At 46.4% G+C, this 72089-nt stretch overlaps 1 long non-coding RNA gene across 1 annotated transcript; it reads left to right on the top strand.

The window, feature by feature from the left end:
* Positions 1 to 2170: 2170 nt before the first annotated feature.
* LOC142584280 (uncharacterized) lies at positions 2171 to 49640 on the top strand. Its single transcript, XR_012828749.1, has 3 exons — positions 2171 to 2221; positions 18537 to 18673; positions 49536 to 49640. It is a non-coding gene; the product is annotated as an uncharacterized LOC142584280 (long non-coding RNA).
* The last annotated feature ends 22449 nt before the right edge of the window (positions 49641 to 72089 follow it).

Genomic DNA, 72089 nt, shown 5'->3' on the forward strand with positions numbered 1-72089 from the left:
ACAGCCTACATTTCAATAAATAACAAGCTGAAAACAAGCATCCGATTGATCACTAAAGCATTCCATAGGGCCTCTTCGAATAACGCTAAGGCCGATGATGCTCGCCAAGAGCGAAACGTGGTTCGACATGCGAAGCGGCGGAAGCAAGGCGTTCGACCACGAGTGCTGCTTTCCCCTACTAAGAGAATGCAGCGTAATGTGGAAGCGAAACGCCGTTGGTGCGAGTCTGATCCCGCTATACGAGCGCGAGAAGCCGCAGCTAAAGTGGCACAAACGAGCCGAAGAAGCGGAACTGCGAAAGCAGCAACGCGACGAGGCGAGAGGGCAACGTAGACTGGAGGCTGAGAGAGGCAGAAGCTGGCAGACAACGGCTTACCGCACGTTTACTTCACACTACGGATAGTTATGCCTTGCGTTATGTATTCTATATTATTGGCCAAACAGAGAGCCCTTACTGCGAATGCGGCAGTGTAGACGAAAGTGTAGAACATCCGCCTCCGTAATGCCACACATATTTTGTGGCATTCCAAGTGGATACGCCATGCAAACTCACAAGCTACAATTCGCAAGTTCCAATATATGCCGTAAAGTAAATAATGCAAAATATATTTCGTGGATTTTTGGTAATTAGTTGTATATCCGTTGGAATTCCTCGTGCAAGTAATTTGTGACTCTCTGAATAATCCAGTTAAAGCACCACAATTATAGTTCAATATTGTGGCTGCTTGCCCGTGTTGGCCACACACAACACAACACTTTTAAACGAGCAAATAGACTAGGACGGTTAAGGAATTATGTTATCTGCAACAGACTATATTTAAAACTCCATCAAACTTAGAAATAACTACCTTGTATTTGTGTACTCTATGTATTTACCCCTGATGAAAAATTATTTTATCGGTATTTCGGCTCCAGAAACTCCCTTCCCTCTTTATGCATATGAATAAAAAAAAGGCATCATCATAAATTGTCTGTTTCTAGTTAGCCACTCTTTTTTATTCTTAACAAACAAGACTGTTATTTACATTATGTAGCAAAGAAGCCACAAAAACCCTAAGATTACCTCATGACATCTTTTTGCTGTTCTGATGGCATGAACATTGCATGGTAAAGCTGACGTCCCCTAGCATATCCAGCATGGCCTTTTTCCGGACTCCCATTGCATTCCACTAAATTATTGAATGTGTGGACAGTCAGTGTCTACTTTAGGTGTCTCCTTATTTCAAGGGCTCATAGCGTATTTAAATTGCAGCCGCATCTCTTCCATGATGGGGATGAACAGGTTTTAAGCCCGCCGTGGTTGCTCAGTGGCTATGGTGTCGGGCGGCTGAACATGAGGTCGCGGGATCAAATCTCGGCCATGGCGGCTGCATTTCGATGGGAGCGAAATGCGAAAACACCTGTTTACTCATATTGAGGTGCACGTTAAAGAACCCCAGATGGCCAAAATTTACGGAGTTCTCCACTACGGCGTGCCTCATAATCAGAAAGTGGTTTTGGCACGCAAAACCTCATAATTTTTTAAAAGCTTTTCAATGCCTGAAAATTTTATTTTTCTTCCATTTTCTTGCTGCTTGTTCACTTTCCGGGAAAGATACATTGAATTTCTGAAATTACTAGAGCGCTGACTATTTGATATAGGTGAAGGCAAGTTCAATTTGCTTCAGCGGCTTATGAACTGCTACTTGGTATCCTACCCTGATACTCTTACTTTATTATTGCTCTCAAAGCAGGCAATGAAACAGTAACTGCGAATCTTATAAAATACGGTGAATATATTCTGCTCGCAAAACTTGCAGCCCTGTATACACAAATTCTCTTTAACTGAAGTGTGCCTGTAACGTGCATGAATATTAATGCAATACTAGGCCGGAACAAACGTGACTTTAGAAGCGAGAGACTCATTATCTTACTCTCACTAGTTTAGCAGATCTCAAGTGAAATCTGAGCAACACGAGAAACACTGCACCCAGAGAACAGGGCAAGTTTTCAAAGCGGTTTCCAGCAGAAGATCACATGCATGTTAATAATCAGGTTGTTGCGAAATGCGCAGATATTAACAAGCCTCCTTTATGTAAACTTCATAACGTTCACATAAGAAGCCGTTGACTTCCATTGAACTTAAACAGGCCCATAAAAGTAACGAGTGCACTTGCTGTAATTGTGTTGCAGAAAATTGACTGTAATTATAGAACAATTTCAAAATCTGTGTCTTGAAGAGGTGAGTCCAGTTACTTTTTACTTACCAACGGCGTGTTCATTGTTGTGGCGACTTTTATGCCTCTAGCCCACTTTGTCCAAGATTTATATGTTTAAACTTCGATAACGTGTCACTAGCCGACATTGGAAGCTCGTCTAAAGCATTTGACTTTTACTAGAGACGCTGGCCTTTCCTGAGTTCAGATTCCAGGGGATGTGGGTGAGGGAGCGTGGATAGCAAAGTAGCGCGTTATGAAGAGAGACTACTAGACGAACATTTGTGCCTCATCTTTGACGTAGTAGTTCTGTGGAAACCCGCAAGGTAGAGAAGTAATTAATAAAAGGAAAATCAGACATCTACCCGTTCGTAACAGTTCCTACTAAGGAAACCCCACAAAGGTTCCTCGAAAGAAAAGCCTCACAGTTGAAGAAAATTTCGTCCTGGTCCGGGACTGGAACCCGGGAACACCGCCCCGGGTGGGATTATTATTTAGGAGTGACTTAAGCAGGAATAGACATGTATAGGAAGTAAGTAAGTAGGCGAATAATGCACTTTGAAGCCCAAGGCAAAATTTACACAAAGCAACCTCTGAAGTTAAAAACTTGGCCTATAGAACACTAGTCAGACAAATCATTGAGTACGCGAAAACTGTCTGGGATGCTTACACACAGAAAAACCGTAATAAGCTGGGAAGGATTCAGTGGTTAGCTTCTCGATTCATCTTCAACAAATATGGTGAACTTCACTCCCCTTCAAACTATGTCATGTTGAAAATCTTTCCAATTTAGAATTAAGGACTAAGTATGATAGGCTGGAGTTCCTGTTCCTTATTATCCATATTAAAATAAAAATATTAGGATGAACTATGTCGAAATTTCTACTAATTAATCTTCTAGACATCGCCAGAGCATGTAGATTCCCCCTCTTGTAAACCGTAACGACACATTTAAATATAACTTCTTTCCCAGAACGATAAAAGAGTGAAACATGCTTCCCGATTTCGTAGTCCAGTCTGCCTCCTCTAATAATTTTCTGAGCAATTTGCATGCCGTTATCTATTCCGAGAGCGCAGTGCGTTAATCATCTAACTTTGTGAATAATCCGATTTTATGATTCCGTTATCATCTGTATATGTTGTTCTTATTTTACATGCCTCAAGGGATATTGATTGGTTTTTCTGCCTGCTTTATTACAGTGCATATGCACTGCACTTTCTTTTTTGTACGCTGTATTCAGATGTATTGTACGCCCTGCCTGAATCAGATGTGTTGACATTGCTTGTTTTATTTTTTTTCTCCACTCCTGCAATGGCCCTAAAGAAAGCGCTGACAATATCAATAAAGAAAGAAAGAAAAAAGAGAGAAATAATGTCACATGATAAACCGTTGACGTGTCGAAGAGTTGTCCCCTACGCTGTATAAACGACGTATATGCTCACATAACGGTGATGTGTACCCCGGGTGTTTATTTCTGCATGGTGTTTCCTTTTGCTAAAGGAACGTAAGTGTCTTCTGACAGGCAGGACCGTCAAGGTCCCTTAAACTCGAACCTTCTTCAAATGCCACTCTTGCCGTATTGAATGACGTATATCCGTAAGCAAAATGACGAAGTAGCAGCCAGTCGACTAAGTATATAGCATGCTATCTCCCGCACGGTTAATAAGGGCATATACAGAGCATCTTGCGCCCCGGTATATCTGGTTTATCGATACCCTTCGCTCTCATAGCGTCACTAAAATGAATGCTCTGCTGTATGCATGTATATTTACGCTGTTGATTGGTGCCCTTGCCTACCAGCAAAGTCAGCTTACTGGCCATGGAACCTTAGGACAGCTTATCATCGTAAGATTGCTGCACCTTCAAAGGCCGAGCCCTTTGTGCTCGGTTTATTGCTCATGCAATGTCTACACAGTGTTTAAAAATTGTTATTGTGCCGCTAAACGTGCACAACGTGCCGCGGTTCCTACGGTTCTTCAGCTTGTGCTTCTTCTTTTGTGGTTCACTACATCGCTACTACTTAGAATTCAGCAGCCTTAGAAATGCGTTAAGATTGCGAATATCTTCTTGTTGATTCTTCGTGAGCGTAGTAGAATCCTGCGCGAGCTGAAAATTTGCCAGCTTAATCTCCGCTGCTGCATCTTAAATAGCAGTCTGTAATCGGTGTTCCTTTTTTTACTTGTATTAGAGGGCTGACATTACTGAATTAAGGTTTGCGCCCATTATTATGTAGCATAAGCATACTTAGACAGTTTGGACGTATCCTTGCAGGATTGTATCCGTCGCTTCCTACAGGCAGTTCAGCGCTGCGATGCATCGTATTTTAGCCATTTAGGTGTACTATTCTTTATAATTGTTCGCACGTTATTTCGCGCTCTCTTATGCTTTTTTATAGCGTACTTGCAGCATTATCCTCAAATTACAATTGAAATTCCTATGCATACCAGTTATACCATATCCGATTTGTTAGCAGTTCTTGACCGCACCGTTACCTCACAAGAATTACTTTCGCACAATACAAATCTGTCTCGTCTAATATTGGTCACAAACCTATGATTTTAAAATATCAGGTAGCAATATGAGTGGGGTTCAGAGCTTCCGTCCTCTTAGAATACAGGTCCTTCCGCTGTATAATTCCACCTTGCGAAGTACAATGGTTTCAAATTAGCCTAGAAGTGTTGTGGAACATCGAAGGACAAAAAATTGGTGCCATTATCATGTCACTTTTACGCGCCAGCGTACAAGGCTCACCGGTGAACTCGGCGACCCGATGTTTGAAGCCGTGAAGGAAACGTGCGCCGGAGGATGAAGGCACCTCGATGTGGAGAAGAGAATCGCGCTCAGGGAAACGTACGAAGGAATGCACTGAGTGCGTTAAAGTTACTGTATGTGCTTCCTACGGGAACGGAGTTGTGCATAGGTCAGCCATCTTGCCTACCAACGCATTCACGTTAAACAGAAAAGTCACTCCTCTCAAGTGCAAAAAAACGGCGCCGCAAAGCGGCCGAGTGTGCTTGCTCGTTCATTCCACGTCCTTGGCGCAAGAAGACTTTCACACCGAAGAAAAAAGGGAAACTCGATGAAAGACCCACTTTAGATAAAATGGATGCATCAAGTTGTTCGTTGCGAGTCACTGTCGGCAGAAACACTTATTTTATTTTTTAAGCATAACAAAAATCAAAGAGACACTATTCTAGATAGAGGAAGTTCTACAAATCGTTCGTCACACGTTGTTTTTGACACAGTGCTTTGAAAGATAAAATAGGCAAGTTCAGAAAACAACGACAGCGCATAAAACAAGTGTTACAAATTTTCTGTAACCTTGTAAAATTTTCTGTAAAAAAACGCAAGCTAAGTAGAATTTTGCGCAGATTGAAGTAGGGTAATAGACGCTACATTCGGTTTCAAATGTTGTACCTCGAAGTTCGATGGACTACGACTGACTATATACACTGTATAGTACTGCCCTGCTACATTCGCAAGGTGAATTTTTATATTTGTGTTCTCACGTGCACATTTGTGTCTGGTTCCTGCAAAGTTTTTTCAGCGGCTAACCAGCTGTTACATAGCGCGAGAGGAACCATACATGTTTTGAATCTTATCGCCTATTCTCATAGCAAAAATATTGCTAGTGAGATTTATACTTACTCTATATGATCATATTTCGTGTGTGATGCGAATAGGTTTGTGCATTATGGAACGTACCGTTACGCTGGAATAAATAATGAGTCATGTTGAATAGCCGATTCACTCTACCCGCAGTACCGACGATGATATTACTGCGAGTGCCACTTGTTTTTGTGGGCACATGCTTAACAAGAGAGGCAGCTTATTTTGTGCTTTGAAAATAGCTGACACAACCAGTGAGTCAGAAAGCTGGTTGTTAACAAGGTGGTCGAATACTTTAATTCACGAGTCACACATATGGCGCTGCCTTGTTCTTCACTTTCACTAGTAAATTGGCAATGGGGTTAGACAAAACGCTCAGTTACAATATTTTGAGAAGCATCGTACAGAGTTGAGAAGTGGCGTACAGTAATCTTGACTTTGTGCCATAACGCTGAAGAACAATGTTCATCAAAATTGCACGAAACAACATTCCAACGCACCAACACTGACGTAGCAGAAGCCGCAGAGGCATAGCCAGAGGCTCGCGAAGGCGGTGGCGCGGTGTGCGGCAGTGCAGGGGCAGCCGTGGAGTTTGCTTTCCTTCAAAAGGACGTGTTTTGCACATGTGACGAGATTTGGCGAATAGGGGCGCGAACGGTGCGTTCAATCAGACGCGCAGCCCTCCTCCCTGATGGAACATATGCAGTAACTCGAGAGGATGGATGGATGGATGTTATGAGCATCCTCTTTAGAGCGGCGCGGTGGGTCGCGTCACAAAGCTCTTGGTGCTATGCTGCCTAATGTCCTACATAGGTAAAGAAAGAAAAAAAGAAAAGAAGAAATAACGCCCGATGAATTCCCTTAACCAAATTTTCTGACCCCCTATAGTGAATTTTGTTCTTGTAGGTCTCCGTTTTTTGTCGTTTCACTTCTTTTCTTCCACCTATCTTCTACTCCCGTCTTATTAATTTCTATTGCGGACATGTTTACTTTCCCCCTGCTGTCGCTGAACCCAAGGGCTTCAAGGAGTCCGGTAGTGCCTAAATCGACTGCTGGGCAGATATGTTCACATTCTAATGAAAAATGCTCCGTCGTTTCCCTAACCAGTACCAGTACTGCAGATCGTAATATCGTAACGAAAAAGCAAAACTAGTACCGGAAAAGTATCGCTCATGGAAAAGGAAACAAGGAAAAGTACCGCAATACAAGGACAAGGAAAGGAAAAGTAGGAAAAGTACCGCAAAAAAGGACTAGGAAAAGGACAAGGACAACAAAAAGTACCGCAATATCGCGGATAACACATGCTTCTTCTTCGTTCTTGTATCTCACTTTATTGGTGCGTGTTGTAAGCATCGTGATCTCGCAGCGAAAATTATTGAGCTTCCCTTTGAGTTATTATACATTGTTTCTTTCCGTATTTCGTTGTTTCTCTTGTTAAGCAGTTACTCATAGCAGGATTTTTTTTCCATTGCCGCCACCCATGGGATTATTTCAGCCTCTCTGACTCATACGCTCCTGTAAGGTCTAAAAAGGACACATATAAGGTTCTGCTTTCTACCCTTGATATTTGAATACACTGAGTAGGAACAAATAAGTTGTTATCCAAACGACTACCTGTTCTGAAGCCACTGTGAAGTTCTCCCAAAATATCATTATTCTCTGCCCATGCTTGCGGCTTTAGTTTGATTGGCTGCATTGCTAACCTGTGTATTACCAATGTAATGCTCAACAGTCTACACGAGTGAATTCTATCTTTCTCCCCCTTACCTTTATAAATTAAATTCGATCTAGTTTGTCGCCAACTGTATGGTATACTTCTATCTTTCAAAGTTTTTTCAACTTTTCCAAAAGAGTTTCCTTACTGTTTGGTCCCAGTTCATTAATCAGCGTAACGGCAACCTCGTCTAGACCTGTGGCTGTGCGCATATAAATTTTCTCTTCGGCTTAATAATTTTCTGTGGTTCCAAAACGTTCTAGGTGCGGCCTTCTTTTTCTCACACATTTCTGACAGCCAACGTTCATTTTCACATTTCATCTTTCCTCACACTCGTATTGAACCATAGATTTTTTATCCGATATACTTCCCATTTGCTGGCCCCTTCATCCTCAGGAAACTGCGCCTTTTTTGCCTGCTTGTGCTCTCGGGATGCTTTCAGTCACTCAGCGATGGCTTCTTGTATCTGCCTGTTCTGCAGCTTTTCGCTTTCTTTTTTTCTTTCCAATGAACATGTTTCTATTTCCATATTTCTGCCGTTATTACACTTAGAAGCTCACTATATCCGTACTTTTTGCTGGGCCATTTGCCAAGTCCTTCGCCGACTCCAGTGACTATATTTGTTATTAGCCCAGCGTTGAAATTAGGACTGGCAATTTTGCATTCTTCGCTCTCTTTCCCAACTACATACCTAATTTTCAGAATGATGCGTAATAGTCACACCCTATGCTGCTGTACCCTTCCTTGTCAATGACCCTTTCGCTCCGCTTATCATGAATTCCTTCTGTCATCAGACAGCAAGCAATGGTCCATTGTCGGTTTCCCACTTCCCACGTGATCTGTCCTTCATATTTGTGGCCTGTATTCACGATAACAAGGCTATGTTGCTCACAAAACTGTGGCATTGACTTCCCGTTGTTGTCGGTATAGCTATCTAGATCCTGTATGTGGGAATTTATCTCACCTAATAGAATACTTTCGGCATCATTCCCGAAACCCTTAATATCAGCACATGTGCATCCCACTAACTCTTGATTCTTGTCTATCCAATTATTTCCGGTTCACAAATACGTTACGCCCTGCAGAGTCTTTCTTTCCACTATTGTACCTGATAACGAAATATGCTCGGGAAATTTCGAATTTACTCTTTTCCATTTGTTTCCCTGATGGATGAGCATTCCAACTCCCCCTCCCTTCCTTTCCGACTTCGTTCTGTTCCACCCTTCGCAATCATCATAATCATCATCATCAGCCTGGTCACCCCAACTGCACGGCGAAGGCCTCTCCCATACCTCCCGAACTACCCCGGTCATGTACTAACTGTGGCCATGTTGTCCCTGCAATCATCGTAATCTCATCCGCCCACCTAACTTTCTGCCGCCCCCTGCTACGCTTCTCTTCCTTTGTAATCCAGTCCGTAACCCTTAATGACCATCGGTTATCTTCCCTCCTCAATACATGTCCTGCCCATGCCCCCCCCCCTCCATTTCTTTTTCTTGATTTCAACTAAGATATCATTAACTCGCATTTGTTGCCTCACCCAATCTGCTCTTTTCTTATCCCTTAACGTTACACCCATTAAACTTCTTTGTATAGCTCGTTGCGTCGTTCTCAACTTAAGTAGAACCCTTTCCGTAAGCCTCCAGGTTTTTGCCCCGTACGTGAGTGCTGGTAAGCCATAGCTGATATACACATTTCTCTTGAGGGATAATGGTAACCTGCTGTTCTTGATATAAGAACGCCTGCCAAACGCACCCCAGCCCACTCTTATTCTTCTCATTATTTCAGTCTCGTGTTCTCGATCCACAGTCACTACCTGCCCTAAGTAGGTGTATTCTCTTACCACTTCCAGTGCCTTGCTACATATCGCAAATTGCTGTTCTCTTCCGAGACTGTTAAACATTACTTTAGTCTTCTGCAAATTAATTTTTAGACCCACCCTTCAGCTTTGCCTCCCCAGGTCAGTGAGCATGCTTTGCAATTGGTACCCTGAGTTACTACGCAAGGCAATGCCATCAGCAAAACGAAAGTTACTAAGGTATTGCCCATAAACTCCTATCCCCAATTCTTCGCGATCCAGGTCTCTGAATACGTCCTCTATACACGCTCTGAATAGTATTGGAGGGATCGCATCTCCCTGCCTGACGCTCCTCTTGATTAGGATTTTGTTGCTTTCTTTATGGAGGACTACAGTGGCTGTGGAGCCGTTATAGATATCTTTCACTACTTTTTATATACGGCGCGTCTACACGCTGATTCCGTAATGCCTCCATGACTGCTGAAATTTAGACTGAATCAAACGCTCTCTCGTAATCAATGAGAACTCTATAGAAAGGTTAATTATATTCCGCAGATTTCTCTATCACCTGATTGATAGTGTGAATAGGGTCTACTGTTGAGTAGCCTTTACGGAATCCTGCCTGGTGCTTTGGTTGACAGAAGTCTAAGGTGTTCCTTATTCTATTTGCGATTGCCTTAGTAAAATACTTTGTAGGCAACGGACAGTAAGCTGATCGGTCTATAATTTTTGAAGTTTTTCGCGTCCCCTTCCTTATGGATTAGGATTTCGTTTGCGTTCTGCCAAGACTCAGGTACGCTCGAAGTCATGAGGCATAGCGTATACAGGGTGGCCAGTTTTTCTAGAACAATCTGCCCACCATCCTTCAACAAATCTGCTGTTATCTGATCCTTCCCAGTTGCCTTCCCCCTTTGCATAGCTCCCATAGCTTCCTTTACTTCTTCCGGCGTTACTTCTGGGATTTCAAATTCCACTAGACTATATTATCTTCCATTACCGTCGTGGGTGCCACTGGTACTGTATAAATCTCTATAGAACCCCTCAGCCACTTGAAATATCTTATTGATATTAGTAATTATACTGCCGGCTTTGTCTCTTACCGCATATATCTGATTCTTGCCTATTCCTAGTTTCTTCTTTACGGCCCTTAGGCTTCCTCCGTTCCTGTGAACTTGTTGAATTCCATCCATATTATACTTCCTTATGTCAGCTGTCTTACGCTTGTTGATTAACATGGAAAATTCTGCCAGTTCTATTCTAGCTGTAGGGTTAGAGGCTTTCATACATTGGCGTTTCCTGATCATATCTTTCGTCTCCTGCGAAAGCTCACTGGTATCCTGTCTAACAGAGTTACCACCGACGTCTATTGCACACTCCTTAATGATTCCAATAAGATTGTCGTTCATTGGTTCAACACTAAGGACCTCTTCCTTAGTGTTGAACCAGCCGAATACCTGTTCTGTTGCTTGATCCGCACTTGCACTATTTTCCCTCTTACAGCTAACTCATTGATCGGTTTCTTATGTACAAATTTCTTCCGTTCCCTCCTCAAGTCCAGGCTAATCCGAGTTCTTACCATCCTATGCTCACTGCAGCGCACCTTGCCGAGCACGTCCACATCTTGTATGATGCCAGGGTTAGCGCAGAGTCCAAGGTCTATTTCAGTTCTAGTCTCGCCATTCGGGCTCCTCCCCCGTCCACTTTCGGCTATCCCGCTTGCAGAAAAAGGTGTGGCGGCCTCACGGTCGCACAGCAGCAGCCAGACACCAATTGCCCGCTGTCACTTGGTAAAAATCTTATCAAGGAGTGTGCGAGAAAGGGAAGTGGTGCGAGGGTGCGCAACCGAGCCGTAAAGGCTGGACGAACACAAAAATAAGGACAGTTGCTTGTGCTTCAGGGAGGCATCACTCGCTTCTACCTGCTGATTTCCAGCCGCGCTCACGTCCTCCACAACATTGGTGACCCGGACGAGCAGCAAGTGCTATGGACACACCTCACGGCACCGAAATTCCGACACTCTCCGGCGTCGACGTCGAACTGCCTTCGTTTTGGACTGCGGACCCTGCATTGTGATTCATTCCGGTAGAACCACAATTAACTGCACGGCGTATCAAACCACATTCCACGAAATACCATTAGGTAGTGAGCAGTCTGTCCCCATCAACGGCCAGCGAAGTTCAAGACCTGTTGCTTTGCTCACCAGCAGACAACGTTTACGAGGCGCGGAAGGCAACACTCATTCACAGGATTACGCCGCCCGAAAGCCAACGGCTACAGCAGCCGCTCCATGATGCGAACCTCGGCGAAAGGACGCCAAGCCAGCTTCTGCGTCACATGTAGCAATTATTGGGCAGCAAACTGGATGGTCTTGACAGCCTGCGGCTCCGAGAAATATTTCTACAGAAAATTCCCCCGAACGGCACAATGGTGGTGACAGCCTCAAATGAGAACGATCTGTCCAAGCTGACCGAGCTAGACGACAAGCTCATGGCGGTAGCTCCCACATCTGTTGCGGCCGTCACAAGCGCACCATCTCGACATGAGCAGCTTCGAGAGATGAATAACGAAATCTTGCGTCTCGTGGATTCCGTGGTAGCGCTCTATACCGCGTCACGGTGAACCAGTCAGAGTGCTCCGCAGTCGCCTATGAAACGCCAAAAACTATGTAGATTCCACCGCAAGTTCGGCATTGCTGCACGCAAATGTGTACCACCCTGCGAGCTCTCGTGAAACGCCCCGGGCAGCCGCTGAGGGCAACCAGCGTTTATGCCATTCAAGAACGTCGCACAACCGTCTTTTTCCTAACGTACCGCAACAATGGTTTCTGCTTCCTCGTCGACACTGCTTCCTGTCGAATGGTTTTCAATCAAAGCAAGCAGGCTTCGGCAAATGCGGCTCTCCTGACATACCTACGGCCAGGTATTCCCCAGTGTTTAATGGTCGATGCCTGAGACATAGCCATCGGCGCGTTGTTGGAACGACACACGCGTCGCCGTGTTGCGACGGCACCCCCCCCCCCCCACCATGGCAACCAACTGCATTCTTCTCGAGGAAGATGGCACATCCTGAGCGCCGCTACAGCACCTTCGGCCGCGAATTCCTGCCCGTCTACTCGAGTATACGCAACTTCCGCCATTTCGTAGAAGGCGTCGTTCTTCCTTTTAACCGACCATAAGCCGCTGACCGCTCTCCGCTCTATACGTTCACGTGGCGGCACGCATACGGCCCGTGAACTTCGGCAAATGGCATACATCTGTGAGTTCACGACAGACACCCACCACGTAAAAGGGAGCGATAACGTGGTTGCCGACGCCCTGTCGCGGAGCGATATAAACGTCGTCAACGGTCTAGAAGGAGTTGAGTTCGACGCACTGGCGGCAGCGCAAAGAGAAGATGGCGAGCTAAAAAGCCTCCTAACAACAAAACGGCCCTCAAGCTACAGTGGATGCAGATTCCGGGATCAGGTGACCAGATTTGTTGCAACACCTCCACGGGCAACCCACGCCCCTTCGTGCCTGGCAATCTACGTCGCCGCATTTTCCTTTCTGTTCACACGCTATCGCACCCTTGAATCAAAGCTATGCAAAAGTTGCTCACAGCAAGGTTCATCTGGCCAGGTATCAACCGAGACGTGAGTTGCTGGGCAAGAGGATGCATACCGTGTCAGCGAGCCAAAATTCATCGACATACTGTGACCCCATTAGCAACGTTCGCGCCTGCAGACGCGCTTGTCGACCACGTGTCGACCACGTGTCGACCATTGTCGGACCTCTGCCGCCTTGCCAAGAAAAAGCCTATTTACTGGCGTGCATTGACAGATTCACGCGCTGGGCGGAGGGAATACCTATAGCGTATATCACTAATGACACGGTTGACCACACCTTCCTGCCCCGCTGGGTTGCTCGTTTCGGTGCACCATCTGTAATAACTGACCATGGAAGGCAGTTCGAATCATCACTTTCGGCCAGCATTACACGTTTCATTGGTGTTTCTCGCCTCAGAAGAGCTGTCTACCACTCGATTAGCAACGGCATGGTGGAGCGCTTCCACCGCTAGTTCAAGTCTGCGCTCGCCGCAACAGAATAGCGCAGCTGGAAGGAGGCACTACCACTCTTCTTCCTGGGAATCAGGACAGCTGTCAAAACGGACATCGGCTGCAGTGCAGTCGAACTGGTCCAGGGTACGACATTACACCTTCCAGGAGAATTCTTCACGGGCGCCCGCAAGAGGGTTGCACATCCACCGCAGCCTACGCATTTAGGCTACGAGACATAATGAAACACCTTCGGACGACGCCATCGCGACGGGGAGCGCCACGCACGGCGCACGTACGATCAGAACTCGCTTCGTGTACACACGTGATTGTGCGTCATGACGCAGTTCATCAGCCACTCCACCCACCGTATAACGGGCCATTCAAAGTGCTGCGTCGAGGTGAGAAGCAATTCACAATCGAAGTGCGCGGTCGTCACAAAGTGCTGTCACTCGATCGGCTGAAGCCAGCGCACATTGACACAGTTTCACATGAACCGTCATCTCTGACACCACCCTCCAAAGCTCTACTCCTCCAAACACGCCAAATCACAAGGACACGCACTGGACGAGTCTCCAGGGCGCCCTGTCATGTGGACGTGTGAACAATTTAGATCGTCCTATGAACGTTCGTTAACTCACTAGAAGGGGACGTGATGTGGCGGCTTCACGGTCACACAAAAGCAGCCAGACACCCGTTCCCCTTTTTCACTCGGTAAAAATCTTACCGCGTAGTCTGCAGGAAAGAGAAGTGGTGCGAGGGTGGGATTGCGAGGGTGGGAAGGGAGGTTGCGAGTGAGGGAGTGCGTTATCGGTTATGGACACCGGGATCAGGGCGCACTCCAGGCCTGTTTACGCAATTTTTTTAACACGCGGATTTTTTTATTCCGGTGGAAAATAGCGCGGCACCGGGATTCCAACCACGGTCCTCTTGCACGCGAGGCGGATGTTCCACCTCTATGCCATCGCTGCACCTTCGCAAACATAATTCTCAGTTACTCGCGGCTCTTCCGAGTCTGTAAGGTGCGGTTCTGTAGCCGCATACACCCCTATTTCTTGTCTATTTAACTGATCCGCTATGTCTGCCAACTTTTCCTTTTTTGGCGGCCTTGTATGTTGATGTAGCCTATTGCATGGGGAGCTCTCTTTGTTGTTTTCCTCCTTTAACTGTTATTGACGGCGATGCTATTCTAAGGTTCCCCTAGGGGACCTTCATTACTACTACGTACTCTCGCCTACTGAGCACCCGTGGGCCTCTGAAAGAAAGCAACACCGCGACCACCAAGTCTCCAGCCCACTTCTCGTCCAAGTCTGTAATTGAAGTGGATCCCGCCTTGTTGAAAACCACCACACCTTCTCACCTCCCTTTTTACTTCGACAACATCGACAGCTTTCTCTAGGCTCAGTTTCCATATCGCCTCATTAACAGCCCCTACGGCTCTTTGTACGTGACTGTCACGTGCAGGCACTTCCGGCACTGTGCACACCAGGATCTGCAACTTAGGGGACAGCTCGCGCAAATCACCCACCCCCTTCGCCAAGGGCTGGGCTAGTCCTGTCCCTTTCCTCTTTAGGACGTCATTTAGCCCACCTGCTACTATGACAAAGTTGCCCAGGTGGCCATTTCCCGGGAGCTTTGCTATCGCCCGCTCCTTGACAGAACCCAGTATCCGCCCTGAATATGTCCCTAGCGCCACTCTTTCATCACCTTTCACCCTCTCCAGAATTGCTTCTGTGCACCTAGCCAGGTTTAAGTCGCCATCGATAATCCCCATTTAACTCTTTCCTTCCTCTCCGTGCTTGCTTTCGTCTTTTCCGCGTGTTTCGGATTTGACAAGAGGCAATGAGTCCTGCGTTTCTCCTTTTATCGCCTCAAGGCAGGTAGCACTCTTTCCAGCTACCCCCTCGCTACGTGGTAAGCAATACCCGTACTTTGCTGGCATTCCCTCTCCTGTCACGTCGGGGAACTGTGTTCCATTGTCACGATCATTCTAGTTCACAACGGCGGCCCTGTCCGTGCATCACGCTGCATATTTAGCTCATTTTTGCGCTCTTTGGGCTGTTTGGCAAGCTCCTCCTGGTAAGCCTCCTTTTTCTTCAGCCTAGCATCGACATCAAAGTGTGGGCCAATTGACTGGATTCTCTCTCCATTCTCATCCAGCCCACGCTTTTCCGGCTTTCTTGCCATGTATCGCACGGCTTTTCCTAATCTAAATACTATAATACTATAATAACGCAGAATACGTGCCTTCTAACAAAAACTGATACGCACAGTACCTAAATCCATAGAATGCCGCAAGGCAGTTCTCACCAATGTTTCAAAAGGAATCAATGCCGCATAGACTTAAGGTATGCCACATTTTCGTACGGGTTCAACCACGCGTCACGCTATCAATTTCCTACCAAAGCAATATTCCCGATACCAAAGCACACACACACACTAAAACCACTACTACCCACTAATCTTGCCACTTCCAAGCTACTACTTAAAGTCTATAAAGAGTTAACGTCCCGCCCGGTTGCATGTGTTGAATGAAGCACGTGGCACGAAAAGACTCTGTGACTATACTGCAAAACCAAATATACACGAAACACACCCGCGCACACAAAAAAAGAGAAAGAAAGAGAAACTACCCAATTATTATTTAAAGGCTAAAAACCAGCAAATCAAAAACAAAAGCAAACTCAAAGCACGCACAAAAATGTTATGATTTTGTCGCCGCCACAGAGCCCTAGAAAAACACGTCTATCCACGACAATATCTCACGCTACTACTGGAGTGCGCGGCGGAGCAGCGCCACCTAGAGGAAAGTCTAGCTAGAATTCAACGAAACAGCGAATGAGACAGGAGGCGATGCATGGAGGATTAGGAGGGTAAGCGAGGCGCGCAAGGTTGACATTCTCTGGCTGTTGCTGCGGGGTGCGTGTGCGTTATGCATAGGCTTATCTATCCAGAACACTTGCCCCCCGCCTGTAACAGGGGGCGGCAAAGTTGACCGTTTGCCTCCCCCTGCCCCAATTTTGAAAATTGCACTGTTGGCGGGACATTGGCAAATCCAACAAAATAACAGCCAAGGCGAAGTCAAACTTAACCATATCTGAAAACGTAAAATAAGCGTTGGTTTTGATAATTTGCTGGTCTGTAATAATCAGTGTTGTCATCTTAGAAATTTGTCGCTAGATTCAGGGATATTATTTCCTGTTTAGTGGCAAAGCTTCGTACTTGGTGAGCGGCGACGTTTAGGAAACTTGAATCAAGAATTCGCAACATTTCAGCCACTTCGAAGCCAGGAAAGTTGCTTCAAAAATATCATTCTTGAATCCGCTTTATTATTCAAAATCTCCATGTTAGCGACCACGACATACTGCACGACGCATACTCTCCGTGCATGATGAATAAACGGTTTCCTTATCTATGGAAGTCCACATGGTAGTGCTTTTTACATTGCAGTGATTATCACAGACTTCACTTCGCGCTCACAAAATCCATGTTGTTTTTATTCTTTCCCAAACCGACTTGAATGGTTGCAAACGCCGCTGATTCTGCGGTGTTACTAAATGCATTCGATTGGTTAACGTTCGGAAGCGAAGCAGTAGACTATTTGATAAAAACCAATTGAAATTAATTGTACGCTCATATTTAGAACGCAGCACGTCGATAACACCCACTGGATGCATAGAAAGGCGCAGATATCGATGCGCCTAATCTTGTTAACGTGAATCGGTTTCTTAATTGAGCCATTTGCATGAAACAAATATAACTTTAATATCACCTCTCTGCGGAGTGTTTTTCACATTCGACAGCATTTAATAACTTCTGTAGGGCGTCGCGAATACACTTAGTATGTTGCAAGTTAAAAAGGATCCTTCATTTATTTGCATATTTTATTCCCGCCTAATTATTGCTGTTGCTTAGAGTCGGTGGTTCGGTCATATCAAAAGTTCTATTTTCTTGGCAAGCATCCTGCATAAGCCCAAGTAGTTCAAATTTGAAAATGGCCTATGGCGCACCCAAATTACAAAGTTATAGCTATGAAATAGATTCTACGTTTTTTCGTACATCCTACACTGCTACAAAATTTCATGGATGCCTGCTGGATAATGTTGAAACACCCCGGGGTATTCGTCGACAATGAGTAGTGGTTGACACCACACAAAGAAAAGTTTTCTAGTTAGCCACAAACTGTTTAATTAATGCCCCTTCGAATGGCAGTGCCGGTGCGCCTGCACATGGGAACCATGGCTGCGCAATTTGATCCATTTCTTCGGATGATTTTACAATAAAGGCTTGCTGGCATTTGCAGAATTCATTTAAAACGACCATTCTCCAGGGTGTCGTATTGCTGCTGTTGTTTCGCTTTAAAAGTGGCGCATAATTTATACACATTGTAGTGATCTTTGATGTGTGGGAGTTGATGCCTGTTTCCCTTGACATGTTCATCTGCATAATAAAAAGTATTTGAAAACTACATTTTCATACTGTAGTGGTAGTATTCGTGCACTGTGGTTATGCAGATGACTATTTTGTTATTCCGTAACGCAACATAACCGCATATAAAGTACAAATTCAGGTGTGCTTCCGTGGATAGAAATTATGCGCATGTCGCCATATTTTGTCGTCACCTTACCTCACCTTACGTGCACTAGGAAATTCAACGCTCTCGTGCTTTCACTATATGGTGGGACAAAAAAAAAACAAGCTGCAGCTTTAACGCAATGCATGAAAGCACTAAATATCCCCCAATATAAGATTGAGCTCCATTTCTACGCAGTGCCTCCCCAATTGAGCAGTCTCATGGGACGGGGTATTTCTCTTTTACATTCAATTTCACAGCACAAGCTCTATTCTTTAGGATCCTCATTGAGTGCAAGAATGTTACTATTGCTTTTTATGATTTTCGCGCACATTCCTCAACGGAAAGTCACATAAACAACTTGCTGCTGAGTAAAAGTGCTATAAAATTAATTACGCCCTCATCACCTGTTTTCCTATGAAATTCAAATTATGCGCCTATAATTATTTTTGTGCCTTAAAAATAACGCAAAGTTTGTAAAATGTACTCGTGGCTTTCCTAGTGGTTTTCCTTTAGAAAAATTTCGGTTCGCAGGGCCTACTTTCTTCCTATTTCACTTGTGCTAAGAACCTATAATGTACTTGAAGGAAATACAGTTTTATTTCTCTTCCAGGCACTTAACACATCTGATCCTGTTTGGTTGCTGAAGCGTACATACACCGAAGAAAATGAATCATGTATCTATACAAAAATGGTGTTTCTTAACGGCTCCGACTATGAATTTAACCGATATTATAGTGTTGGAGACAAGTAAGTAAAAGAAACTACATTTGTATAGCAGTCTTTGACTACACTCCCTTCGAAAGTGTTTGAAAAAACAATTTGTCAGTAACAAACGGCTTGTCTTTCAGTGATTACTTTTTTTCTGTAAAAAGGTGGGAGGTTCATATTGTATTGACAATCGTTCCTTGAAGAAGAAATGAATATCACAGCTTGATTGGCAATTCGGGTTTCTTGTTGATATTTCTTTTGCTTACGGAATCCAGTCATACAGACCTTCAACTACTATTGTTACATCTCGTATGAAGAACTAAAAAGTACGGGTCACAATGAGTGATTTGTAGGGCACAAAATTAATCCACCTACAAAGATAAACATGCGAATCATTTTGACTAAATAAAGGCAAGATAGACACCACTAATACACTTACATCGGAAAACACGCTGGCGACGGTAAACATCTGAGTAAATACAATCGTACTAGATTTGAGGCACGCTACACTAGTGGTAAATATTTAATTCGCAAAGAACAGTTAAGCTAAAAATATTTCCTCATCAATTTTCGATGTAGGCCGAGAACAAACATAATTTGAGCGGCCCTAGCTGCTCATTATACATTTATACCTGAACTCCTCTGTTTCCCCGCCAAATTAACGCGCATGACGTAATTTATTAGTATGCGATGGACAGCTTGCTGACACGTTAATAAGTTTTATTTAGAGGGGCAGAAAATATTGCATATTACTTTTTGTACTTGCGCAGGTTAATAGTTGATAATTTTACGTAGCAAGACGCACACAAAAAGCTATATACAAGTATATTTACAAAGAAATATGCCGCACTTGGCCAAGAGGCAACAGCCCACGCTAGCCCCCAATCGTCGTCATCGTCTTCTCACTGCTCGCCTCTTCGTCATGGTAAACACTGTTCCGTAGCACTATCCCCGCCGGCAAAAAGCGCCTTCCCGCAGCGTCTAAAGGTCGGACTCGGAAGCAGTGTGGTAGGCCTTGACCCTACTGACTTGTACGACATCACAAGAGGCCAGAGTAGAGGACGAAGTTAAACTCACACGAGCAATTTCGTACGTCACAGGCGTCACCTGGCGCAGCACGCGGTAGCGCCCTGTGTATCGCGAAAGGAGCTTTTCGGAAAGTCCGACGTGACGAGAGGGCGACCAGAGGAGCACGAGCGCACCAGGCGAAAACTGTACGTCACGGTGGCGGGCGTCGTACTGACGCTGCTGAGTGGTTTGCGAGGCCGTCAGTCGAGCACGGGCAAGCTGGCGTGCATGGTCGGCGAGGGCGATGGCGTCGCGCGCATACTCGCTTGTTGAGATCGCAGCAGGAGGAAGTGCCGTGTCATGGGACAAGGTAGGTTCGCGACCGTACAGCAGGTAAAATGGAGAAAATCTGGCGGTGTCATGCCGGGAAGAATTTTACGCAAATGTGACGTAAGGAAGGGCAATTTCCCAGTCGTGGTGATCCTTGGAAACGTACTTAAAGAGCATATCAGTAATAGTACAGTTTCACCGCTCTGTTATGCCACTGGTTTGAGGATGGTATGAGGTAGTTAGCTTGTGTTGAGTGGAACGGGAATGCACAATGTCGGCGATAACTTTCGAGAGGAAATCACGACCACGGTCAGTAATCAGCTGTCGCGGGGCGCCATGAAGTAAGATGATGTCACGCAGGAGAAAGTCCGCGACATTAGTGGCGCAACTGGTAGGGAGAGCCCGCTTGATAGTGTATCGGGTGGCGTAATCAGTTGCGACGGCTACCCATTTGTTCCCAGAGGATGACGTGGGAGAGGGTCCGAGCAGGTCTAATCCAACACGGAAGAACGGTTCCACAGGGACGGTGATCGGCTGGAGATGACCGGCAGGTAGCGCCTGAGGTGGTTTCCCACGCTGGGAGGTATCACACGCAGCAACATAGTGTCGGACTGAGCAAACGAGACCAGGCCACTAGAAGCGGTGGCGGACGCGGTTGTAGGTGCGGGCTACCCCAAGATATCCTGCAGTGGGTGCGTCATGCATCTCAAAAAGCACAGTCTGTCGTAGATGTTTTGGCATGAAAAGAAGTTCAGATCCGTCAGGGAGGAAGTTCCTTTGGTACAGAATGCCGCCCTGAAGGACATATCGGCGACCGGATGCGTCGGTAGGTGTAGAGCGCAGACGCTCGATGAGTGCTCGTAGCGATAGGTCTCGGTACTGCTCATCGGCGATGTTAGCGAAGGCAGACACAGAGAAAATGCCGCTGGCGGTAGTACTGTGGGCATCGTCAGGCTCGTCTACCTGGTCGCGAGACAGGCAGTCAGCGTCCTTGTATAGTCGGCCAGATTTGTAGGTGACAGTATACGAATATTCTTGGAGGCGTAAGGCAAAGCGACCGAGTCTTCCTGCAGGATGTTTCAATGAGCATAACCAGCAAAGCGCGTGATGGTCTATGACAATGGAATAGGGTCGGCAATATAAGTATGGGTGGAACTTCGCAACCGCCCAAACTAGGGTCAGACACTCACGCTCAGTGATGGAATGGTTGCGCTCCGAGGGTGAGAAGTGCCTGCTGGCGTAAGCGATAACACGGTCGTTGCCACGCTTGCGTTGGGCCAGTACGGCGCCAGTTCTGTGACCGCTGGCATCAGTACGGACTTCGCTAGGTGCAGAAGGATCGAAATGGACCAAAACGGGAGGCGTTATGAGAAGGTCGATTAGATGCGAGAATGCAGAGGTCTCCTTATCTCCCCACTGGAAAGGGGCGTCTTTTTTTCAAAAGCTCGGTTAGTGGTCGTGCTATGGCTGCAAAATTTTTCACGAAACGGCGAAGTACGAACAAAGGCCGATGAAGCTGCGCAAATCCTTGACACACTTCGGAACAGGGAACGGCGCAACAGGATGGATGTTGCCTGGGTCCGGTCGCACGCCGTTCGCGTCAACGAGATCCCCAAGGACGGTAATCTGGCGACGGCCGAATTGGCACTTCGATGTGTTGAGTTGCAGACAGGATCGACGAAAAACGTCCAGGACTGCTGAGAGGCGCTCGAGGTGCGTAGCAAACGTTAGGGAGAATACTATAACATCGTCCAAGCAGCACAGGCACGTCGACCATTGAAACCAGGAAGAAGGGAGTCTATCATGCGTTCAAAAGTGGCAGGAGCGTTACATAGACCGAGCGGCATCACTTTGAATTGATAAAACCGTCGGGTGTTACAAAAGCAGTCTCCTCGCGGTCGAGATCGTCCACGGCAATCTGCCAGCAGCCGGAGCGAAGGTCAATAGAGGAGAAGTAGCGAGCACCGTGGAGGCAGTCAAGGGCATCATCACTCCGAGGTAGGGTATACACGTCCTTTTTGGTAACCCTGTTAAGGTGCCGATAATCCACGCGAAAGCGCCATGAGCCATCCTTCTTTTTACCAGTATAAGAGGTGGTGCCCATGGACTGCATGACGGTGCAATAATGTTCTTGGCAAGCATTTTGCGAATTTCTGCGTGAATAACTTGACGCGCAGCCGGTGACACTCGATATGGGCGGCGACGAATAGGATGGGCATCGCCGGTATTAATGCGATGTTTAAAAGCTGTGGTTTTGGCCAAAGGACAATCATTAACGTAAAAAATATCGTGGTAGGAAAACAGAACGCGGCAGAGCTCACGAGCATGCCCGAAAGGCATGTCGGGCGCAATCATTTTCTGTAAGTCGGCGATGGTACAAGTTGCCAACTGCGATGGTAGAGGAGGATCAGCTGAATTGTCGTCTACTGCAATAGATGCTACTGAGTGATCATCGAAAGAGCAAAGCTGCGCCAGAGACATCCCGCGTGGCGGCACTTGTGTCCTAAAGCCAAAATTAACCGCATTAATAGACACATTTAGCATGACAGTTTATGTTCCACCGCTTAAACAAACGCAATACCGAAAAAAACATAAATTTACTTCACCCGTTTTGCTAAAATGTTGCGAAGATTCACATTTTCTGTGCACTCTTTTACATTATAAACACGTGCGGCCGACGAAAAGGACAAATGGCGTATAGAAAGGCGTGAATATTACCAGATGTAGTTCTCGTTGGCTGCTCTGCGCGGAAGGAATGGTAATGTGACAGAGAACGACAGAGGGGATACGAGGAAGAACTAAGTAATGTACCAAGCAATCCAGTGGTGCCAGGTGCCATTCTTAGTCTATTAAGTACGATGGGAGACCTTACAAATTTAAGCAAAGCGTAATAATAGGAACACATACTTCAGCAAACAGCGCAAAAGCGGGGCATAGAAAAGGGGCACACGACAGAGGCGCTGTGTCAATCTATCTGTCTGTCTCTAACCACTTTCCCCGACCCACGCTCACTTGGCTCACTACCTAATACGTGCTACCATGAGTAAAGCATAAAGCTACAGTGCTGTGGGAAGCGACTTCCGTAAGGTTACTGCAAGAATTCCCTAGTGCGACTTGTCAGATAATGGGTAAACATTATTTCGTGCCTCTGATCGTGCACTTTTTCCGTGAATAATTGAGTGAACAAGGTACACACACCGCGACTCACTGTGTCAAGGATGATGCGTTGTGCGGCAAGCATTGCCATAACTTGTTGGAAAAACCCAATCGGTGAACATACTCAGCAGAATTGATCTGATTGGGCGATAATATTGCAATCGTGAAAATTATAAGTTAGGGTAATGAAATCTAAAATGAATCAGCTATAATCACTCCTATTATTGTTGACTGGGTTTAAGTAATGTTTTAATGTCTTCAGATCGTTTTCTCAGTACAGGCAGGGCAGCCCGCTGTCCGGCAGATATGCAGTCAATAAGCCGTGGTTTCATGGAAGCATTCTCGGCAACTCGCATGTGTAATTGGCTAGTTTGCGACTCCTTTGGGCAGCTGACGGCTTAAAAAGTCATGTTTACTTCTGTGGAGAGAGCGGAGCTTCGGGCTCGGACTCGGACAGATGCCTCGGCGATTGAATAAAGCGTCACTTTATCGGACAACGGCTTTTCCTTCGCGCTGTCACCGTGCACTCGAATCATGGAGGGGCGCCGACTTCGGACCTTCAACACCTTCCCTCCTTGACTAGTGTTAAAGCTACCAGAGGACAAAGGAAAAGGAAAATAACTGTAGCCTTAGATGTTCACGCATTAATAACCGTTGGTCGAAATTAGGTCACTGCGTATGGGACTCATGGACATTCACTGAACCTGTTTAACGCCACTGGGGTCGTGCGCACTTCAAGGAGCCTCTTTGACGCCATCTAGGGCCAGTGGGTATGTGCCACTAGATATGTGCTCCCTTTTCAATGAACATTCTTTAGTTTAACTTGGGGTTCTTCGTATCTGCTACTGGTTATCCTTCCGATATTGAGTCTGAGAGGGTGGAGTTTGGTAATATGTTTCCAGCTTCCTGCAGTAGCACTTAGCATCTTTGTAATCGAAGGATCTCCTCCTATTGCCCGTTTTAAATGTGTGAGGGGAATGTCTGAAGCAGCGCAATAGGACCGACTGGAAGGCCTCGTCTATCAACTTGAAATACCTGTTTTATTGTGCACCGCATCGCAAGCTTTTGTACTGTGCAAAGAAGTATATTACATAACAATGATGAGCCTGTAGCACGTTTATACAAAAGTACGGAGTGCTTGTCGTCGCGTATAAGAATTGGTTACTTCTAATTCCAATTTTACCTTTGACTGAAGGGTCGACGGTATTGGCACTCTATGCTTACGTTTGTATAACTCGTAAAATTCTCAGCGGCCGGCTGTTCTGGTACGCGACGACATTGCTATGCTCGAAGCTTCCAAACGGCATGGCGTGCGGTTCACAGGTTCGCAACATCTGTCAGATAGAACATGACGTTCTTAAGCCTTATGCTCTCATCCCTATTCTTCTTTCACTCACCCTTTCGTATGAAGGGAAGAAAACGGAATCTCGCTGGTGCATCGCACCAAAATATATGCAAGCCAGTAACACCGCAGGCTGTTGAACCCTTGTGTTGTTTGTGATCGCAATAGGTAGATTGCGCCTTCGGAGCTCGCTCTTGTCTTGAAGGCTATTCAGTAACTCTACCAACTATACCAGAGGTTTGATGCCCGGCGTTGAGGAGCCAGAAGACGGGCAGTAACCCAACTCGAGCCACTCGCAACGGTGACAGGTGATGAAGATCTGTCTGACATGCATGTTTTGTGCTTCACTACAAAGTGCAGAAGTCTGGACTCTATACAAGGCCCAAGGTAGCGCGAAATTCGAACATTCTATTTCTGACTCAGCTGAGTGCACCCGAAGTGATTTGGCTCTCGCAGTGTACAACTACATCGATGATTGCTTAATGTTTCTGCACAAATGTAAATTCCAGGGACGTAGATGTTCTCAGGGCGTTTGAAAATGTGATGATGGGTTCAAGCATTGACTGAAAACATTACTGGTCAGCTGATAAGTTTAAGCCTATAGGATGTTGAAGACAATGGTGTGTTCGCTTGTAAAATGTTGTAAACATTCATAACGATGGGGCAGCATGACCTGGTGAGCTGTAATTCGCATCTTAAGAGGCAGCAGTCATTGCACAGGCACGCACATTCTTGCGTGGTCCCAACGAGGTGTCTGCTTTCTATCGCATTGGCGTTGTGGCACGGCACTGCACCGCAGTGCAGTGCGGCACAGTGAAAAGCGGCAAATGATGCAACTAATTCATACAGCGGCTGTGGGGGAAAAGATGTCACACAAATTGTCAGGTGTGCAACAGGGCTCATGTGTTCCAAGCCTTGTAATGAGGGGGAGCATACATTGGACAGATGGGCAGGTGCCTGAAGAAGCGTTTGGCTGAGCACGAGGGTGCTATTAAAATTAATTAGGACAGAACCCATCTCACTATCACTAGTCGTAATGCGATTAGTATTCAAACAATGTAGCAATACACTGTATTACGGAAGCCACGCTTCTTTATTATTTGTAATCGTGATTCCAAGACTTTCATTGCTTACACTACATGCGACGCACGCTCACTTCGTTATCGGCCCATCTTGCTGTGGCACTCAGTTGCCAAAGTAAGCAATAAGCATGGCAGCGTGCCAATGAGTATATGACGGCAATTCAAGGCCGACGGTGAAAAAAGTAAGGGGATGCCTTGATTGATCGGCAAAGGCACTACGACGAGGGCGGCGTGACGACAACGAGAGGACGATTCTCAAATGATAACGATGGTTTAACGAGGACAGAGCTATGACGTCGGCATGAAGACAATGGGATGACGACGAGTGTATTACCCCAGTGGCGTGATCTAGGTATGGAGACAACCGAATGGCAAAGCTGGAATGACGGTGACGGCACAGCAATGACCTGTGTACTACCGGGATAAGGGATCCGGTGTCGGTTGTGACAGAGATATCGGGAGGTGTCCCTTTCTTTGCCACGATTGTGGACCGGTATTGTAGCAGTTCCGATTTCTTAGCCGACAGGCAGAGTCCTGCCTTCGTGAAGAAATCCTAAACGACTGTGATCGCTGTTTGTAATTTGTCTTCGATTTGCCCGTAACTACCTCCCTTGCACCAGACTGTGATGTCGTCGGCGTAGAAGGCGTGGTCGACACCTTCAATCGCGGCCAGGTTTTGGTAGAGAGCTTTCATGGATAAAAACGGGGAGAGGGTTGCGCCTTGCGGGGTGCTTGTGGGTCCAAGATCGAATGTTGTCGAGCCCAGAGCTCCTAGGTGAATGGTGGCTTTTCTGTCCTTTAGAAAGGAGCTGACGTACTTGTAGAATTTTTCTCCCTGACCTTGTCGAAGGCCTTTTGTAGGTCCAGTGCCAAGATGGCTCCGGTGTCTCTGGAGGCCTTGTCAATAACCTTGTGTTTTAGAAGTAGCATTACATCTTGTGTGCACATGGATGGTCTGAATCCAATTTGATCAAACGGAAACGGACTCCTGTCCTCTATGAATATAGTGGCCCTATTGAGAATGACGTGCTCGGCGACCTTCCCCACACAGGAAGTGAGTGAAATCAGCCGGAGCGAGCCCAGCTCTAAGGGTTTCCCTGGCTTCGGGATGAGGATCACAGTCGCGTTACTCCACTCCATTGGTACCGCGCCTGTCTTCCAAACCTCGTTGATTTTGTTCGTGAAGAGCTCGATGGCCTCATCATCCAAATTATCTTAGAGTTTGTTTGTGATCCCGTCGGGACCCGGTGTTGATCTGTAATTGAGTTCGTATAATACCTCTCTCACCTCCGCGTACGTGAAGGGGGAGCCCAGAGGGTCCGTTCCGTTCTCGTGCGTCGAAGAGGGGTAGTCATTGTTAGAGCCGGGTTCAATACAGAGGTATCTCGAGGCCAGCTCGTCTGTAAATTGTTTCTCGGTTATGCCAGAGTTCTTTTAAGTTGTGGATGAGTCTATCAATAGTGAGCCGTTGATTTTGTTTGGATTGCTTGTCCCCAAGTGGATACTTGAGAATGTTCCATTTTGCTACGCTCCTCACTTGCCCGCCGACGGCATTGGACAATTCACCCCATTGCTGCCGAGAGAGTGTTTGGCTATGGTCATCTATTTGCTTATTAAGTTCTGCAACCTGTTTGAGTAGGTGTCTATTTAACTTTTGCGTGTCTATTTGTGCCTGTAGCGCGTTTTTGGCTTCTAGCAGTTGTGCTAATCTACTGTCCATGCACTCTACGTCTTTCTCCGTCCCTACTTCCTTTGTGGAAGCAGGAACCTCTTCTCTGAGGCGAGCAAATAATTCCTCTAACGATCCTCCTCTCCCAATCCGTTACTCTAAATGTTCTGAGAGGCGGTGATTAGACTCTTATCGCGAGGCTGCTGATGTAGTGATCGCCGCTCAGATCGTCTTGTAAATAGGTCCATACCGGTTAATGCGCATTCTTAACCGTGGCCAGGTCGTGCGTGGTGTCCCTGACTGACTGAGTTGCCAATTCTTGTGCAGTATTTTGGATCAGTGACCCAGGGGAGACCGCAAGCTGCTATCTGCACCACGAGAGCCTTGCCCTTGGAACATCTTTGATGTAACCCAACGTTGGAGTTGTGCGTTCAAGTCCGCTGCTATGATAAGCGGTTGATCGCCTGCAATTTGACATCCCTTCTGGAAGAGAGCGTTAAACGTCTTCCTTCTGTCGGCTGGCTACGTTTACACGTTCAGAACGAAATCGAATTGCTTGAGTTTAGCGTTGTGTATCAGCTCGATGATGATGTGTTCGACTTTCAATTTCGGCCTAACGTAGTGACCTAAATAGGCCAGTCTCTTTGAGACGGGTGTCGCTACTCCTCTTTTTCCCTCTGAAAAGCGCCCTTCTGCCTGGTAGACGCCAAAAACGATCACATTGGCGAGTGTTTCCTGGAGGAGGATTACTGACGGCCTTTCGTTAGCAAGCTGAGTAGTTGTTGCAAGACCACCTTCCTTTTGCTGAAGCTAGCGCAATTGCACTGCCAGATAAGTAAATTGCTTGCGTTGGCCATTTTACTTACGTAGTTGGGGCGTACCGAGCTGCGCACGGTGTATGTCGGATACTATAATTTGAAGCCTCGCTGTTTGCTCATTCAGTGGGAGTTTGATGGGGATAAGTTCGGCGATAATGTCCGATCTTAACTGGTCAAGGAGTTGTTGGATACCGAGACGTTAAGCGACTCCTCGTCCATGGACTTGGGGTTCGCCCTACATTTAGCGCCTCTGTTCAGAGAGGCAGCTTGGCCGCCAATCGCATGTTCTCTCTGCTGCATTTCCTGCAATAACGATTTAATTTCAGGTAGTTACTTTCTAAGAGGCGCGTGTTCGCGCTCGAGTGATATAATTTTGCGTAGCGTTTGCTCTTGGAGTTGCCCTTGTAGGGCGGGGGCACGGGTGCCACCTGTTTTTGCAGCCTTGTCCGTCCAGGTGGGTTGTGAGTTGATCCGGACACGGGATCTGCTCCTGGATCTCAATCTAGAGCATTCCGCGGTGGCGTTAATGGGAGCCTCCGTTGTTGGCGTTGTGGCGGAGGCTGGGGTTCCTCGACCCCAGCGTTGCTCGTTGCGTTCTTCTTGCCACGTTTCCTTCCTCTTCTGCGTCGTCTCCTCACGACATAACGAACTAGATATGTGTTTTTGCGGGTTTGGTCGCCGGTGAGGTGAGCGTCAACGCAGAACGTGCAATTGGGTTGCACGCATTCGTGTCCGTTTGTGGTTTGCAAAGTTCGACACTTTAACGCGACAGCGTTAAGAAGCTCTTGTCGCAGAAAAGCCGGTGTCGTCGGCGTCGGTGTCGGCGGCGTTGGCCGTGAGCGATAAATCCCAGCAGGCACTTCATGAATAAAAGACAACTTGCAAGATGGGCTGGGTGGGAATCGAACCAGGGTCTCCAGAGTGTGAGACGGAGACGTTACCACTGAGCCACGAGTTCGATGATTCAAAGCGGTACAAAAGCGCCTCTAGTGAACGCGGTGTTGCCTTCGAAACGAGCTGTTTCTAAGGCTCAGGCGTGCGTCGCTTGCTCACGCGCACATTTCGTTGCCGCGCCAAACGCTGCGTTGCTCGACGCTCACCGCGTCCGATGCGGGGTGCGTAGTCGCTGCGCCGTTGCCCATTGTCTTACACCCCTTGGCGGGTCGACGGGAACGCTGTCGCGTTCCACTCTTGAAAGCGAAGCTTAAGCGTCCTCCAATTTTTTCACACACTTTTTCGGTCGGTCTGGGGCAAACGTCGTGCTTGGGACCAACTCGTCCGCAGCGGCGGCAAGTGTCTGTTTCGTCTTGTACAGCGTGCAGCGTACCATGTAGGGGCCGCAGCGGACATAGTTGGGCACTTTCATGCCGTTGAACGGTATGATCACTGTGGTCGACTCTTTCATGCGCCTGAATCCAATCACAATCGGGTTTCTGGGTGTGACAAAAAGGTTTTGCAGCGCAGCTTCGGGCTGATAGGCATCGATGCTTCTGACCACGCCTCTACAGGTATTACCCGGAAGCGTAATGTAAGCTGCGACAGGGTGCCCTTTATACGTCACGATAATCTCCCGGACTTTGGAGTATGCATTGGAGTTGGATTCGGAGGGTGCGCTTATAACAAAGATATTCTGCACTGCATTCGCACACACGATATACTCCTCGGCTGCCGCCTGAACAGCTCGGCCGCCATTAAAATGGCGTTTGTGACTTTCATCTGACAGCGTTTTCCCACGTCCAAAACTCCACCTACGCAGGCAACCACACGAAAGTGAGATTTACGCAGGCGCGGTAGTCTGCCTGCCAAAGAATTTACTAAGGTAATTGCAAATAGAATCAGGAATACCTTTGACTTCCGTCAACCAAAGGACCAGGCAGGATTCCTTAAAGGCTACTCAACACTAGACCATATTCACACTATCAATCAGGTGATAGAGAAATGTGCGGAATAAAACCAACCCTTGTATATAGCTTTCATTGATTACGAGAAAGCGTTTGATTTAGTCGAAACCTCAGCCGTCATGGAGGCATTGCGGAATCAGGGTGTAGACGAGCTATATGTCAAAATACTCAAAGGTATCTATAGCGGCGCCACAGCTGCCATAGTCCTCTATAAAAAAGCAACAAAATCTCTAGAGATAAAGGCGTCAGGAAGGGAGATACGATCTCTCCAATGCTATTCACAGCGTGTTTACAGCAGGTATTCAGAGACCTGGATTGGGAAGAATTGGGGATAAGAGTTAATGGAGAATACCTTAGTAAATTGCGATTCGCTGATGATATTGCCACATGGTGTGGCATAGCAAGGGGAATTAAGATGAACAGAACGAGGTTCGTCTCGGCATCGCGCGTCAACGGTTACGTTTCGTGAAGTACAAACGCCTGGATCCCCATTCAGCGTGTATACTTGAGCGGGGTATACGGGACAATTTGGTGAAGCTTGCTGGGTACACCCAACTTACGCAGGAGACCCCACTGGGCAGCAAGAACCTCGCACAATTGGAGTTGACTCCAGTTCACCGCATAAGCCGGCGAATCCGAGGCCTCGCCCCAGAATTTGGAAACCTCCAAGAAAAGTGATGACTGCGACCACTGCGAGTTCTACGGAAAGGGTGACACCGAGTTACCTAACGCTGCTTAACCCCCAAGTGCCGACGGCTTTTCATGGCGACACATTTGAAGACGTGGAAGACTGGCTGGCGGAGTTCGAGCACGTGGCTGCGTTTAACGAGTGGAACAACAACGCCAAACTCAGGAACCTCTATTTCAGCCTCCAGGATGCTGGTCGCCTGTGGTTTACGAAGCGCGAAAGTGGCCTGTCATCCTGGCCTGAATTCCAGCATAAGCTACTGGAGACTTACTCCAGCCCCGATCATAGAGAAAAAGCGGAGCGAGCCCTTCAGTCACGCGTCCAAAAGCCCAACGAGAGCGTCACGATGTACGTCAGGACATGACGCGTCTCTTTCAGCGTGCCGATCCGAGCATGTCGGAAGAGAAGGAGCGTCATCTGATGAGAGGCGTAAAGGAACAGATCCTTGGTGCTCTTGTTCAGAATACACGCAAGACTGGCGCGGAGTTCCTCACCGAAGCCATCGCAATGGGGAAGACGCTTCAGCAATGGCCGAACATGCACAACCGACAAGCAAATGCCGCCTGCACTCCGGATATGCCGGTAGGCTTCGGCTGCGACGTCGCCTTGCTTTGCGAGCTGATTCGCTGAGTGGTTCGCGACGACCTTCAGAAGCACCACGGTACGTCGCCACCGCCAGTCAGCTCCCTCGCCAGCGTCGTACGCAACGAAGCTCAGCAGGCACTGCAGGCATCTCTTTCCAGCAGTGAAGCGCCACATCTGCGAAGAAAGTCCCGGCTCAAGACTTACGCAGAAACATTACTGAGCCCCGCGCAAGCTTTTGCACCTACTTATGTTGCGTCGCCAGTCGCGTTGCAATCCGCGCAAGTTGCTCCGACAACTCCGCTACCGTACTTCGACGACCTCCGGAGGTTTGGCGAGCACCCGATTGACGACCGCTATGCTACCACTGCGGCGAAGCTGGTCATGTGTGTCGGGAGTGCCCCTATCGATGACTCAGACTGCGGGTTTTTTCTGTCGATTCGCCTCGACGAAGGTTTAGCCAGAGGCCTCCCGGCATCGCAAAATTCATCGAACAACAGCGCAGGCCGGGCACATCGCAGCGGCAGTCACGCTCACCCTCACCGCGGCGATATTTCCCTGCTCGTGATACCACCTCAAGGACGATGCAAGGGAGATCACCAAGTCCACGCCGGGAAATCTGACGTCAGCGACCTTTCGAGGCGAGGCCACTGATACTCGACGCGCTGAAGACCTCGTATCGTGCCGACCGCAGAACAACGAAAACACGACGACGCCAGAACCAGTTCCCGCGACAAGATCTCACTGGACATACCTGTGTTGATCGACGGCAGAAAAATAAGTGCACTTGTAGATGCCGGCGCCGATTACTCTATTTTTAGTGGCAAACTGGCGAGCGTTCTGAAAAAAGTTACGTTGCCCTGATACGGGGCACCAGATCGTACGACAGGTGGCCACGTCGTCACACCGCTTGGCTTACGCAGGCGAGATTAGAAATTCGCTGTGCTGCTTTTCTCGCCACTTGTCTGGTTCTACGCGAGTGTTCCCGCGATTTAATTCTTGGGATGGACTTTCTCCGGGAATATGGCGCCATTATTGATTTCCGCGAGTGCTACATCACATTCTCGACGCAAAGGGCAACAACACAGACCGACGCCTTTGGACACAGATCCGCACTTCGCGTTTCCGACGACAGCATCACGATACCGCCGCGTGCGAGTGTTATGGTTCCGGTCAAATCCGACGAGCTACAAGACGGTGAAGCCATTGTAGAAGGCAACATTTCTATGTTGCCTTCTGTTGACCCAAGGTATTTCTGTAGCGCGAAGCCTTGTGTAACTTCGTGCTAGCCAGACAGCGGTCCTCATTACCAACTTTACCTTTGAGCATCGGTACATTTTTCGTGGCACTGCCGTCGCCTACGCCGAACCATCAACGGACATCGTCGAGTGCTTTGCTTCTGAAGTGGACACAGACGATGGTTCGCCCAGAGACAATAATGTAAACTCCCAGCTTACGGACGACCAAAAGAACGCACTGCAGGAAATCTTAAACGAATTCCGCGCGTGGTTCGCTCGGTCTACTAAGGTGGGCCGAACTCCAATAACGAAGCACCCAATAACGACATCCGTCGACACACGCCCCTTCAAATAACAGCCTTATCATGACTCGCCGAAAGAGAGTGAGGCAATTCAAGCCCAAGTCAAGGAGATGCTAGATGATGGTGTCATTCAGCCTTCGCACAGTCCGTGGTCGTCCCCGGTCGTTCTGGTCAAGAAAAAAGACGGAACGCTTCGTTTCTGTGTTGATTATCGACGCCTCAACGATGTCACCAAGAAGGACGTGTACCCACTACCGCGTATCGATGACTCTTTAGACAGGTTGCGGCGAGCTAAGTAGTGTTCGTCTCTCGATCTAAAGAGCGGTTACTGGCAAATTGAGGTAGATGAACGAGACCGCGGAAAAACTGCTTTCGTCACTCCAGATAGCCTTTACGAATTCAGGGTACTTCCTTTCGGGCTCTGTTCGGCACCAGCAACTTTCCAGCGAATGATGTACACCGTTCTCGCTGGTCTGAATGGCAAAGCTGCCTCGTCTACCTCGACGACGTGGTTGTTTTTCCGGCGACATTTGACGACCACCTGAAACGACTGCGGCAAGTTCTCGAAGCCATCCGATCGGCTAACCTCACTTCTAAACCTCAGAAGTGTCTTTTTGGCCACAAGGACCTTATGTTTCTGGGACCCGTGGTCAGCGCGGAAGGCATTAGCCCCGATCCCGCGAAAACTGCCGCTGTAGCCACATTTCCAACACCGACCGACAAGAAAGGTGTCCGATGCTTTGCGCATACTACCGGCGTTTCATCGAAAATTTTTCGAAGATGGCGGAGCCGCTGACTCGACTCACGAGGGACGATGTATCGTTCGTCTGGGCCTCAGAGCAAGAGACTGCTTTGACTGAGCTTACACAGCGTCTGGTGTCAGCACCAGTTTTGGCCCACTTTGACGAGGAGGCGAACACGGAAGTTCACACAGACGCCAGTAACGCTGGTCTTGGGGTGGTGCTTGTACAACAGCAGGGAGGTATTGAAAGAGTAATCACCTACGCAAGTCGCACGCTATCGCGTGCAGAGACCAACTACACCACCACGGAGAAAGAGTGTCTTGCCGTCGTATGGGCGCTGGCCAAATTTCGAACTTACCTCTACAGCCGCCCATTCAAAGTTGTAACCGATCATCACTCGTTATGCTGGCTTGCAAATCTGCGGGACCCTTCTGGACGACTGGCATGGTGGAGTCTACATTTGCTGGAGTACGACGTCACCATCGTGTACAAATCGGGCCGCATACACGAAGACGCTGACGCGCTCTCGTGCGCCCCTATAGACATTAACGACAAAGACATTGAGGACGACGGCGTTTTCCCTGGGGCCGTATGCGTTACTGATTTGTCCACACGGCAGCGCGCAGACGACTCACTACGGCCTATATTTGAAAATCTGGAGGGACGAAACCCATAAATACCCCGGTACATCGCTCGAGGATTGTCGTCTTTTTGTTTACGACATGGCGTCTTGTATAAGAAGAACTCCACTGCCACCAACAAGACATACCTGTTGGTCCATCCAGCAGACCTCCGCGCCAAAGTTTTATGTGCCTGTCATGACGAGCCTTCGTCTGGCCATTTGGGTTTTACGCGAACTCTTGACAGAGTGCGCAAATCGTACTACTGGTCCAAACTTGCCGAGTGTGTTAAGCGGTACGTCCAAGCCTGCCGTGAATGCCAGCGCCGAAAGTCACCAGCTGTAAAACCTGCGGGATTGCTTAATCCGATTGACCCACCTGGCAAACCTTTCGACCAGATCGGCATGGATCTTCTGGGCCCGTTTCCACTGTCTTCTGGCAACAGGTGGATAATCGTCGCCGCAGACTACTTAACGTGGTAGACTGAGACAAAGGCGTTGCCTCGAGGCACAGCTGCGATGGTTGCCCAGTTTTTCATACAGAGCATCGTCCTATGGCGTGGCACCCCATTGCACGCCATCACAGACCGAGGCAAGGCCCTTACAGCGCAGTTCATTAAAGACGTTTTTAAACTCAGCTGCACAACCCCTCGAAGGACAACTGCCTAGCATCCGCAGACAAACGCCTTGACCGAACGACTGAACAAAACGTTGACTGACATGCTGTCTAAGTACGTCGACGAACAGCACAAGACGTGGGACGAGATACTCCCATACGTAACGTTTGCCTATAACACTGCTACGCAAGAAACAACACGCTTCACGCCGTTTTACCTCGTTTACGGCCGTGAAGTGCAGACTATGTTAGAAGCAATGCTGCCGTGCGACCACATCGATCATCTCGATCTCGCCCAAGATGCCGAACTCTTCGGGCAACGCGCGGAAGAAGCCCGTCAGCTTGCCCGTGTGCACATAAAGAAACAACAGAGCATCGGTGCGTAACGTTACAATCTCCGCCATCGACAAGTCGAGTTCCAACCTGGCGAAATGGTTTTGGTATGGACTCCCGTGAGCCGAAATGGACTATCCGAGAAGCTTTTGAGTCGCTACTTCGGAGCTTACAAAGTGTTGCAGCGAATTAGTGACGTGAATAGCGAAGTCCTTCCTGACGGAAGCCAGCCTCCCCGATCTCGACAACCGCAATCTGAGATTGTGCACGTTGTGCAGTTGAAAACGTACTATAGCCACTAAAATTCGACGTTTTCAACCGCTTAGATTAGTTTTTGTTGTTGCTCGTCCCTCAGTGCCTTGTGACTATATCGCACGCCACAGTGATTGTGACTATAGCCTATGTGTCCGTCCTAGCCGATCTCGGCGCTCTCACATCAAGCCTATGTATGTTTTCATTCTTTTATTATTATTTTCTTGGAGAGGGGGCAGCGCGACATGGTGTGGCACACCAAGTGGACTGAAGGAGAAGAGACCAAGGTTCATTCGGAATTGCGCGTCAACGGTTACGTTTCATGAAGTACAAACGCCTGGATCCCCATTCAGCGTGTATACTTCAGCAGGGTATACGCTACAATATTGCCTTGCTTAGTAACTCAGGGGACCCACTGCAATGTATGCTCACTGACCTGGAGAAGTTTGCAGGGACAACATGGCCACAATTAGTACGTGAGCGCTGTAGTTGGAAAAGTATGGGAGAGGCCTTTCCCTGCAGTGAGTGTAACCATGATGATGATGCTTGCCTGGAGGATGCGGCAACCTTTCTTAGTTGGCCGGCTTGTATGGCGCCAACGTAGGTGCCTTTTTGCCTTGCCTTTCGCATCTCGTTCTCGATGTAGGTTTTGTCCGCGTTCCGCTGTCTGCGGTAATCCAGCCATTGGACTCCGCGTCTTCTTTGAAGATTTGTTCGCCCTCTACCATTGCCTCGTAAGGCATGGTGGAATGTTCTAGAACGTTCTTGGGGGTAGGCCAAACGAGTGGCCACGCCTTCCCGCCTTCCCACACTACAGCGGAGCCGATGTTGTGTTAAGCCAAATAGGCTTAACCCTCGATGTCGGAGAAGGGACCCACAAAAAAGGTTTCAGTGGGCCTACCGTGATAAATGCGGCATCCATCTACTCCTTGTAACTTCCCAGAGTCGTTCCAATTTAAACTGTGAGGGAAAAGTACATTGAACCAAGTAGGTCAACTTCGGTTGGCGGAGCTGATGCAAACATACGCACGTCACGCCACCACCTAGCGTTCTCGCTAGCATAAAGCTAGCCCAGCATTCAATGTTCAACGCTGGCTTAGTTGCATCATCATCATCATCATCATCATCATCAGCCTAGTTACGCCCACTGCAGGGCAAAGGCCTCTCCCATACTTCTCCAACTACCCCGGTCATGTACTAATTGTGGCCATGTTGTCCCTGCAAACATCTTAATTTCATCCGCCCACCTAACTTTCTGCCGCCCCCTGCTACGCTTCCCTTCCCTTGGAATCCAGTCCGTAACCCTTAATGACCATCGGTTATCTTCCCTCATCATTACATGTCCTGCCCATGCCCATTTCTTTTTCTTGATTTCAACTAAGATGTCGTTTACCCGCGTTTGTTGCCTCACCCAATCTGCTCTTTTCTTATCCCTTAACGTTACACGCATCATTCTTCTTTCCATAGCTCGTTGAGTCGTCCTCAATTTCAGCAGAACCCTTTTCGTAAGCCTCCAGGTTTCTGCCCCATATGTGAGTACTGGTAACACATAGCTGTTATACACTTTCCTTTTGAGGGATAGTGGCAACCTGCTGTTCATGATTTGAGAATGCCTGCCAAACGCACCCCAGCCCATTCTTATTCTTCTGGTTATTTCAGCCTCATGATCCGGATCCGTGGTCACTACCTGCCCTAAGTAGATGTATTCCCTTACCACTTCCAGTGCTTCGCTACCTATCGTAAACTGCTGTTCTCTTCCGAGACTGTTAAACAATACTTTAGTTTTCTGCAAATTAATTTTCAGACCCACCCTTCTGCTTTGCCTCTCCAGGTCAGTGAGCATGCATTGCAATTGGTCTCCTGAGTTACTAAGCAAGGCAATATCATCAGCGAATCGCAAGTTGCTAAGGTATTCTGCATCAACTTTTATCCCCAATTCTTCCCACTCCAGGCCTCTGAATACCTCCTGTAAACATGCTGTGAATAACATTGGAGATATCGTATCTCCCTGTCTGACGCCTTTCTTTATAGGGATTTTGTTACTTTCTTTGTGGAGGACTACGGTGGCTGTGGAGCCGCTATAGATATCTGCCAGTATTTTTATATATGGCTCATCTACACCCTGATTCCGTAATGCATCCATGACTGCTGAGGTTTCGACTGAATCAAACGCTTTCTCGTAATCAATAAAAGCTATATATAAGGGTTGGTTATATTCTGCACATTTCTCTATCACTTGATTGACAGTGTGAATATGGTCTATTGTTGAGTAGCCTTTACGGAATCCTGCCTGGTCCTTTGGTTGACAGAAGTCTAAGGTGTTCCTGATTCTATTTGCGATTACCTTAGTGAATACTTTGTAGGAAACGGACAGTAAGCTGATCGGTCTATAATTTTTCAAGTCTTTGGCGTCCCCTTTCTTATGGATTAGGATTATGTTAGCGTTCTTCCAAGATTCCGGTACGCTCGAGGTTATGAGGCATTGCGTATACAGGGTGGCCAGTTTCTCTAGAACAATCTGACCACCATCCTTCAACAAATATGCTGTTACCTGATCCTCCCCAGCTGCCTTCCCCCTTTGCATAGCTCCTAAGGCTTTCTTTACTTCTTCTGGCGTTACCTGTGGGATTTCGAATTCCTCTAGGCTATTCTCTCTTCCACTATCGTCGTGGGTACCACTGGTACTGTATAAATCTCTATAGAACTCCTCAGCCACTTGAACTATCTCATCCATATTGGTAACGATATTGCCGGCTTTGTCTCTTAACGCACACGTCTGATTCTTGCCTATTCCTAGTTTCTTCTTCACTGTTTTTAGGCTTCCTCCGTTCCTGAGAGCCTGTTCAATTCTATCCGTATTATAGTTTCTGATGTCCGCTGTCTTACGCTTGTTGATTAACTTAGAAAGTTCTGCCAGTTCTATTCTAGCTGTAGGGTTAGAAGCTTTCATACATTGGCGTTTCTTGATCAGATCTTTCGTCTCCTGCGATAGCTTACTGGTTTCCTGTATAACGGCGTTACCACTGAATTCTATTGCGCACTCCTTAATGATGCCCATGAGATTGTCGTGCATTGCTGCAACACTAAGGTCCTCTTCCTGACTTAAAGCCGAGTACCTGTTCTGTAGCTTGATCCGGAATTCCTCTAGTTTCCCTCTTACCGCTAACTCATTGATTGGCTTCTTGTGTACCAGTTTCTTCCGTTCCCTCCTCAAGTCTAGGCTAATTCGAGTTCTTACCATTCTATGGTCACTGCAGCGTACCTTGCCGAGCACGTCTACATCTTCTATGATGTCAGGGTTCGCGCAGAGTATGAAGTCGATTTCATTTCTAGTCTTACCATTCGGGCTCCTCCACGTCCACTTTCGACTAACTCGCTTGCGGAAAAAGGTGTTTATTATCCGCATATTATTCTGTTCTGCAAACTCTACTAATATTTCTCCTCTGCTATTCCTAGAGCCTATGCCATATTCCCCCACTGACTTGTCTCCAGCCTGCTTCTTGCCTACCCTGGCATTGAAGTCGCCCATCAGTATAGTGTATTTTGTTTTGACTTTACCCATCGCCGATTCCACGTCTTCATAAAAGCTTTCGACTTCCTGGTCATCATGACTGCATGTAGGGGCATAGACTTGTACCACCTTCAATTTGTACCTCTTATTAAGCTTCACAACAAGACCTGCCACCCTCTCGTTAATGCTATAGAATTCCTGTATGTTACCAGCTATTTCCTTATTAATCAGGAATCCGACTCCTAGTTCTCGTCTCTCTGCTAAGCCCCGGTAACACAGTACATGCCCGCTTTTTAGCACTGTATATGCTGCTTTTGTCCTCCTAACCTCACTGAGCCCTATTATATCCCATTTACTACCCTCTAATTCCTCCAATAACACTGCTAGACTCGCCCCTCTAGATAGCGTTCTAACGTTAAACGTTGCCAGGTTCAGATTCCAATGGCGGCCTGTCCGGAGCCAGGTATTCTTAGCACCCTCTGCGACGTCACAGATCTGACCGCCGCTGTGGTCAGTTGCTTCGCGGCTGCTGGGGACTGAGGGCCGGGGTTTGATTGTTGTATTCATATAGGAGGTTGTGGCCCAGTACTGCACCAGGGTGGCCAATCCTGCTCTGGTGAGAGAGTGCGTTACCGGTTCTGGTCACCGGGATCAGGCCGCACTCCAGGCCTGTTTGTGCAATTTTCTCAACACACGTTTTTTTTTTGTATTTTCCGATGGAGAATTGCGCTGCACCGGGATTTGAATCACGGTCCTTTTGCACTGGAGACGGATACTCTACGGTCCCCGCAGGAGTTAAATTAAAAATTGGAGAATGGGGATTTGCGTGACAAAACCACTTTCTGATTATGCACGCCTTAGTGGAGGACTCCGAAAATTTCGACCACCTGGGCTTCCTTAACGGGCACCAAATTCTAAGTACACGGGTGTTTTCGCATTTCGCCCCCATCGAAATGCGGCCGCCGTGGCCGGGGTCCGATCCCGCGACCTCGTGCTCAGCAGTCTAACACCATGACCACTGAGCAACCACGGCGGGTCCCGCAGGAGTTGTACGCCTCATTTAACCTACAGTGGTGCCCAATTTGATCAGTCAAGGTGGGCCAATCTGAGCTCGGTTATACCGCATGGATGGCACTCGGCTAGAGAACCTGGTATGTATGACCTGCACATGTGTGGCCACACATAATTGAGGATAAATAATTCTTTCTTTTAGGAGGGTTTCCGTACTGCGATAAAATGAAGGAAAAGACATTAAAAAAAGAAAAAAAAGGGAAGAAAAAGGAACATAACTTGTGATTTGAACTCGTGATCCTTCAATGTTGCCCGGAAAGGTAGCTCAGTCGGTTGGTTTGTCAAGCCAGCGGTTACTTTCAAGCGCCATAGCTCCTGCTCCGAGCCTCATACCTATGTGGAAAGGGGCTGGTGTTGTCCGCGACAGTGGATTTTTGCTTTCTGAGTGGTTGGAAGGCATAATTTCTTGGAAATATGGCCGCCAGAGGAGCAGCGTGAACTCGAGCGGCTTTAGAGACTAGGAAAACTGCCTTAAAATATTTAGACTTGAGGGGAAGCTTCGTTAACAAACTATAACACGCCAATCAGCACTCGAATATAATTATAACCCTAATAATAATTGTAAATATTCATCTCATCTATAGGATCTAAAGCGCGCGCTGTTTCTTGCCTCTGCGTGTAGTAGTTAAGAGAGCCAGTTTAAGGGCGGAGAAGAGGGAAGGAAAAGAAAGCAAACTTGCAGCGCCCTGGTTTTAAGGCGCAACCGTGGTAGAGAAACGGAAGGGCGATATAAGCATGCGCGGCCATGATACGCACACGACAAACTGCCTTACAATATTTAGACTTGAGGGGAAGCTTCGTTAACAAACTATAACACGGCAATGAGCACTCGAATACGACGAGAGAAATAATTGAGACGTGGAAAATTCCCTTGAAATAAATCTGGTTTGCGAGACAAATGCTTGTATGTAATGAATCTCCTAAAAGATGAGGGGGGAAATATGCGCTCACCAAGAGGGCATCGTCAGCACGAGACCTACACCAAGCTCCTTACGGGGATGTGGAGAGCTTCGCGGCCGGAACGAAGCCTCCCCTCTCCGCCGGCCAGGCGTGGAAAACGCGCTTTCCGATCGCTCAAGGTGGCGCAGGAATAGTGTAGCTCTAGCGTCTAGGAAAAGCTTTAACAGGTGCGAGGACGGCACGCATAGCGTGGGAAGCTAGCCGCCGGAATAGCTATCTTCGAGAGCTATTCTATATTATATTATATTATACTTCGAGGGCTATGACTGATGCTTTTCTATATATATGTATTCATCTCATCTATGCGATCGCATGCGCGTGCTGTTTCTTTGTCTCTTCGTGTAGTAGTTAAGAGAGCCAGTTTAAGGGCGGAGAAGAGGGAAGGAAAGGAAAGCAAACTTGCAGCGCCGTGGTTTTAAAGCGCAACCGTGGTAGAGAAACGGAAAGGCGATATAAGCATGCGTGGCCATGATACGCACACGACAAACTGCCTTACAATATTTAGAATTGAGGGGTAGTTTCGTTAACAAACTATAACACGGCAATCAGCACTCGAATATAATTATAACCCTAATAATAATTGTAAATATTCATCTCATCTATAGGATCTAAAGCGCGCGCTGTTTCTTGCCTCTGCGTGTAGTAGTTAAGAGAGCCAGTTTAAGGGCGGAGAAGAGGGAAGGAAAGGAAAGCAAACTTGCAGCGCCGTGTTTTTAAAGCGCAACCGTGGTAGAGAAACGGAAAGGCGATATAAGCATGCGTGGCCATGATACGCACACGACAAACTGCCTTACAATATTTAGATTTGAGGGGTAGTTTCGTTAACAAACTATAACACGGCAATCAGCACTCGAATATAATTATAACCCTAATAATAATTGTAAATATTCATCTCATCTATAGGATCTAAAGCGCGCGCTGTTTCTTGCCTCTGCGTGTAGTAGTTAAGAGAGCCAGTTTAAGGGCGGAGAAGAGGGAAGGAAAAGAAAGCAAACTTGCAGCGCCGTGGTTTTAAAGCGCAACCGTGGTAGAGAAACGGAAAGGCGATATAAGCATGCGTGGCCATGATACGCGCACGACAAACTGCCTTACAATATTTAGAATTGAGGGGTAGTTTCGTTAACAAACTATAACACGGCAATCAGCACTCGAATATAATTATAACCCTAATAATAATTGCATATATTCATCTCATCTATAGGATCTAAAGCGCGCGCTGTTTCTTGCCTCTGCGTGTAGTAGTTAAGAGAGCCAGTTTAAGGGCGGAGAAGAGGGAAGGAAAAGAAAGCAAACTTGCAGCGCCGTGGTTTTAAGGCGCAACCGTGGTAGAGAAACGGAAGGGCGATATAAGCATGCGCGGCCATGATACGCACACGACAAACTGCCTTACAATATTTAGACTTGAGGGGAAGCTTCGTTAACAAACTATAACACGGCAATGAGCACTCGAATACGACGAGAGAAATAATTGAGACGTGGAAAATTCCCTTGAAATAAATCTGGTTTGCGAGACAAATGCTTGTATGTAATGAATCTCTTAAAAGATGAGGGGGGAAATATGCGCTCACCGAGAGGGCATCGTCAGCACGAGACCTACACCAAGCTCCTTACGGGGATGTGTAGAGCTTCGCGGCCGGAACGAAGCCTCCCCTCTCCGCCGGCCAGGCGTGGAAAACGCGCTTTCCGATCGCTCAAGGTGGCGCAGGAATAGTGTAGCTCTAGCGTCTAGGAAAAGCTTTAACAGGTGCGAGGACGGCACGCATAGCGTGGGAAGCTAGCCGCCGGAATAGCTATCTTCGAGAGCTATTCTATATTATATTATATTATACTTCGAGGGCTATGACTGATGCTTTTCTATATATATGTATTCATCTCATCTATGCGATCGCATGCGCGTGCTGTTTCTTTGTCTCTGCGTGTAGTAGTTAAGAGAGCCAGTTTAAGGGCGGAGAAGAGGGAAGGAAAGGAAAGCAAACTTGCAGCGCCATGGTTTTAAAGCGCAACCGTGGTAGAGAAACGGAAAGGCGATATAAGCATGCGTGGCCATGATACGCACACGACAAACTGCCTTACAATATTTAGAATTGAGGGGTAGTTTCGTTAACAAACTATAACACGGCAATCAGCACTCGAATATAATTATAACCCTAATAATAATTGTAAATATTCATCTCATCTATAGGCGGGATCATAAGCGGGATCAAAAAAGGTGAAATCAGCGCAACAACGACGACGCACAGAAGACACACACACCACAAGCGCTGGTGCGTATTAGACAACTTCAGCCATTTGGTCGGCGTAGTAGGCGTGACGACGACGGCATGACGAGAGTCGTACGACCAAGCTTGAATGCGGGTGAAGAAACGACCGCATGCTCAGTCGCCCTAGCTGCAAGACGATTTGGGATTCCGTGCTTTCGGAAGAGGATGAATAAATGCGAGGTAGTTCTTAGCAACTTGCAATCCGCAGTTCGTAACTACACACACGTGCGCATATCTTCCGAAGCTCTTCTGATCCTAAGAAAAGCCGGTTGAAAGCACTTCGATACCACCGCAATCATGTGGTTCCCAGTTTACGGTGCCACCCCCACCGACAAGGGCGCCCATAACTTGAACGAGGTAGCACACCGCTCTGCGAGAGAACTGACCCGTCGCGCAGATTCAGAGATCCCCTCTGAATTTGGAACTCCTGGTTACAAACGTGCGAGGCGCTTAGTCAGGTGCAATGACATCACCAAGCACTACAAGCTAAGCAGCCGGACATTGCCCCCCACCTCAGCCCAAACTGAAACGTCGCCAGGCAGTCGTATGGCGGCAACTGCAAACACTAACCTTCCCAAGTCCGTCGCGACTGCGCACTTTTACCTCGCGCAATACCCGTGTGGTCTTTGCAAGTTGTCAGGCAACTAGAGTGACGCTCTCACACATGTTGTGGAAGTGTCCAGATATATCAGCTAAAATCGCGGTAGCTACGGTCGCTGTTACGTCTAAGTGCGCCGCCACTCTGTGCAGCTCCGACCTCAAGACACAAAAGTGGGCATTTTAAATAAACTTGTTTTCATCCATCCATGAACGAATGCACAGACAGACAGACAGACAGACAGACAGACAGACAGGCAGACAGACAGACAGACAGACAGACAGACAGACAGACAGACAGACAGACAGACAGACAGACAGACAGACAGACAGACAGACAGACAGACAGACAGACAGACAGACAGACAGACAGACAGACAGACAGACAGACAGACAGACAGACAGAGAGACAGACACACAGACAGACAGATATCTCAAGTAAAGAAAGAATGCTAATCATATTAACAGCGCTTTAACCCATCGGACCATGTACAGCTGCTCGTCCTGGTGCCATCCTAAGTTAACGTGAAATACCGAGTTGGTTAAGCATAAGCTAGATCTCACTAAAGTGATAACTGAGTTTCGCCATATTATTAAAGCGTCTAATTAGTGCGTAAGCGAAGCTTTGATCTATTTGGTAGCCGGAGGAGTTGGAGACGTAGGATACCGAACATTCGTACTCTTTCTTGGTTTACTGTTTCTTACGCTTTGGCATAAATGTGATGCTGTTCAAACTATGTATTCGTGCACATACCAATAACGTTTAGTCGATAGTCAGCGCCCTTCTCTTGTTCCTTATTTTGAGTGTACATGTTTCATTGCGCTCTTTAGCCACAGCACTCGCCACCGCACGAGGTTGCACCCCAGAAGGTGGGACATAGCCATGTCCGCATGCAATAAACGTTGGGAGGGAACGACGCGGTCGTAGAGGATAGTAATGTTCAAGCACTTACAACTTTCTAATATATCTAACATTGGCATAAAACTCAACCGGCCGTCCAGGTTGCAACCGCAGAATAATTATCTAGGCTCGTCCCGTGGCATGCGTGTTCACGAGACGAGAGGGGCGACAAGTCTGTCGGGGCGCCGGCTGCTCAGACCTTTCTAGCATATCAGTGCACGTCATTCCTAAGCGAACACTTGCTCCTCCTCGGCTGGGTAGAGGGAAGCACACGCATGCCACGGCGAGACCTACGCACGTGTGTGATGCGAGGTGGTTGCAGGGCTCGGTGACACACAGCTGGGCCGAATTTTCTGTCGGCACGAAACGGACCTGCGAAAGGCTTTACAGGTCCGCTGTAAGATACCTCGATATGCAAGGTAAGATAATTAAATAAATTCTCGGGGTTTTCATTCCAAAACCACGATATCATTAAAGGCCACGCCGTAGTGGGAGGATCCAGAACAAGATCGAGCAGCCGAGGTTCCTTACCGTGCACATTGCACGCTAGACGGGTGTTCTGTACTTCGTACCCATAGCTCCGTTGGCGGCCGCAGCCAGGGTTTGATTCCGCGCCCTCATGCAGAGCAGCACAATATCAAACCTACTACGCCACCGCGGCGAGTGTGACGATGGTTATTCAAACCACTCAGACGTGGAATCGACCTTCTCGGATAGGGTTAGACTGAAAGGCACTTAGTATATTGTATGAGGGCATGCTTGCGATCGTCTAGGGCCCTGGTGCAGAAAGAGAGAGCAACTTCACTAAATCATCTTTGCAGCAGCCATGCCTACATGCCCACATAAACCTCGCAAACTTTTAATACAGGTGCTTTGCACAAACAAGTTACCAGATGTGCAAATCACCAAACCTGAAATAGCTTGTGATTGAGAAGGCGGAATGTCAGTGGCAATCAATTTCTAAAAGCGCTCGCCACTGCAATGCGATGAAGTTCAGGCGTAGTTTGGACTGACGGAGTCGTTCACTGGGAAAGCCTAACGTTGGCGCCCCTGCAGAGTGCAAATGTGAGCCAATGAGATGCTTTGCGTAGACGTCTGCGTAATTATCTCAACATTAACAAGAAAAAAATAGGTGCAGCTGCCATTGATTTGTCAGTGCAGTGTGCAAAACAGTAACACCCTGCGTGATTGAAGGAGCGAAAACAAGAGGTGAAAGTCACAGAGGTTAATGAGCTGAAGTCAAGGTTGGCTGCTCTGCGCGGGCGGATGGGCAAGGGCCGAATGGATGAGAAAACAGGTAAACATTAAAAAAGTCAGGAATTTGTGTAATCATGCAGCCAGAATGAGGTACAGCTGGGCAGAACACATCTACATGTGCCAAATCATCAGTTGGCCGGCGAATAAGATCGATGCAGCTTAAGCGACTCGAATATTGCGGACATAGCCCGACAGAGCACGTACACGCGTCACGCACGATGCAGCTACGCTACGCCGGCATAAAGTTGACGACATACATTCTAGCGTCGTGGTGCAGTGAGCATGACCGGCTACGCTCAGCGTGCTTTGACTTGTTTAGCGCGGGAATAAAGCATGCCCTCATTTCATGCCGGAGCTGCCATACAAGCGTGCATTGCGCTCTGTCGGGGCTGACAGGCAGTATGCTGGCCTGCAGTACGGATGCATCGTAAAGAATGTCTTGAGTGTGCGCCTTGGCCAAGCGAAAATGCTACAGGAATTCTGAGAATTTTCTACTACTGCGTAAGCATTCTTTAGCTCGACTGCTACTTCGCTTTTGTTCACTTATTTAGCTAGCGTATGCATGTCTACCAATCGATACCAATCATCTAATGTTACACTACTATAACGAATACATGTGTTAACTTGACCAATTATGCATTTATTTCGCAGATTAATTGTGTCAACTGAGCTAACACGCCATCACAACCGTCATTCTATCTTTTCACACCGCAGGTCTCTTTCTTTCTTTTTTCAGTTTTCTCTTTTGTTACAACCTTGACGCTGCGACGGCGGCCCCAGAATATTCTTTTTCTAACGTTACCAATAATCTACTGGTACACTATTACGCCGATTACATGTGTTAGCTTCTATATTTTGCTTTTTTACGAGCTTTACGCAGCGACGGCGGCGTAACCAGGGTCCGAATTGACAAACTTCTCGTTCGTAATTGCTGTTTTTATTGCCTAATCGCCTTCACTAATGATATGCCCAACATCACTACTGGTCGGCGCGAACGCTTTTAGCGTAGGAAAGTTTTGCGAATACTGGCCCAGTCTTCTTTTTGTTTTCTAACGCTACCAATCACCTGCTATTACACTGTCATAACGTACATGCGTTAACTTGAACTATGATGCTGTTTCGTCGGAGATATAAGGCTTCACGGGACGGACAAATTTCGGTGGGGTACTCGGCCAAAGAATGTTTACACATTAAAAGTATACGCTTACACTCCATATCAGCGCATGAGCTGTGGCGACAGCTGATCACCGTGCTGCTACGGGGCATTGTCCACGCGCCGAACTATACAGGGGGCAAATTTTCGGCAATCCTGGCCTTACCGGTTTGAAGTATGCGCGTTCACCCATGGTTCGCCGGCCGCCCATTGGCACCCAGGAAACCTCGGACAATATATGCGCCTTAATTGTTCGTGCTTGGGTACCACAGAAGAGGCAAGGCAAGGCGAAGGTAGGTGGCGAAACGCCCAATGAGAGCAGAATTGGTGGACAGAAAACCAAGACGTTTGTTTGGCCAATGTTCTGTCCCAGGAAAAAGAACAACATTTTGTCTATCGGCGACTGCGGCAGGGCACACGCCGACAATAGTGCCTAAACTCGCCATTGGCGACTGGTACAAATTCGTTCAGCGCAGCCGTATAAGCATCCTTCTGCCGACGCGAAGGGCAGCAATCAAAATAAATCCATGCGCCCTAGCGTAGACAAACTTGCTTGCAGGAGACCTTTGCATGAGCATCACAGGGGTTCTGCATGTAGCATGAACATCCAAGATGTCCACTTCGTAGTGAAGGTCAAGAGAAGGTGTGTATGCAAGTTATATAATGAGCTCTACCTTCGTAACGGGAACTGTCTAGTGCTCTGGTCAGTAGTGGGGCGAATAGGTCAGTAAAAAAGCACAGTGAGACGGAGGTGAAACAGATTGAGGGCATTGCCATTTGTTGGGCGTGTTGGTAAACTGAAAGCAAATTTACGGGGCGAAGAAGGGGGCTGGCCGTACCGGTAACTTCCCGTATGCGCCACAAGAACTGGACACACAATCGGCGTAGAAAAGCTGAAGGAAGGACTGGAGGGACAGGAGAAGGTGACAATAGCATTCGGTGCCGAGAAAGCCAACATTTCCGGCAGTCGGCTTGTGGTGTGACCAGTGTGTCGGTATTGGAAATAGGTCACTTTGTCCTCGCGGGAAGCGCCAGTCAGACAGAATACAATGATGTGAAAAATAGTACACGAGAAAAGGTGCAGCAATAGGTGCATAATCGTACTGACCACAGCACAGCGGGCCAGAAGATTGAAGACTGAACTTGTCAGGTATTTCGCGGACGATCTTTGCGGCATCAGGTTCACAGGTATAACAGGCAGTGCCTTGAACGCACGACTAACACTGCAGGGTAGGCTGTCGCATCGAAAGGGCTGATTTGTAAGTTCGTCGCAAGACTACGTTACAACTGGGTTGAGAAGGTTTGTGAAGTACAAGTGCAGTCGCTGGCTTTTCGCTTGTTCCTGCAATGCCGTTTTAAAAGGATGGTGTCAGTGCTGACAACATTCTTGTATACAAGCAGACTGATCGTATTTTCAGCAATACCCCTTAGAACAACGTACTGTCAGCAGAGCATTCTAGAATATTTCTCAGGAAAACAATTTTTCTATTGAATTCAAGGCATCCGTTAAGTTGGCCACATGTAGCGTCTGTACGTAAATCAATTGTCATATTTTCAGATTGCTGTATCTTGTTTTACAGAATTCGCGTCTATTGTTCATTTGAACAATCACACCTTGTAATGCTGACTCCCAGCAGACAAGAATACGTGGGGCAATGTCTGACCAGTTAAATTACTCATTTCGCGGAATTCCTGCCTTTCATCAAATCAAAGCCCGTGCAGCATCGATAACAGGAGTCCCGTAGAGGGACGAGGGTGTGCACTACAGCTGTTACTATGATTGAAGCCCACTTCTTGTAAATCCATCTATCTGTCTTTTCTATTTATCTTGTCTACTTATCTTCCATGCCTAGTGGCCAATCCTGGTGAGAGAGGTTGCATGGTATAGGCCCGCTCAATAGCGAAGCGTGGGAAAAATTGAAGTTGAATTGTTTAACTAAAATTATAGTCCAAATAGTGTGCATGAAATAGGGAGTTTTAGAAATGGCGCCCACAAGCGGTTTTATGTTTCCCAAAACTCAATTTTTGTTGTACGAGTTTAACATTATTCTTTCTTTAATTTCTTTTATGTTCTTGCAAGTCTTCAGTTTGCCCCAATTTAGGATTCTCAATTTCTGCAACTTCTTAACGAAGTACCTGAACCGCACATTCCTCCTTATTCGGCGTTAGGTTTCGATAATTCAGGACACGGTTCTATACAGTACTAGTCAGTTTTGTAACTTGACAAGCATTCAATTGTGATGGCAACTCCCAAAGAAAGAAAACTTCTGCCTGGGCCGTCTCCATATTATGTAGATGAACAAGCACGCAACTGCAATACGTGGTCATAGCAAAGTTGGTTTAGAATACCCTCGCAGGTTTAATTGCTTATTTCTTTATGGACATAAAGCGGCTTGGAATAAGAGGACGGTGAAATCATAGGGCCTTTCAAGGATAGTTTGGCAAGTATTGCCACACGGTAAATTTGTAATCATGGCTTGTACGACCACGTGTTTTCGGCCATTATTTCAGGGTGTACTATAATCACTTGTACGCGAGGCTGTCTATGGGCTCTGGGAACGAGAAGACGCCAAAAATCATTGTCCGTGAAAAAAAAGGTGAGTAGTTCCATGATATCTTTGTAACGCTTTGTGGATTACGAATGCTATTTACGCCATTATACAGCTAACAACAGCATAGAAAGTATCCTTAGAATGCTAGCCATCGTAAAAAGCAAGGAAAACATTGCATTATTTCTAACTATATTTATGCGTGAACTTGTACAATGGAAGCGGCGCTGACACAATCTCTAACTGCACACACGTGGGTCTAATTGCTTCTGTAACATTACTGATCATATATGGGCATTCCTTATTTGCAGACAGATTGACCTTTTCTGGTCACCTACTGGCCAAAACCTTTTCAATGGAACGAGCGGCTTTTGCGCGAATCAATAAAAGTACAGATCGATTGTTGGAAAATGTAGGGGGCAGGACAGTTTTACAAGACAAGCCTCACAAGACATCTGTCTTGTGCAGCAGTGATTATGCAGTGGAAAGCAATAATATTATTCATAGAGCAGTTAAAGACGCAACAATACAAGCCTGTGGGTATACCCTCGTGCGTAAGTGATTCGTGGTTTTCGGGCCGTGTACTTCGCCGCGTTCACAGTCACCTGCTCACGTGAAATTCCAGAACCACGCGGTTAGAACCATTTAAAGAAAATGCCATATTGTGCTACCTATCTTGATATAAAACTAGACCCGTTTATCCCAGATAAACGAAGAAAGTTTTTAGGCATGTATGATCATCTAGGCTAGACTTCTCCGCCATAGGTTTGACTCGCCACATACAGGGTTATCTGACTTAGCTATCTCGGTTGCTCGGTTGCCATAGGTAGAAATTCAAATCCTCGGTTTTCTTCCCTCTCTTTCATATCTTAAGTTGGTAAGATCGAATTCACCCTGCCATCTGCTAGCCGCCTGGTTAGCTCAGATGGTGGGGCGGCTGCCCCGGAAAGGCGGTGGTCCCGGGTTCGAATCCCAGACCAAGACGAATTTTTCTTCAACTATGAGGCGTTTTTTTCGAGGAACCCGTATGGGTTTCCTTTGTAGCAATTGCTACGAACGGGTGGATGTCTGATTTTCCCTTTATTCATTACTTCTCTCCACCTTGCGGGTTTCCGCAGCACTACTACGTCATCCACAAGGATTATGAATAGCGGGCAACATTGACGAATTCTGCAGCAAAATGAGAGGGTAGCAGTAGTCGTAATTAGACCTAATGAGAGGTATTGATTAAAGGTATGACAAGCCTACGCTCCAACATCCACTCATGATGTAGATGGAATGTTTGGCGTAACTTTAAGAGAGAGGGAGAGAGTTGTCTGGATCAGAGAGCAAATGGGATAGCCGATGTTCTAACTGACATTATTAGGAAAAAATGAAGTTGGCCAGGCCATGTAATGCGTAGGTTTGATAGCGGGTGGACCAATAGGGTTACAGAACGGGTGCCAAGATAACGGAAGCGCAGTTAAGGACGGCACAAGACTAGATGGGGTGATGAATGTTGGAAATTCGCAGGCGCTAGTTGTAATGAGTTGGCACAGAAAAGGGTTAATTGAATATCACAGGGAGAGGCCTTCCTTCTGCTGTGAACATAACGTAGGATGGTGATAATAGTGATGACGATGAGGATGATGATAAAAATTACGAAAATTAGTGTTCAGTTTTCTGAAGAAAAACACTCACTTCGATAAAATACTGCGGCTTTCGTAATAGCCCCCACATATTGTACTGTTTACAAGACGGGACACAGTGCCCTTCAGGCCCAGACAAGTGAGTGCCTGATAAGCAATGTGTGTGTTCCTGATCTGCAGTATGCAGTGTGTGGGCCAATTGAAATAAACGTGAGTTGAAAGTTCAGCCTTATCCTGTTGTTTGTGTAATTTTGGTCCTCGTCCATGGTGCTGCTTTAGGAAAACTGTCACTGTATCTCCTGCTGCGTGGATATGACGAGGGTTGCTGATATAGCTACGCGAATGCTCGCGCGCTATTTTACGCTGCACGCTAACATCATCGTATTTTTGTCGGTCGTATTTTGTGGGTACCAGTATTGAGGCTGTGATAGGCATGGGGAGTTCAAATGCAGCGCATTCTTTTCCTCTTTGTAGAACATTGCACTTTAGGTAGGTTCCTGTCTCGCCTTGTTTGGGGCCTCTTCATTCGGAAACTAAATTAGGAAACAAAACTGAATTCTAATAGTTTCCCAATGTATTCCACCACGTAATCCCCCAACGTGTTCCCTTTAGTGCTTTCGCAGTAGCCCACGGAAGTGTTGCAGGCTCCCAAATTTTTTATGATCATGAGGGGTCTATTTCTGCCTCTGCCACTTCTGACCATAATTGTCATAGGAGGATTCGGGATTTCTCTTTAAAACGTGTTGCAAAAGAATGTGCTAATGAAGGCCTAGGAACGGGACGGCGTTGACAAAATGCCTTAAGGTATATGCTATACACTGTTCGCACGAATATATTACTAAAATATAGATCAACAAATGTTATCTATACTTCCTCAATTTAATGGAATTCTTGCAGAACATTGATGCCGCTGTAGAAGTAATTGTGCTTGTCACTAAGCCGTTTTTGGGGCGTTGCTGTAATACATATCATCCTATAAACTCACACACAATAAGAGAAACTGTAAGGCGTTCGTAAGGTACAAGCGTTTTGCAGCAAGTCGGCAAGACTACTTCGTGCACCAGATCCTGTCATTGGACGTCTGACCTCGCGTCTTCTTACGAAAACCGTGCGTGTAGTAATTCTTCCTTTTTTTACATGGCAAATTTCTTCTTTTGGGGCTATGACCTTAATTTTACCCTGTCGGTTTGTTCATAGGGAAGCTTTGAATCTCAGCACTGGTCATAATAGAATCCATTCGGTTTCAATAGCATTTCTCGATTTGGCGCTGCATTGAAAACCACTAAATTAGTTCTGCATGCCCAAATATTCCAAAATATGTTCCGTTAGTTCTATTTCAAGCAGCATGTTTTTTGCGTGTAGTTGTTGTTGTTGTTATTGCTGGCCGGAGCCTGCCGGCTAGGCTCGCTTTTAAAGTGGCGGTATTGCAGAGGAAATTAGTTATATAGTCATCGTCCTTATGTAAAGTGGGTGGAGAGATTACTCTGCGGCATTCAGACAATTGTGCGTACGCACGTACAGATACCTACATTCTTATTTGTCAAACAAATAAAATGATGACCGAGAGATAACTACCAAGATAATATTAAGCCTGGAATTACATAGCGCCAAGGCGTCGGTGTTCAAAAACTAATCGCATTTCATCATCATCAGCCTGGTTACGCCCACTGCAGGGCAAAGGGCTGTCCCATACTTCCCTACCTACACCGGACATGTACTAATTGTGGCCATGTTGCTCCTGCAAACTTCTTAATGGCATCCGCCCACCTAACTCTCTGCCGCCCCCTGGTACGCGTCTCTTCCCTTGGAATCCAGTCCGTAACCCTTAATGACCATCTGTTATCTTCCCACCTCATTACATCTTCTGTCCATGCCCCCCCCCCATTTCTTTTTCTTGATTTCAACTCAGATGTCATTAACCCGCGTTTGTTCCCTCACCCCAATCTGCTGTTTTCTTATCCCTTAACGTTACACCCACCATTCTTCTTTCTATAGCTCGGTGGGTCATCCTCAATTTAAGCAGAACGATTTTCGTAAGCCTCCAGGTTTCTGCCCCATACGTGGGTACTGGCAAGACACAACTGTTATACAGTTTTCTCTAGAGGGATAGTGACAACCTGCTGTTCATGATTTGAGAACGTCTACCACACGCACCCCAGCCCATTTTTATTCTTCTGGTTATTTCAGTCTCATGATCCGCATCCGTGGTGCCTACCTGCCCTATATAGATTACCACTTACCCTTACAGTGCCTCGCTGCCTATCGTAAACTGCTGTTCTCTTCCGAGACTGTTAAACATTACTTGAGTTTTCTGCAGATTAATATTTAAACCCACCCTTCTGCTTTGCCTCTCCAGGTCAATGAGTATGCGTTGCAAATGGTCTCCTCAGTTACTATCAAGGCAATATCATCAGCGAATCGCAAGTTACTGGGGTATTCTCCATGAGCTTTTATCTCCACTTCTTTACACTCCAGGTCTCTGAATACCTCCTGTAAACACGCTGTGAATAGCAATGGAGAGATCGTATCTCCCTGCTTGACGCCTTTGTTTATTGGGATTTTGTTGGTTGCTTTATGGAGGACTACGGTGGCTGTAGAGCCGTTAGAGATATCTTTCAGTATTTTTACATACGGCCCGTCTACACCCTAATTCCTTAGTGCCCCCATGACTGCGGGCGTTTCAGCTGAATCGAACGCTTTCTCGTAAATAATGAGAGGTATATATAAGGGCTGGGTATATTCCCCACATTTCTCTATCACCTGATTGATAGTGCGAATATGGTCTATTGTTGAGTATCCTTTACGAAATCATGCCTGGTGCTTTGCTTTACAGAAGTCTAAGGTGTTCCTTATTCTTTTTGCGATTACTTTAGTAAATACGTTTTAGGCAAAGGACAGTAAGCTGATCGGTCTATAATTTTTCAAATCTTTGGCGTCCCATTTTTTATTGATTAGGATTATGTTAGCGTTCTTCCATGATTCCGGTGCGCTCGATTTCATGAGGCCTTGCGTATATAGGGTGGCCAGTCTTTCTAGAACAATGTTCCCACCATCCTTCAACAAATCTGCTGTTACCTGATCCTCCCCAGCTGCCTTCCCCCTTTGCATAGCTCACAAGGCGTTCTTTACTTCTTCCGGCGTTACATGTGGGATTTCAAATTCCTCTAGGCTGTTCTCTCTCACATTATCGTCCTGGGTGCAACTGGTAATGTATAGATCTCTATAGAATTCCTCAGCCACTTGAACTATCTCATCCATATTAGTAATGATATTGCCGACTTTATCTCTTAACGCATACATCTGATTCTTGCCTATTCGTAGTTTCTTCTTCAATGCTTTTAGGCTTCCTCCGTTCCTGAGAGCATGTTCAACTCTATCCATATTAGAGTTCCTTATGTGAGCTGTCTTACGCTTCTTAATTAAGTTACAAAGTTCTGCCAGTTCTATTCTAGCTGTAGAGTTAGAGGCTTTCAAACATTGTCGTTTCTTCATCAGATTTTTCGTCTCCTGCGATAGCTTACTGGTATCCTGTCTAACGGAGTTACCACCGACTTCTATTGCACACTCCTTACTGATGCCCATAAGATTGTCGATCATTGCTTCAACACTAAGGCCCTCTTCCTTAGTTCAAGCCGAATACCTGTTCTGTAGCTTAATCCGGAATTCCTCTTGTTTTCCTCTTACCGCTAACTCTTTGATTGACTTCTTATGAACCAATTTCTTCCGTTCTCTCCTGAGGTGTAGGGTAATTCGAATTGCTAGCATCCTATGCTCACTGCAGGCACCTTGCCGACCACGTCCACATCTTTATGATACCAGGCTTAGCGCAGAGTATGAAGACTATTTCATTTCTAGTCGCGCCATTTGGGCTCCTCCACGTCCACTTTCGGTTAACCCGCTTGCGGAAGAAGGTATTCGTTATCCGCATATTATTCTGTTCTGCAAACTCTACTAATAACTCTCACCTGCTATTCCTTGAGCCTATGCCATATTTTCCCACTGACTTGTCTCCGAGCAGCCTGCCTCTTGCCTACCCTGGCATTGAAGTCGCCCATCAGTATAGTGTATTTTGTTTTGACTTTACCCATGGCAGATGCCACGTTCATACTAATTAACAAATGTGGGTTACATTCCCTTCACAAGCGAACCTATTTACCTTTCTTGGTGGCCTTCTTTCGCCGGCTATAACATGCTCAATGTTATCACCCAGTGCAAGACGCGCCTTTCTTTATCGGATCATTCTCAAATGCTATCGCTGGTTCCATCAGCTGTGTATGTCGTCACGGAGCATTGTGTTATCAGATTTCCTCCACGACAACAAAACCGGTATACATTCTAGAACTTACGCACGCGCCAACATTTACTTTGGAAGGTTCAATGAGTCATGTATGAATAACCAACGCCTCTCATCCACAAATCAGATTTTCGGTGACCGACTAGTGTGGTCGCCGCTATATTGCGCTGAGTGCTGATTGGATTGCTGACCTCAGGCTTTCTCAGCAACGACTTAGTTTCGTGACTTGCGTTGTGCCACTGTGGTTGTTGACTGTAACTATAACGTGACATTAGGCAGAAAACTTGCCTATACATTTGTCACTGCGGGCCGTAGAGGATACTGTTATAGGAATTTTGCTGTTAACAAGCTCTCACCTGTGTACATTGGCTCATCCTTATACATTCACCTGCATTAAGGGAGAGGCAGGAACATCCTGTTGCCACAAGAGCTTGTTCGTGCCCCACAAATACCTCATACCATTCCGCACGGCGACATAAATGTCCTAAAGCGTATTGTGTCTGAATAGGCAAAAGGTACGCGGTAATTCGCTAGGAGCACAGTGCAAACAAATAATGTTCTTTGAGGTCGATAATAGCACTAAGCATGTAGTAGTGAGCAATGTATTAGAAAAACGCAGAACTGTAGATAAAGCGTCATGGGGAAATGTAAAAATAAGTGCACAAACAGGAAATATATCGATAGTACTATTGAAACGAGAAATTCATCATCACTACGAAAAGAGCGCTCAAGCATTGTATCTTTTCATACCGAGAAGGTAAAGAATAATATGCGCTAACAGAAAATACGCGTGTGTTTGAAACTTCATACCCGTTATTTACTTATAATAAAGTTTATTCTTAGTTAAAAAAGTTCTTTTGTGATGTTCTTTGTGATGGTCCTTATCACAAAATGGCTGAAACTTATTGCGTTCCGTTAGTGTATTCTATGTTTTTTATTCCTTATAGAGGAAACGAACGACACCATGGATTATGTACTTCTTCACTATCAAGGGGATATCCACTGTGGTATTTTCTATTTCGAGGACACCTCAGGAGGTAAGTTCTACACCTTTAGCACAGCTTCAGACTTCCCTGATATTATTTAATTATGACGACACCGAACGTTTCGTAAAAACCTCCCCCTTAATTGCTTGCACAGCTTTCAGTTGCCGCAATTTTCGCAATCGAGAAAACTTTGGGAAACGCAAACACACGAGCACCGAATTGAACTTCTCGTTTTTGTAGGAACGAAAGATTAGCTGTTCTCATTTTTCAATAACTAACTACTACATTAACACTTGTTAAACACAGCAGCCTTTTGCAAACATGATATTTCACTGTTCTTAATGAGCAGTTGCATTAAAAATTGCAGTTGTGCGTAGTAAACCACTGACATTAAATATTACCTGCATATAAGGCTTGGAAAAGCTTTAGAATAATTCCTAGAAAATACAGTATTTAAGTACTCATTACTTCAAGAACACATAGGCCATAACATAGGCGCCGAAGTCCGGGGCAGGGGGGCTCCGTGGCCCGTGAACCCTACGAAGTTTTGAGGAGGACGCGGGGGAGATAGCCCCCCACGGCGATGCATAAGCCGAATCTCACCTTCCCTAAAGTATCAGCACGTGTTCTATCACCCACATCACTTCAGGTGTCTGTTGAGTTGTCTTTACCTTTTAACTTAAAATGTCACTTTTACTAAAAGCTTGCCGCATCATTGTCGCGCGTGTGCGTGGCTTTTAATTCACACTTTCGCTTTATTTCTGCAAATTCTGGCAGTAGCATGATCTCCCACGGCTACCGAAATGAGGCCAATTCGGGTTCCCTCGCAATCAGAATAAGTAGCAGTCATGAGCAGCAGCGCTTATACTCGGACTCGCCGTAAAAATCAGAGTGAGAGAGGATGCAGTGGTCGCCAAAAGGTGAAGCTGTATTAGTGATAGCGAAGTATAACACAATTACACGAAGAAAGTTCACACCACGACAGACGCCAGAATCTTGATGGTGCGAGAGAACTTGGGCTGTGAACTTCGAATGGGGCCCTCTAACGAGAACCTATTCCAATTTGTTTTAATTTCAATCACCTGACGTCAAACTTACGTAACCGCGTACGCAGGCATCGGCCGTTAAACCGCAGCGTTGTCAGCGCAGTACAATTAAACGTTGTCTTTTTTCATACCAGATCGGTTTTGTTCGCTTTCAACATGAATAACATTGCCTACATAATCTTGGTTTGTAGCGCAAATGGACGCGGACGCAAACTAGATGAAGACCGGAAGTCTGTGTCCCTTCGCGCTACAATGCAAGATCATGTTATCGTACCAACTTGCCCAACTTTCTATTCTTTAACATTGTCTACACTGAGCTGTATTTCTTATATTATTCGCTGACATGATGCGAGAAGCACGCTCAAATGGAGGAGGTCTCGATGGGGCTCAGCAAGTGGAGTGAAAGTAGATAACGGGATGAATGAGATGGTGCCAGTGACTGCGATTGGTCCGCTTCCTCTTTCTTAGAGCTTGCGCTGGCTGGTAGAAAATCGCGGCGGCTTGGGACGGATGGCTAAGAATGGCGCTAAAACGGATACTCAGCAAGGGATAGTTGGCAGAGCGATGTCATATACGAGCCGAAAGAGCTCGATAAGGTTTCCTGCACCACAAAAAGCTTTATTACAAACTGCTTACAACTGCACTTTAGGTAGCAAGAAAATCTAAGAACTCGCAGTGGGGCCACTACGGAAGTTGTAATGAGGCTTACAGTGGACTCAGTTCCATGGTTGCAGGCACATGAACACAGAATTTGCTGGAAAGTTCAGATATGTTTCACTATAAGGAAGTTACAAGAGCATTTCTGCAGGATGCCTTCAGTAGTTACACACACTAAAACAAATTATGCTCAAGATATCACAGCTACATTAGGTGTTAACGAAGGTACTTGATAGCAGTAGCAGACATAAACAGCTGCAGTATGATCATCCATTTATACTGCAAATGCACTCTGCATTCATGACACATTCTGGTGAAAGTTAACAGAGTAAACATTTTCGAGTAGCGACGATACAATTTCAGTTGAGCTAATATTTTGCAGATACACTTCGGCCAGTAAAATAATTTTAAAATCCCTTTCTAACGTTGGGGCGCAAAGGAAGTTAGTAGAAGGCCTTCTGCGTGCTGGCTCACTTCAGCGGTTGCAAGCACATAAATGCGAAATTTGCTAAAAATTTCACCGGTGTCTTAGCGATCAAGGAAGATACTTTATTCAGGCTTTCTGGAGGCTTGTTTCACTGGTCTCACACAATAAAAATACTAAAAATTTCGGAGTTAAATTGATCATTAATGAAATTACTAAAGTCCCACTTTAGCAGTTAAGGACACGAACACAACTGGAGAGTTCAAAGGAACAAAAGCATTTACAAGACACTTGTTTCAGCACAAAACCAAGCAGAGTTCACGGGTACTGGAAGTAACAAAATTCTTGCTGTGCTTGAGTGGTCACAATTACCAATTCACCTCTAGAGTTTGCAGATTCAGGGGCCTTAAATTGAATTACCAGAGGCTGAAGGCGGTCTTTCTTCCTTGGTCGCTGCAAAATACTGCTAAAGAATTCACAGATACGTTGGCACTTAGGCATGCAGCGTTCAAAAGAAATTCATTGTATGAGTTCACCCGTACTTAAAGTACCAAAATTTAACAGGATTTGCGTGGACTTGGTTTTGTGGTCAGGCAAACAAAAATTCATCCTACCTATTTTTAAGGCGCCAGAAAACAACACACAGCATACGAAAGGAAAGTGGTCTGTCCCGTGGTCCTCTCTTGTGTGTTGTGTGTTGTTTTTGGCAACTTACGAATAGGTATAATCAATTAATGCCAACTTTCCCGGCAAGAAGTTCAGTTAAGAGAAATTCATCCTAAAAAGTCCCGGGTATGAGACAGCCTTAAAGGAAGTGACCAGAGGCTGATTATGGCTGTTCCTCTGTGGCAGCAGATACAGATACTTCTGAAAAGATAGCAGTTATCTTGATGTTTACACAATTTACTATAGCATGTTGCAAGCTCGCTTCAGTGGTCGCAGACACAAAGTGCACTGCAGTTCACAGCTACTAAGAAATTTAGTGGGACATTCATGTGAACATGCACTAACCGTTACAGATACAAGTTATCCCAGAGTTCACGAGTACATTCACCCCTGAGGAAGTTACCACTTGATGGGTGCAGCTTTTCATTCATAGTTGCGAATGTAGAACAGGGCAGATCACTGGTGCGTTGGCGGCTGCACAATTTACTAGTCATGTTCCAGGATCAGTTCAGCGATCGCAGACGCAAAAATTCACTCTTCAGATCAGAGGTGCTAGGAAAGTTAGCAAAGAAAGTCACCAGATTTCTGTGGGCTTGCTTCAGTACTGAGCAGCAACGAAGAATGATGTCGACCCAAAGCCACAGCAGGCAGATGGAAAGCACACAGTATGGCTGTAAAGTATACAAGAAAGACGTGTTAGGAATATTTATGCAAATTGCTATCCACTATGTTCATGTTAAAAAGCTGCACATTTAACAGCAATCTGCTGGTATTTAGAATAACGTTGCTTCTTTCGGGCTTTATACAAACTAGCTGGGTTGACAGTCACTAGAAAATTTATAGTAATTTCAACTCTGTGCAAAGATAAGAGAAATTATCCTAATGTCACTATGTCAGTATAGATTTGTCAAACGTCCTGATAATAATAACAATGGTACAGTTTCTCCCAAAAGCCGAAGCAGTGATTGCGATAGCAAATTATCAGACAGCTATAATAAGTAAATTAAGCATCTGTAAGTGTTATCGCCAGTGTAAATTATGGTAAACCTTCGCGTTCTCACTAAACTGACAACCTCGTGGTCGTACGCAAAGACAAACATGAACCCATGTCACTCGTTAACAGGGGAAGCTCGCTGTCGGAACGCTGGCATCCTGAAGCGAAGTAGCAGCGACAAGCTAACGTTTCTTGCTGCTTCAAGCCACAACGCGTTCTCCAAGCTTGCTGAGCTAAATTTACGCAACCTTCGACAGTATAGCTGCAAGGAAACAGCGCTCATGAAGCTCCCCCCCCCCCCCTACCGCGCCCGTACGCTGCGTACGCCGCATCAGAGGAATTTCGCCTGGAGTGTCCCTGCAATTTCAATCACAATAGTAAACAAGAAATTAGGGAAATGTAGACTGTAGTTTCACTAAGAATCCAGTGATAATATGGGGATGGAAGAAACTCGCAATCTTCTAATCACGCGCACATGTCTGAACGTACGCTGGCACAAATGATAGCAAATACGAAGGGAAAGAAAGGCGAAGGAGCTCGGTTGGCTAACAACAATATGTTAGAGGTGCTGCCTTAGAGATACAAATGCCTAAAAAAGTTCAGTTCTTAAAGCCTTATGCGCTTTTATGATTACTCTTGCAATCGCGGTTGCGCACAGAAAACGCCGGCGACAGACCCAGCTGAAACGACACGGTTAATCGTCGAAGGCGCGTGACAAATTTATTTAACAGTCAACAGGGACAAACGTTCCCGATTACTGACAATACAACGTGCGAACGAGAAATAGTCGAATAAGTAGCGTAAACATTTCAATCGTTACAGACAATTGACACGTAAGCATGACCTCAGAATCATACAAGCATGCATCCGGCAACGTGCCAATCAGCAGCTGTTCAACAAGTAACCACCCAAAAGTATCGTTATTCTCATGAACGTGTTTATACAGCGTACAAACCGCCATGGTTGCTCAGAGGCTATGATGCTAGGCTGCTCAGCACGAGGTCGCGGGATCGAATCCCGGCCATGGCGCCCGCATTTCGATGGAGGCGAAAACACCGGTGAACTTAGATTTAGGTACACGTTAAAGATCCCCAGGTGGTCGAAATTTCCGGAGTCCTCCACTACGGCGTGCCTCATAATCAGAAAGTGGTTTTGCCACGTTAAACCCCATAATTTAACTTTTTTTTAACACAGCGTATACCTACATAAAAACGCGTGGGAAAAGGCAGCAGCGCGGTCAGCCGGCTATCACGTGCAGCAGTGCTGCGATCTTGATACCAATGCCTACAGAATTTCGCGTATTTCACCCTTCCGCTATTTTACGATTGCTATCACAACCGCGGTTGCCCAAAATGTAAACGGCAGCCGACGGTTTAAGCGACACGGTTAATCAGTGAGGGCAAGCGTGCAACACAAATTTAATAGTTAACATAGACAAACGTCTCCCACTACTAACAAATCGACTAAAAAGTACAAGCAATAGTCTAAGTAGCGTAAATGTTTCGATCATTACAGGAAGCTGACAAGTTTAAGCTTCCCCTCATAACATCATGCATCCGACCACGTGCAAATGGACAGAAACTTAACAAACCCCTCGAAAGTTTTCTTATTCCGAGAAACTTGCATGGCTTTTTTTGACACGAATATACTAGCCGTAAATACAAGCGTGGCAAAAATTCACTAGCGCGGCCTGCCAACTAACCATCACGTGCAGCAAGCGCTCCGATCATGGTGCAGATGCCTGCATCTATATTCCACCACGTCCTAAGTTCGCCTACAAGCCTGTATGTTTATACGTTGATTCCAAGGACACCAGCTGTTTCATCATCCTTGAAAACCGCGATAATAATCACATACCGCTCCGTAGCACCCTACGTGCCACTCGCAGTATTGAAATAAATAAATAAATAAATAAATAAATAAATAAATAAATAAATAAATAAATAAATAAATAAATAAATAAATAAAACAAGTCCAGGAAATCCATCCTTAACGCAGTTTTACGATTGCTATCGTGATCGTTAAGCAAACAAAATACCACTAGTAGACCAAGGTCAATTAATTTAAGCGATACAGCTATTCACTACAAGCGCGTTACAGAAAGAGTCAAATCAGATAAACTTTCATATTAAAAACTGCGACTACGTGCGAAAGAGCTAATCAACGCAAAACGTTTCGACCCTTACAGAACGGAGACGTGAAGCTGACTTTAACGCCATACTAGTGTGCACCGGTTCACGTGTAAATAAGCAGAAGTTTAGCCAGCCGCCTAAAGGTTTCTTTATTCCAACAACGTGCGCGGCGCTCTTTGCTAAAAACAGATACCTACCCTAAAGACAGCGTGGTTAAATTCGGCAGCGCGACTGCCATACCATGCAGCAAGTTCTTCGATCGCTATACAAACGCCATCAAAAGTTCTGTAATTTTAAACGTACCCAGTTTTACGTTTACTTTCCCAATCACGCTTACCTACGCAGAATACAAACAGCACAGGTACTAAGTTTATGCAACGCGGTTACCATTACGAGTGCGGGACAGAAACAGTCGAGAAAAAGTTCTACTGTTACGTACTAAAAATACGACCACATGCAAACGAGCAATTAAGTTAGCGCCAACGTGTCGATCGTCACCTGCTTCTGAGAAGTAAACTTCTCTTGATGTACCACCATACTAGCATCCGATCACGGGAAAGTAAGCAGAAGTCTAACAAGCTGCGCAAAACTTTTGTTATTCCAAGAAACGGGCAAGGCACTGTATGGAAAGAGGAATATACCAGTCTTAAGGACAGACGTGGTAAAATTCAGTAATGCGGCGGGCCATTATGTACAAGCGCTTCGACCATGATGCAAATGCCTACAACAGTTCAGGTATTTTAACCTTACGCAGTTATACAATTGCTGTCGCAATCGCGATTACGCATACAAAATTTGGAGGACGGTTAAGCTGTGTCTTTAAGTGCGGAACGCGATATCACTCAGAAACCCCTAACTGCTTTTCATGTTTCACGGCAACTGCCGCTTAGGTAGCCGTAACGCTTGCCGCGACACGCTGGCGGCGAACGCTATGAACGAAGACGATCTTTCTCGCAGAAACGCGGCCTCTTGCGTAGGTTGATCTCCTGTTATTGTTTCGCAGTTTTAATGTTTCAGTTTGACAAGAGCTAACACAAAAGACATGCGCTCTCGGTGTTTTTTTAATATTACATTTGCTTTTGGGCTGCCATTCCCGAAATTGCAAAGAATAACTCTGTAAAGAATGAAAGACAAGGTATGATCAACTCTGGTTGCAGAAGAGTGGTCGGGTATGCGTGGTACGGATTTTGTTTCGATTTTTTTTTTCCGGCGAAGCGACGTCTGACGTGGGACGTGGTACGGGGATACGCCGGACGCCGACGCCAAATTTTCTGCAACATGCGGCCCTAAACGGTCTCGCGTTAAAACGTATACGAAGCTCAGGCGAGGGTATTCCGGAGTGTGCGGGCCGGGAACAGTCATTAATATTATTTTTATTATTATTCGCCAATGTTCACGAAAGAGACAACGACATCTCTCACGGACCCATCCTGTGGGAATGGTATCATTTAGCGGTGCTAAAGTCTCTCATTCAGAAATTTATTTTCGGTGGGCCTCGGTGCTGCGCAGAAACCATATAGCACAGAGTAAGCTCGTAAGTTTTGCAGACAAGCAGTACGATGCGACCGAACAAAGTATTGCAGGAGCACAACGGATGGTGAATCGCCGATTGATTGTACCGTGGCCGCAAGACATGAGGATGTGCAGTGCCCAGCATTCCATTACCCGCAGACACGACAGTCGAAAAGGTTGCAAGCCTGCTAATAGAAAAACATTGACTCCAGGAACTGTCAATTACCTCTTGATAGGGGTCCGACATACAGGCGCCGCGGAGATGGAACTCCAAGATATATATATATATATATATATATATATATATATATATATATATATATATATATATATATATATATATATATATATATAGTAAAGAGAGGAGAGGCAGGGCGGTTAACCAGACGAGCGTCCGGTTTGCTACCCTACACTGGGGGAACGGAAAGGTGGCATGGAAAGAAGGAAGCGGGCTAGAAGGAACATTGTGTGTGAACCCAGCAACGCGCCTTGAAATCAGTCAAGTCCAAGCAAGTGCTCCGCCGATACTTTAGGCAGCCGTCATTCTGCTCTCTGATGCTAATCTTGGTGCTTCCCCAAAGCTGGTGATGCACGCTGAAGTCAGATATAACTCCAAAGCGCAAAAACACCGGCGCCTGGTACATACAAACGTTCCCGCTGGAACTGATAAGCTCATGACCCAACCACCACGTTCAGAGAGAACGTGCACACTGAGCGCGAAGTGCAACACACGTGACTACAAGAAGGGCAGAGAGATCCAATAAAAGGCAGCGTTAGGTCATGTGACCGACTGCGCGCAAATCAGTGTAAAGCGTGCATGCAACAGACAGTAGCAATTCTACTCGGAGAAGGCGGTGTTGCGTCTCAGGTGGCGTTCGGGGCATGGAATCCACCCAGATCATGGATTACTATGTCAGGTTGTAGGAAATAAAGGAAAAGGGGTTTATTAGCTTAGTTACATGGCTCTGGTGCGGAAGCCCACTGCATGCTGGAGCAAGTTAAACATTTCCGTTCACATCGGGACCCTCTGTCCTCACTCTGGAAAAGTCTGTGCTTTTAATACCGTCGTTTTCCCTAGGCGAGCCGACTAGGGAATCTGAAGACTCTCCAGCAGCAAATCACCGCCATCCACTCAGTTGCGATACCACGCCCATGCTGGCAATAACCTGCAGTAACTCCGCCTCCGAAGAAACTGGTTTGGAATCTGTAGAAAGAAATCCGGCGACACTTAGTTCCTTCATCGTTGCCCCCACTTTCTTCGCTCAGGCTGCCAAGTAAAGGGCGGCTTGAGGGCCTTACGTGGAACCCTGCAACAGCCGGTTTACACGCTGTCTTGACGGCTGGATAAGTGCTGAAGGATGGGTTGTGATTTGACTCGTCCGAAACGTCTAATTAACTGCGCCTCTCAGTAAGTCGTCCCTCTTTTTCATCCTTTGCTCAGGTTTCTAGGTAATGGTGGGGTGTGCGCCGTTAAACCGTCAGTGTCCACGCTGTGTTATCGCCTGAATAGGAGGTGCGGTGGTTTGACACGTGGCAAACGTTCAATTAACACCTTTGTGGTGCTTAGACGTAAAGTTATCGCTGCCCCATTCTATGGAAAGAGTTGTGGTCGTTGCAACCGTTGCAGTACTCTGCTTTCTCGACACGTTCAGAGGGCCTAGGATATGAGGCATTCGGTTGCGCCTTGCGGTTGGTGGTAATGCGCAGCTCTTCTGTTGCTCTGCCTACTCCTAGTGACGTTTCCTCCCGATAGGCTTATGCATTTTCAGACGTTCACTGCAACTTCTCCATTTAGCGTCTTGATCAGAAGTTTGATCCTGAGTGTGGCCACTTCACGTTACAGTCTGGCATGTGTTTTCGGAAGAAAGTGCACAGTGGGCAGCCATGCAAGAGACCTAAAATTCAGTACGTGTTGGATTGTGTGTGTTGGTACCACATATAACATCTATAGAACATCCGGTTAGGAACATCCTTCCGGCATTTTTAGAAATAAAATTTTGGGATTAGTTTGCATCCCAGAAGTTCAATCTTGTGGATGTCCTCAAGATGCCTTAAAGAGTACATCCCCAAATTATAGTCCTCATGTTATATACTGGGTGTCTTAAGCGTCACTTGGACGTTCGAATCTAATCGGGATCTCCAGAGGATATTCGGGGCCTAGTGGGATGTACACGTCCTATCATACGGTGAGCTATCGCGGTTTCCCTGTCATCAGGTGACAGACAGGCGAAGTTGGCGGAGGCTCGAAAGTTCTTTGACCAATCGTGAAGGGTTGAGGTCTATCGTGAAGGTGAGGTGTATATATATATATATATATATATATATATATATATATATATATATATATATATATATATATATATATATATATATATATATATATATATATATTTATATATCATCATCATCAGCCTAGTTACGCCCACTGCAGGGCAAAGGCCTCTCCCATACTTCTCCAACTATCCCGGTCATGTACTAATTGTGGCCATGTTGTCCCTGCAAACGTCTTAATGTCATCCGCCCACCTAACTTTCTGCCGCCCCCTGCTACGCATCCCTTCCCTTGGAGTCCAGTCCGTAACCCTTAGTGACCATCGGTTATCTTCCCTCCTCATTACATGTCCGGCATATGCCCATTTCTTTTTCTTGATTTCAACTAAGATGTCGTTTACCCGCGTTTGTTGCCTCACCCAATCTGCTCTTTTCTTATCCCTTAACGTCACACCCATCATTCTTCTTTCCATAGCTCGTTGCGTCGTCCTCAATTTCAGCAGAACCCTTTTCGTAAGTCTCCAGGTTTCTGCCCCATATGTGAGTACTGGTAACACACAGCTGTTATACACTTTCCTTTTGAGGGATAGTGGCAACCTGCTGTTCATGATTTGAGAATGCCTGCCAAACGCACCCCAGCCCATTCTTATTCTTCAGGTTACTTCAGTCTCATGATCCGGATCCGTGGTCACTACCTGCCCTAAGTAGATGTAGTCCCTTACCCCTGCCAGTGCTTCGCTACCTATCGTAAACTGCTGTTCTCTTCCGAGCCTGTTAAACATTACTTTAGTTTTCTGCAGATTAATTTTCAGACCCACCCTTCTGCTTTGCCTCTCCAGGTCAGTGAGCATGCATTGCAATTGGTCTCCTGAGTTACTAAGCAAGGCAATATCATCAGCGAATCGCAAGTTGCTAAGGTATTCTCCATCAACGTTTATCCCCAATTCTTCCTACTCCAGGCCTCTGAATACCTCCTGTAAACATGCTGTGAATAGCATTGGAGATATCGTATCTCCCTGTCTGACGCCTTTCTTTATAGGGATTTTGTTGCTTTCTTTGTGGAGGACTACGGTGGCTGTGGAGCCGCTATAGATATCTTCCAGTATCTTTACATATGGCTCATCTACACCCTGATTCCGTAATGCCTCCATGACTGCTGAGGTTTCGACAGAATCAAACGCTTTCTCGTAATCAATGAAAGCTATATATAACGGTTGGTTATATTCTGCACATTTCTCTATCACTTGATTGATAGTGTGAATATGGTCTATTGTTGAGTAGCCTTTACGGAATCCTGCCTGGTCCTTTGGTTGACAGAAGTCTAAGGTGTTCCTGATTCTATTTGCGATTACCTTAGTAAATACTTTGCAGGCAACGGACAGTAAGCTGATCGGCCTATAATTTTTCAAGTCTTTGGCGTCCCCTTTCTTATGGATTAGGATTATGTTAGCGTTCTTCCATGATTCCGGTACGCTCGAGGTTATGAGACATTGCGTATACAGGGTGGCCAGTTGCTCTAGAACAATCTGACCACCACCCTTCAACAAATCTGCTGTTACCTGATCCTCCCCAGCTGCCTTCCCCCTTTGCATAGCTGCTAAGGCTTTCTTTACTTCTTCTGGCGTTACCTGTGGGATTTCGAATTCCTCTAGGCTATTCTCTCTTCCACTATCGTCGTGGGTGCCACTGGTACTGTATAAATCTCTATAGAACTCCTCAGCCACTTGAACTATCTCATCCATATTAGTAACGATATTGCCGGCTTTGTCTCTTAACGCACACATCTGATTCTTGCCTATTCCTAGTTTCTTCTTCACTGTTTTTAGGCTTCCTCCATTCCTGAGAGCCTGTTCAATTCTATCCATATTATAGTTCGTGATGTCCGCTGTCTTACGCTTGTTGATTAACTTAGAAAGTTCTGCCAGTTCTATTCTAGCTGTGGGGTTACAGGCTTTCATACATTGGCGTTTCTTGATCAGATCTTTCGTCTCCTGCGATAGCTTACTGGTTTCCTGTCTAACGGAGTTACCACCGACTTCTATTGCGCACTCCTTAATGGTTCCCATGAGATAGTCGTTCATTGCTTCAACACTAAGGTCCTCTTCCTGAGTTAAAGCCGAATACCTGTTCTGTAGCTTGATCCGGAATTCCTCTAGTTTCCCTCTTACCGCTAACTCATTGATTGGCTTCTTGTGTACCAGTTTCTTCCGTTCCCTCCTCAAGTCTAGGCTAATTCGAGTTCTTACTATCCTATGGTCACTGCAGCGTACCTTGCCGAGCACGTCTACATCTTGTATGATGCCAGGGTTCGCGCAGAGTATGAAGTCGATTTCATTTCTAGTCTCATCATTCGGGCTCCTCCACGTGGACTTTCGGCTAACCCGCTTGCGGCAAAAGGTGTTCATTATCCGCATATTATTCTGTTCTGCAAACTCTACTAATAACTCTCCTCTGCTATTCCTAGAGCCTGTGCCATATTCCCCCACTGACTTGTCTCCGGCCTGCTTCTTGCCTACCTTGGCATTGAAGTCGCCCATCAGTATAGTGTATTTTGTTTTGACTTTACCCATCGCCGATTCCACGTCTTCATAAAAGCTTTCGACTTCCTGGTCATCATGACTGCATGTAGGGGCATAGACTTGTACCACCTTCAATTTGTACCTCTTATTAAGTTTCACAACAAGACCTTCCACCCTCTCGTTAATGCTATAGAATTCCTGTATGTTACCAGCTATTTCCTTATTAATCAGGAATCCGACTCCTAGTTCTCGTCTCTCCGCTAAGCCCCGGTAACACAGTACTTGCCCGCTTTTTAGCACTGTATATGCTTCTTTTGTCCTCCTAACCTCACTGAGCCCTATTATATCCCATTTGGTACCCTCTAATTTCTCCAATAACACTGCTAGACTCGCCTCACTAGATAGCGTTCTAACGTTAAACGTTGCCAGGTTCAGATTCCAATGGCGGCCTGTTCGGAGCCAGGTATTCTTAGCACCCTCTGCAGCGTTACAGATCTGACCGCCGCCGTGGTCAGTTGCTTCGCGGCTGCTGGGGACTGAGGGCCGGGGTTTGATTGTTGTATTCATATAGGAGGTTGTGGCCAAGTACTGCACCAGGGTGGCCAATCCTGCTCTGGTGAGAGAGTGCGTTACCGGTTCTGGTCACCGGGATCAGGCCGCACTCCAGGCCTGTTTGTGCAATTTTCTCAACACACGGTTTTTTTTTTGTATTTCCCGGAGGAGAATTGCGCGGCACCGGCATTTGAATCACGGTGCTCTTGCACTGGAGACGGATACTCTACCGTCCCCGCAGGAGTTAAATTAAAAATTGAATTATGGTGTTTTGCGTGACAAAAACCACTTTCTGATTATGCACGCCGTAGTGGAGGACTCCGAAAATTTCGACCACCTGGGGTTCTTTAACGTGCAACTAATTCTAAGTACACGGGTGTTTTCGCATTTCGCGCCCATCGAAATGCGGCCGCCGTGGCCGGGGTCCGATCCCGCGACCTCGTGCTCAGCAGTCTAACACCATGACCACTGAGCAACCACGTCGGGTCCCGCAGGAGTTGTACGCCTCATTTAACCTACAGTGGTGCCCTATTTGATCAGTCAAGGTGGGCCAATCTGAGCTCGGTAATACCGCATGGATGGCACTCGGCTAGAGAACCTGGTATTTATGACCTGCACATGTGTGGCCACACATAATGGAGGATATATAATTTTTTTAGGAGGGTTTCCGTACAGTGATAAAAGGAAGGAAAATACCTTAAAAGAAAGAACAAGAAAGGAAAAAAAATGAACATAACATATGATTTGAACTCGTGATCCTTCAATGTTGCCGGGAAAGGTAGCTCAGTCGGTTGGTTCGTCAAGCCAGCGGTTACTTTCAAGCGCTATAGCTCCTGCTCCGAGCCTCATACTTATGTGGAAAGGGGCTGGTGTTGTCCGCGACAGTCGATTTGTCGCGGCCGGAACGAAGCCTCCCCTCTCCGCCGGCCAGGCGTGGAAAACGCGCTTTCCGATCGCTCAAGGTTGCGTAGGAATAGTATAGTTCTAGCGTCTAGGAAAAGCTTTAACAGGTGCGAGGACGGCACGCATAGCGTGGGAAGCTAGCCGCCGGAATAGCTATCTTCGAGAGCTATTCTATATTATATTATATTATACTTCGAGAGCTATGATTGATGCTTTTCTATATATATGTATTCATCTCATCTATGCGATCGCATGCGCGTGCTGTTTCTTTGTCTCTGCCTGTAGTAGTTAAGAGAGCCAGTTTAAGGGCGGAGAAGAGGGAAGGAAAGGAAAGCAAACTTGCAGCGCCGTCGTTTTAAAGCGCAACCGTGGTAGAGAAACGGAAAGGCGATATAAGCATGCGTGGCCATGATACGCACACGACAAACTGCCTTACAATATTTAAAATTGAGGGGTAGTTTCGTTAACAAACTATAACACGGCAATCAGCACTCGAATATAATTATAACCCTAATAATAATTGTAAATATTCATCTCATCTATAGGATCTAAAGCGCGCGCTGTTTCTTGCCTCTGCGTGTAGTAGTTAAGAGCCAGTTTAAGGACGGAGAAGAGGGAAGGAAAAGAAAGCAAACTTGCAGCGCCGTGGTTTTAAGGCGCAACCGTGGTAGAGAAACGGAAAGGCGATATAAGCATGCGTGGCCATGATACGCACACGACAAACTGCCTTACAATATTTAGACTTGAGGGGAAGCTTCGTTAACAAACTATAACACGGCAATGAGCACTCGAATACGACGAGAGAAATAATTGAGACGTGGAAAATTCCCTTGAAATAAATCTGGTTTGCGAGACAAATGCTTGTATGTATTGAATCTCTTAAAAGATGAGGGGGGAAATATGCGCTCACCGAGAGGGCATCGTCCGCACGAGACCACCACCACGCTCCTTACGGGGATGTGGAGAGCTTCGCGGCCGGAACGAAGCCTCCCCTCTCCGCCGGCCAGGCGTGGAAAACGCGCTTTCCGATCGCTCAAGGTTGCGTAGGAATAGTATAGTTCTAGCGTCTAGGAAAAGCTTTAACAGGTGCGAGGACGGCACGCATAGCGTGGGAAGCTAGCCGCCGGAATAGCTATCTTCGAGAGCTATTCTATATTATATTATATTATACTTCGAGAGCTATGACTGATGCTTTTCTATATATATGTATTCATCTCATCTATGAGATCGCATGCGCGTGCTGTTTCTTTGTCTCTGCGTGTAGTAGTTAAGAGAGCCAGTTTAAGGGCGGAGAAGAGGGAAGGAAAGGAAAGCAAACTTGCAGCGCCGTGGTTTTAAAGCGCAACCGTAGTAGAGAAACGGAAAGGCGATATAAGCATGCGTGGCCATGATACGCGCACGACAAACTGCCGTACAATATTTAAAATTGAGGGGTAGTTTCGTTAACAAACTATAACACGGCAATCAGCACTCGAATATAATTATAACCCTAATAATAATTGTAAATATTCATCTCATCTATAGGATCTAAAGCGCGCGCTGTTTCTCGCCTCTGCGTGTAGTAGTTAAGAGAGCCAGTTTAAGGGCGGAGAAGAGGGAAGGAAAACAAAGCAAACTTGCAGCGCCGTGGTTTTAAGGCGCAACCGTGGTAGAGAAACGGAAAGGCGATATAAGCATGCGTGGCCATGATACGCACACGACAAACTGCCTTACAATATTTAGACTTGAGGGGAAGCTTCGTTAACAAACTATAACACGGCAATGAGCACTCGAATACGACGAGAGAAATAATTGGGACGTGGAAAATTCCTTGAAATAAATCTGGTTTGCGAGACAAATGCTTGTATGTATTGAATCTCTTATAAGATGAGGGGGGAAATATGCGCTCACCGAGAGGGCATCGTCCGCACGAGACCACCACCAGGCTCCTTAC

Source organism: Dermacentor variabilis, chromosome 6 (genome assembly GCF_050947875.1).
Source record: "Dermacentor variabilis isolate Ectoservices chromosome 6, ASM5094787v1, whole genome shotgun sequence".
In the NCBI taxonomy this organism is placed as follows: domain Eukaryota; kingdom Metazoa; phylum Arthropoda; class Arachnida; order Ixodida; family Ixodidae; genus Dermacentor; species Dermacentor variabilis.